Source organism: Salvia hispanica, chromosome 4 (assembly GCF_023119035.1).
Source record: "Salvia hispanica cultivar TCC Black 2014 chromosome 4, UniMelb_Shisp_WGS_1.0, whole genome shotgun sequence".
Lineage (NCBI taxonomy): Eukaryota > Viridiplantae > Streptophyta > Magnoliopsida > Lamiales > Lamiaceae > Salvia > Salvia hispanica.
The window spans coordinates 53,669,530-53,741,096 of record NC_062968.1 but is presented as its reverse complement, the minus strand read 5'-3'; the positions used below and the strand labels follow the sequence as shown (position 1 = coordinate 53,741,096).

At 33.7% G+C, this 71,567-nt stretch overlaps 9 protein-coding genes and 1 long non-coding RNA gene across 15 annotated transcripts in view; 2 read left to right on the top strand and 8 right to left on the bottom strand.

Moving 5' to 3' along the window:
- The window catches only part of LOC125221630 (protein VASCULAR ASSOCIATED DEATH 1, chloroplastic), an 8,909-nt gene extending 5,951 nt beyond the window's left edge, over positions 1-2,958 (bottom strand). Inside the window, exons 1-6 of the mRNA XM_048123804.1 lie at positions 2,638-2,958; positions 2,041-2,100; positions 1,517-1,567; positions 1,241-1,306; positions 616-711; positions 419-520 (exon numbers count right to left, since the gene is read on the bottom strand). Of these exons, the coding sequence (XP_047979761.1) occupies positions 419-520; positions 616-711; positions 1,241-1,306; positions 1,517-1,567; positions 2,041-2,100; positions 2,638-2,817 (555 nt within the window). The 5' untranslated portion in view covers positions 2,818-2,958. The remainder of the gene's footprint in view (positions 1-418; positions 521-615; positions 712-1,240; positions 1,307-1,516; positions 1,568-2,040; positions 2,101-2,637) is intronic.
- Positions 2,959-6,025: 3,067 nt separating this feature from the next.
- On the top strand, positions 6,026-8,774 carry LOC125221632 (serine/threonine-protein kinase D6PK-like). Of its 3 annotated transcripts, none has more exons than XM_048123806.1 (3): positions 6,026-6,125; positions 6,425-7,425; positions 7,817-8,774. In XM_048123806.1, the coding sequence occupies exons 2-3, from the start codon at positions 6,485-6,487 to the stop codon at positions 8,649-8,651; spliced, it is 1,776 nt and encodes a 591-aa protein (XP_047979763.1). In that variant the 5' UTR covers positions 6,026-6,125; positions 6,425-6,484; the 3' UTR covers positions 8,652-8,774. The 3 variants fall into 3 exon arrangements, with proteins under 3 accessions (XP_047979763.1, XP_047979764.1, XP_047979762.1); XM_048123807.1 differs by having other exon boundaries at positions 6,057-6,125; positions 6,422-7,425; XM_048123805.1 differs by lacking the exon at positions 6,026-6,125 and having other exon boundaries at positions 6,136-7,425.
- Positions 8,775-11,118: 2,344 nt separating this feature from the next.
- LOC125219963 (nitrate regulatory gene2 protein-like) lies at positions 11,119-15,163 on the bottom strand. Its single transcript, XM_048122064.1, has 4 exons — positions 13,686-15,163; positions 13,335-13,519; positions 12,474-12,697; positions 11,119-12,097 (listed from the first exon to the last, which is right to left on the bottom strand). Exons 1-4 carry the CDS (start codon positions 15,001-15,003, stop codon positions 11,323-11,325), a joined length of 2,502 nt encoding a protein of 833 aa, XP_047978021.1. The 5' UTR covers positions 15,004-15,163; the 3' UTR covers positions 11,119-11,322.
- Positions 15,164-17,211: 2,048 nt separating this feature from the next.
- On the bottom strand, positions 17,212-21,367 carry LOC125217801. Of its 2 annotated transcripts, XR_007175813.1 has the most exons (4): positions 21,266-21,367; positions 20,878-21,006; positions 18,520-18,647; positions 17,212-18,412 (listed from the first exon to the last, which is right to left on the bottom strand). It is a non-coding gene; the product is annotated as an uncharacterized LOC125217801 (long non-coding RNA). The 2 variants fall into 2 exon arrangements; XR_007175814.1 differs by having other exon boundaries at positions 17,212-18,647.
- A 256-nt stretch (positions 21,368-21,623) lies between these two features.
- Positions 21,624-27,595, top strand: LOC125217593 (COP9 signalosome complex subunit 7). Of its 3 annotated transcripts, none has more exons than XM_048119113.1 (9): positions 21,624-21,978; positions 22,877-22,952; positions 23,273-23,361; positions 23,993-24,082; positions 25,929-25,973; positions 26,072-26,142; positions 26,284-26,422; positions 26,804-26,909; positions 27,225-27,595. In XM_048119113.1, the coding sequence occupies exons 1-8, from the start codon at positions 21,820-21,822 to the stop codon at positions 26,873-26,875; spliced, it is 741 nt and encodes a 246-aa protein (XP_047975070.1). In that variant the 5' UTR covers positions 21,624-21,819; the 3' UTR covers positions 26,876-26,909; positions 27,225-27,595. The 3 variants fall into 3 exon arrangements, with proteins under 3 accessions (XP_047975070.1, XP_047975069.1, XP_047975068.1); XM_048119112.1 differs by having other exon boundaries at positions 26,801-26,909; XM_048119111.1 differs by having other exon boundaries at positions 21,625-21,978; positions 26,821-26,909.
- A 1,552-nt stretch (positions 27,596-29,147) lies between these two features.
- LOC125221397 (ethylene-responsive transcription factor 1-like) lies at positions 29,148-29,753 on the bottom strand. Its single transcript, XM_048123516.1, has one exon. The coding sequence runs from the start codon at positions 29,751-29,753 to the stop codon at positions 29,319-29,321; it is 435 nt and encodes a 144-aa protein (XP_047979473.1). The 3' UTR covers positions 29,148-29,318.
- Positions 29,754-40,951: 11,198 nt separating this feature from the next.
- Positions 40,952-41,627, bottom strand: LOC125217665 (ethylene-responsive transcription factor 1-like). The gene has a single exon (XM_048119180.1). The coding sequence runs from the start codon at positions 41,579-41,581 to the stop codon at positions 41,078-41,080; it is 504 nt and encodes a 167-aa protein (XP_047975137.1). The 5' UTR covers positions 41,582-41,627; the 3' UTR covers positions 40,952-41,077.
- An 8,660-nt stretch (positions 41,628-50,287) lies between these two features.
- Positions 50,288-51,027, bottom strand: LOC125218088 (ethylene-responsive transcription factor 2-like). Its single transcript, XM_048119687.1, has one exon. The coding sequence runs from the start codon at positions 50,994-50,996 to the stop codon at positions 50,481-50,483; it is 516 nt and encodes a 171-aa protein (XP_047975644.1). The 5' UTR covers positions 50,997-51,027; the 3' UTR covers positions 50,288-50,480.
- A 9,209-nt stretch (positions 51,028-60,236) lies between these two features.
- Positions 60,237-61,116, bottom strand: LOC125223856 (ethylene-responsive transcription factor 1-like). The gene has a single exon (XM_048127160.1). The coding sequence runs from the start codon at positions 61,026-61,028 to the stop codon at positions 60,372-60,374; it is 657 nt and encodes a 218-aa protein (XP_047983117.1). The 5' UTR covers positions 61,029-61,116; the 3' UTR covers positions 60,237-60,371.
- A 3,062-nt stretch (positions 61,117-64,178) lies between these two features.
- LOC125219850 (ethylene-responsive transcription factor 14-like) lies at positions 64,179-64,866 on the bottom strand. Its single transcript, XM_048121934.1, has one exon. It carries the CDS (start codon positions 64,813-64,815, stop codon positions 64,288-64,290), a length of 528 nt encoding a protein of 175 aa, XP_047977891.1. The 5' UTR covers positions 64,816-64,866; the 3' UTR covers positions 64,179-64,287.
- Between the last annotated feature and the right edge of the window lie 6,701 nt (positions 64,867-71,567).

The window sequence follows — 71,567 nt, the reverse complement described above, 5'->3', positions numbered from 1 at the left end:
TTTCATCATACCTATCAACACACACACACGTATGTGTATATACGTACGTACAGAGAACAAGAAACAGCTCCAACTTCATAATATGATGATAACAATAGAACAGTGACAAGAAGACATCAAAAGCTTATATCCCCTCATTCACAAGACTAGATCTCATGGTTCCAGAAATAACAGATATTACTAAGACTGTGAAATACGTAGCATCAAGTCAAGCTAATGCTAAGCTCTATGCCAAACCACTAATTCAGTTCCAGAAAATGACATCAAGTTGATAAAAACAAATCGAAGAAAAAGTAAAAGGGCAAATGCATGAGAAACTTGGAAGACAAATACTGAAAAGATATGATGCAACTTAAACAAACTAGTAGTCCATGTTTGGAAACAGAGCACAAGTTTAATCATGAACACGTTTAGTAACCTGTTGATCTGTAATTTCCTTAGATCCACCACCATGGTGCACCCAACCTTCATTGATAAGCTTATATGCTTCGTCACGGAATAACAAAGAGGTAAAGAAGTACTGCATGAAAAGAAAAACATATATAACATACCCTAAATTATATGTGAAAATAATGTTCTGTTGAACAACAAAGCTGTACGCAAATAGACTGATACCTTCTTGCCACCAGCTATTATTTCTATAGCAGTTGGAAAAACAGCTACCGCATTTGCTCTTCGTATTGATGTGATTTCAGTAAATGGAATAATTTTCTGAAATTTCAAGTCAATTAAAGTTTAAACATTCAAAATAAAAATAAGTATAAGTACCATTTGTGCATAGCATAGTGAATTTAGCAGCCTCGAGCAGTTGAGTATCACATTTTTCTTTGAGGCATCACCAATGACCATAAACATATCAATATACATAACTATGTATTCCTTAATAGACAGGAACAAGTCAAAAATCTGTGTTCCTTTATTGAGTATATTTGTTCCAGAAAGAAGAGGAATCAGGAATGCATCAAGAACTACAACATGGAATATATGATACTACTATTTCTAAATTATTGAAATAACACTGTATGAATCAGTATAGCCACAATATATACACTACTCAAACTTGGATAAAAGTTTCAGGAAGAAAGTAAATTATAAATTCATCATGGTCATTGAACATATGATACTATTCCAGATTATCGAAAAAAAACAGCATGAATCAGTATAGCCACAATATAGATAGTACCCAAACTTATATTTAAGAAGTTAAAGAAGAAAGAAAATCACAAACTCTAGAACAGACCTTTGTCTCAAATCCAAACAGATTGGAATAGAAGCAGATATAGTGACCGAAAAGGTACATATGACCCTGCAAGGAGAAAAATTAAATCTATTAGTGAAGTGGAATATCAGTTGGCTTTAAACCTTGTGAAATAACAAATAAATAAAGGTTGGTTCAAATCCATGGTAGAACAGACACTGAATATTATCTATTTAGAATATAGAATTCATGCAGCATGAAATCAAGATTGAAATTTAAAATGATAAACAAGAAATAGAACAGAGCAGTATAAGTTACCTGAAGAAGAAAATTCTCTTGCAAGGCACAGTTAAAATCTTGGATGAGAACCTGAAAGGTTTCAGGAAAATGAAGTAAATGATGTACAAAGTCTAATACATACGAATTCAACCATCTACCATGACCAAAAACATTTATTTGAAAATTGAAAAGCAAACTGGCAGTGCCTGATCCGTGTCTACCTTTAACAAAATAAACTCAATCGCTCATCATAACAGGAAATACTCATCAAATTAATGAAAAAATGATTTAGATAATTAGGAAGCATGCCACAAAAAAGTTATAAGGAACAGAACAGTTACAGGTAACACTGATTAGTTAGATAAGAAATGCTGAAATATTGCACTGCTAGAAATAATAATCATAAGCAATGCAAACATAGAGGTGTACTATTTCGTGAAGTTATACAGCTCATATGTTGTTTCCCATCGTCTCTCATCTCACGCATCCAAGTAAGACCAAACATATACAATTCCTCCAAATTTGTCAAACAGACTCAATAATAAAACAATATAGTTAGTTACTTCATCAGGTGGAAGACGAAACAGCTGCCGATACTCTTCTAGTCTCGTAGGCGGTTGACCCTGTAAGAAAACATAATAGTTACCCATCAGCTAATCAACTCAATTCATAATAACTGGGGACAGTACACGAGTCACATTTGTCTCCATCAATGAGAAAATGATAGCGGAGGCAGGATGAGCTAATAGTCTGAAAACTCAATATGACCCCCTCCTGTTTTTACTAGTAGAACTCTTTTATCCCCATTCATCGTCAATTAATCACATCCCAACCAGTTAAAACCATCCAATGCAAGTATAGTCGGCAAATACAATCGTCTCTAAAGTAGCTGTACACAACGAATTTATCCACGAAAAATGGAAATGTGTTTTAAAGCGATTACGCTCCAATAAAATCAAATTGGAGATACTCGAATTTTCTCCCAAACAATCAATGTCTTAATATCAATTCCAAAGCAATAAGCACACTTGCCCTATCTTCCACCGCAAGCAATTTCACATAGCATAAGTTCAATTACGATTGAATTTTTCACTTCAAAAAAAAAAAAAAAAAAAAAAAAAAAAAAAAAAAAAAAAAACAATTGAAATTCGACAATTTACCTGAAGATCGAGCTGCCTGGAAGGACTGGGAGTGGAGGAGGACGAGCGATCAGGTGCTTCCGGCGAGGGCGGAACGGATGGAGACTCGCCGGAAAACTGTTGGGAAGGATTGCGAGTGATTGAGGGGGCGGGGGTTGGGGTGGGGTCCACCATCTTCTCCGACATCATAGCCGCCATCATAGCCGTCTCCGGTGGTAGCGTGCGCGGCGGTCGACGACGGAGAATCTAAGGGCGTTTGGTGGTGTCTGCGTCGAAAACGGTTAGTGAGAGTGTCGGTTGCTTAAGCTTTTTGATCGCTTTTTTTTTGGTGAGTTTTGGAATTTGCTCATTAGCCAAGTCGTTTTTTTGACAGCGAAGTCTTACTTGCGTTGTTGACTCTTTTTCACACTATAATTCCTTTTCTGTTTTTCTTATTTAACGGATTGGTTATACCGAGCAACTTTGCTGAACCAGAAATTAGTTTCGATTCAAAACCGTCGATTTTTTTTGTCCCAGCCGGGAATCGGACTATTTTATGCAGAAAAGCAGGTATGCCGTTTTCGAAACTGTAATTGTTCTGCCTTTTTTACGGTTCTAGTTTGACCTATTGGTTGCGGTTCGAATTCAAAATCACTGACTTTTGGTTGTTTTTGGGTTGAACTGATGATTTTTTTTTTTAGTAAAGAATAACGGATGATTTTGATTTAACCATGTATCATAAAAAATTTTAGATTTGTAACATGTGTTAGTTCTTGTTACTTATAATTATACTGACATTATCTCAAAAAATAATTGTGTTTGTAGACACAAAGTAGGAGTTCACAACTATAGTAGACTCGATAGGTAGAAGCAAATAAGTGTATCAAATTCAAAACTCTATAAATGAAACATAACTATTAATCAGCCATATTGTGATCGGTTATGATTTTATATTTTCATGATTCACGATTAAACATGTAATTGTAATTGGGTAGAATTTAGAAATACCAAATGATAATATATTTGGTCTACTATTTTGTTTCTAAAATAATACTACTCCCTTTGTTCCCTCATAGTTGAGGCAGAACTTTTCGGCACGGAGTTTAAGAAATGAATGTTGGGTGTGTTAAATAAATAGATAAAAAAATAAGAAAGAGAAAAAAGGTAGAGAGAATAAAGTAAAAAGTGAATAAAGTGGAGAGAATAAAGTATGAGAGCGTAAAATAAGAAAAAGGAAAAAAATTACTATATATGGAAATGACTCAACTATGAGGGAACTTCCCAAAATGGAAAAATAACTTAACTACGAAAGAATGGAGGGAGTTCTATCTATAAAGACTAATTATTCTGGAGAGACTAATATAGTTAGATGCATCAATAACACCAAATGAAAACCTTGTACAGTATAAAAATGATTAATGACCCAACCAATGCCCAATATCCCTAAAATAAATCTACAACCTCATAATTAAAATCAACCCCTCATTTATTAGTGGATGTATAAGTTATACAGTAATAAATTAATAATAGCCTCACAACTAAGGCACTAAATTAGTGGGCCATGACCCCATGGTGCTGATTCCAAACACCAACCCCTAAAACATTGCAAAAGCTTCAAGTTGTCATATTATTATACAATATGATTTCATTTCTTGTTGGTCGATTAGTTATATATTGGTATTGCCAAATCATTATAATCACTAAATATGATCCTTGAAGATTTATGTGATTGGATTCCCAATCGACAATTGATCCATATGGGCCATTGATAGTTAAAAAGTTTGTGAATTATTTGGTAGATATGATACCTGCACCGTATAACAAATATCTTAAGTGCATGAAATTAATAAATTTTTATTTGTGGATGTATAAGTTACTAGTATAACTCTAAGTGCATGAAATTAACAAAAAAAAAATTTAATTTAGGAAAAAGAAAAATAACTGCAAGATTCAGGGTTTGATGAAATTTTCATGAGTAAAGGCCAAAGGTGGTCCCTAAGTCGTTTTATTAATTTGGTCCTTAACATTATCTTTTTGATTATTTGGTCCCTCACAAATAAATTCGGATCCGAATCGGTCCTCACTTAACAGAACCGTAAAAAAATAGACGATGACCGCAATTTGACTATATTAAATTACTAATGGTAATTAATTATACCTAATTATAATTCTTTTCCTATTAGCAAAATTGGAAAAAAAGATAGTATCAGTTGCAAAATGAAATGAATAATTTGTAATTTAATAGGAATTAAGAATTATAATTAGGTATAATTAATTATCATTAGTAATTTAATATAGTCAAATTGCAATCACCAGCTATTTTTTGACGGTTCTGTTAAGTGAGGACCGATTCGGGTCCGAGTTTATTTTTAAGAGACCAAATAATCAAAATAATAATGTTAAGGACCAAATTAATAAAACCGTCATATGTTAAGGACCACATTTGGCATTTACTCAATTTTCATTGTATAACTCAAATTAATTAAGATTATGTAAACACTCAACAGTCGCAATAAGATCAATTAAAATTGTTTCTCCTACAATTTACTAATTATCATAGTCGCTGTAAAGTGACAAATGTTCACTAGGCAAACATAATAATATCCACTTACTATTTATATTAAAATATTTGATTACTCAAGATTAAATTGTCCCGATAGTACATGGCGTTCAATCGGTTCAGAATTATCTAGATTAATATTGTCAGTTAAGGAAGTTTGAAACTCCTATGTCAAGACTAATCATACATGACATTGTCTCGATATTAGGTATCCACTCACATGAATAACAATTGTAAGATAGTAGTACAATCTTATTTAATCCTTCAAACCAAAAGAATTAAAATTTGATTGTTGTTTATATTGTCACCAAACAATCACAATTTAAGTACGTATTATACAAAAGTGAAAAATGATTTCTCCAATTTTGACTAATTCAACACACCACCTACTATTATGTTCGGACAATTGAATTTTCACTCAAACAGAAGATCCCATAAAATATTTTATTTTAACAATCTATGTACTCGTAGTATAAATTTCTTTATTGACAACCTAAAATGATGTACAGTACTCCATTACATTAAGTCATTAACTACCGTCACCCAAGTAAATTATCTAACTTTTCGGTTTATAAAGAACTCCATTACAATGCTGCCTAAATTTCTCCAGTTAATTTAGAAGGAACTTGAAAGTTATTAACACTAGTTACATGTATTAACATTTGATTTCTTCTTAATTTTCATGTCCTTTAAAGACAGATTCTCACTATATAATTTTATAACTAGCGAGTTATAATTCTTCATATTAAATTTAATGAACTACTAATCCTTTTTCTCTTTTGCTCTAATCATGCACAAAAAGAGTAATTTCGTAGTGATTTATTTCTCTCTCCTCTGCATAACAGCAAATATAAACATCATTACATCAGTGACAAGCACAACAAATCTCCTCATTTCCCTACTTTTCTTCTTCTTTTCTCCTCATTATCAGATTCCCACCATTTCCAACACTTGTACTTTTAGCTCGGAGGTATACACTTCTCTATCTTCATCTTTCTTCTTAGTGTCTAGTTCAATGTGGTGTTTGCATTGCCACTTTATTCTTAACTTTTTATGTGATCATTTTTCACCTACTTCATACAAGTTAATAAGTTCTTGTTCTACATTTGCTTTATCAAACCTACTCTACATTTAATTCATGTTGCCTTTTCTGCTGTGATATCATGGAGTGGGGATTAGTTCTTGATTGGTTTTGTTGGTTCATTCTAATCCATAAAAAGTTTCTCTTGAATTAGATTTTAAGAGTATTCCTCTTTTCTTCATTAGCAGAGTAGCCCAATCAAGACAGATAACTATGTGAATTGTGATGACAAAAGGTGATAATTGGATATGGAGAGAATCCCTGAAACACACTCACTTTCTAGGCAACTATTACTTGCTCATAACTTCTTGCAGGAGCCTGAAGAGCTCATGTCGTTTACAGCCAGCGATGATTCCTCCGATGAGGAAGCCGGCTCCACTTCATTTCATGGCGCTAGCCACCCAACTGAGCCACTTGACAATGACATGATGAGGCCAGTCTATGTACCAATTGGGCAAAATAATGTGGATGGGAGATATTTGGCTGAAGAGCTCGATGATTTAGCTGCTGTATCTGAAGAAAAAGAGTGTATGTGGGATGGTTTGTTACCTACAAGTGGCAATGTCAGCCCTCATAGTAGTATTGACAGTATTGGTTTCGCCATGGCCATGAGCATTTCCAATAGCTCAGCTAGCACATATCATAGTGATGGGGTGATGAGTGATGATAGAAACTACGATATCATGAAGGGAAGCACTCGAGGGGACTCTCTCGAGAGTACTATCCTGAGCCGAGCAAGTGATAGCAGTGGCCTAAGTGATGATAGTAACTGGAGCTACACTAGTGGCAGCGCAAATAAGCCTCACAAGGGAAATGATCCCAGATGGAAGGCTATACTCTCTGTTCGAGCGAGGCATGGTGTTTTAGGCATGAGCCAGTTCAGGTTGCTGAAAAGGCTTGGCTGCGGGGATATTGGAAGTGTATATCTCTCTAAGCTCATCACAACCCGGTGCCTCTTTGCAATGAAAGTGATGGATAAGGCATCCCTTGCTAGCAGGAAGAAGTTGACCCGGGCACATACAGAACGGGAAATCTTGCAGCTGCTCGACCATCCTTTCTTGCCAACACTGTACACTCATTTTGAGACTGACAGATTTTCATGCTTAGTCATGGAATATTGTCCCGGGGGAGATCTGCATACCCTCAGGCAACGACAGCCAGGAAACTTTTTCTCCGAGTATGCTGCTAGGTGCGTGGTTCATCTCCACAGCTAATGCAATATACCTACTTTTGATTCTGCATTTATCCTATATTAGAACTTAAATTTCCAGTAGTTAAAGATATGGTCAATTTATATGCTACTTTAAAATCTTGAATTCTATTTTGAAGGGCTTCATTGAATCCTCTCTCTTCCTAACATTCATGCCAACACTGAGTCTCCTTCTTGGATGTATGATTTTTCTGAGATGTGTGACAAGATATTGTAGTTTATCTACTTAATGGATCAGAACCTCACAAAACTCATTCTAACCTTATTCAACATTGCCATATATTTCCTCCTAACTTAAGGTATATATGAAAGTATAATTGGTATACTATCTGAAAAACTACTTACTGATGTATTTTTTCGGCACGTGCAGGTTTTATGCAGCTGAAGTTCTTTTAGCGCTTGAATACCTCCACATGCTAGGCATCGTATACAGAGACCTGAAACCGGAAAATGTTCTGGTCCGCGAAGATGGCCACATCATGCTATCAGACTTTGACCTTGCCCTTAGATGTGTAGTTTCACCCACTCTAATAACAACCTCTGCTTTACACTCTCATCCTTCCAAACAAAGAGCCAGATTCTGCGCACAACCATCATCAGCATGCATCCAACCCTCATGTTTTCTTCCTCGAATCTTCCATCAAAGGAGCAAGAAAAGATCTGGTAAGACGCCATCCGGTACTTTGCCTGAGCTAGTTGCAGAGCCTACTGCAGCTCGGTCCATGTCCTTTGTAGGGACACACGAATACTTGGCCCCGGAAATGATCAAGGGTGAAGGGCATGGCAGTGCAGTGGACTGGTGGACATTTGGTGTATTCTTGCATGAGCTGCTCTATGGCAAAACACCATTCAAAGGTTCAGGGAATCGTGCAACGCTCTTTAACGTTGTTGGGCAACAGCTCAAGTTCCCAGATGTGCCACCTACCAGTTGCGCTAGCAAGGACCTCATCCGTGGGCTGCTCGTGAAGGAGCCACAGGACCGGCTTGGGGTGAAAAGAGGAGCAACTGAGATCAAGCAGCACCCTTTCTTTGAAGGTGTGAATTGGGCTCTGATACGGTGCAGTATGCCTCCAGAGGTGCCTAGGCCGGTCGAGGTTGAACCCCCCTCGAACCACACATTCGTCGGTGCAGGCCCCGGTGGTGACAAAAGAGTGGGGACAGGCATGAAATCTGAGGGTAAATACCTGGATTTTGAGTTCTTTTAGATGGCATGTCACATGAGTATTTAATTTGCATTGATTCCAAATTTCCAATACAATTAAAAATTTGGAATTCTGTTTACTAAACTGGGAATTAATTATTCTCCTGTAAATTATCATCCTTTTTTTATCTTTTGTAGCTTCTAAATTAATTTTTTTTTGAGGTAATATCTGCTGATGCATCAAAGAAGAAACATTAGATGCTGCAAAATTGGTTCAAAATTGACTGGTTTTAGTTCTTCTATTCTATGTATAGCTCTTGTAGTTGGGCCTTGATTTATTATATAATGGGCTATGCTAAAGTACAAATGTGAAGCCCATTTTCAATTTCAAATTTAGAAATATTCAATTGTTTAATATTGCAAAGTTTGGAGGGATAAAATGTGAAATTTGATATGGTTGGAATAAATGCCAACCAAAATATACAACTTTTTCTTCAGCACAATTCAACTATAATAAGGGCATGTGTCACATCAGTTAAAACCGTATAATATGTACTACATAAACTAGTTCATATATATTTATTTGGACAATCCAATAAAGCAAATTTCCATTTATGGGAAAGGAAACTAACTACTTAAGAAATAGATGAAATATAGGATTTGAAGGAATGCAATTTGAGTTCATACCAAATTTATCCCACTTCGGTAGATTCTTTTTACTGTTATTAACAGTTCCTTTCACGTTTCAAAAACTGGATCCACCTACTGTCATTTTTACATATATATAATATAATCACATTTAGTAAAATTTACTATATATATAAGGACCTCTAGGCTCTATCCATGAACATAGTTTATTCACTTAATATTTTGATGAGGACTAAGGTGAAAGTTGCTTTATTAGTAGGCCTTTTTTTGTGGGCATTTATTTTCAACATGGTCCCCATCTTCACCCAATATCTCTTCTTTTGCTTTTATATGTGAAAATAATTTATCATGCATGCATCTACCTATGTTACATTGTTATCATGGGCCTTTTTATGCAATTCTTATTGTAGCAAGCATGATACCTTTTTTACAATCTATCATTTTCTCTTGTCATAAAATGATTCAAACATACGTACATAGTTTAAAGGTAACCATTATTATAGGTTTTATGATTTTATTGATAATCTGAATCAATTAAAAGCAGCAGCGGTTTTTAAGGCGTTTTTTTTGGTGATAGGAACATATCATACTTTATGTTTGAATCATTTAGAAAATTTTGAGTAAGGATCCATATTGAAAATGAATTGTGCTTTTGAAGTAGTGTCCCAATTTAAGATTCTAGGAGTATTTATTTTCTCAATTTTTCATATAATGATTGGAGTTAATAAAGGTAAAATTGTTACTTCCTGGATGTACTGATTTTTAACGGTCGAAAACACAAGTCTCAAACATAAAAGATAGTCTGATATATTTTTAATTGGATTGATAGTCGAAAAATATACCAATTATAGGTCAATTCATATTTTCACTAATAAATTAGAATGTGATGAAAAATATAGTATGGATTTTTAGCGCAAATTTCACAAAATTGAATTTCATCCAACTTAATTGAATGATGTCTTCTTAGTCTGAAGTATAGTTGTCATAAAAATCTAACTAGAGCCAAAACAATTTATAAAATATCGAATTCCATATAAAAAATCCACCAAATTAATCGTAAAAATATCATTTTGATTCGCTGACTTTCCATTTCAAGACTAATTCCGTCATGTCATCTCCACGTCATTTAAAATTGTTACTGAACCTGTCACATGAGTATGATTTTATTTTTTTCACCCCGTTTAAAATTGGTGGTAAGGATTTGAGATGGCTATACTTAGTGTGTTTTTAAGCTATTAGTCCTTTTATAATTTAATGAATAAATTTATGTTAATTACTAGATAGAAAAATAGCACTAAAATCTCATCGTTTTTGGTGTTGCAAGAGACCGACAGGAAGGGCCAAGATCCAAGATCAGTTAAAAAAGAATCCAAGATTAGTTAGAAAACAATTGATATTAGTGAGGCATTGATTTGAATATTAAGCGTAAGTATAGGGAAATCAGTAGCAATCCTATTTTGTAGGGCAAGAAGACAAAGGCAACCAACATGCAGTCTGACAGTGACTGCAGTCACATATTTCAATGCAACTTTGCTATTCTATCTTCATCTTCTTCCTTCTTTTGCTTGTCTTTACCCTCCTTTTGTGGGATTGTCTTTACCACTTGTGTACATGGGCATCACCAAATCTTTCTTGTATCCATACAGATACTTCAACACATATGTATATGTATATTATTACATGTGTTATTTCCTGTACCAGCAGTGACAGAATCTTTGTTTATTTTGTGTTAAATGAGCTGGGATTCATCACATGCAAGCACCAGAAAGTCTCAGTTTACTGTGTTGATGAGTTAGTGTGTCAGAAATTTACAAATTTTGAATCTGCTCAGGTTGTTTTCTTGAATCCATGGAAGATTTCACCTACAAGAGAGAGCAATGAAATTTATTGATACACAAGCCTTCCTTATGATAATGAGCTAAAATTTCCAACATATTCACATATTACAGCAATCCAACAGCAATGATCAAAAGTGAAACAAAAATAATAACTTTGCCAGCCTTTGTATTTCTAAAAACTTGCCTCAAAACTCAAAACAGATGAGCAAGAAAAACAATTGATTAATAAAGTAGGGTTCTTTTTCATATCTAAATGGAGTAAGATCTTGTGCACACTGCTTCAAGGGCTTCAGTCATCAGAGCAGAGAAACTGGTCATGGCTTGGAAGACTCCGGGCAGCCCGGTTTGGATGTTGTTCAGCGTCATCGCCCTCGTCACCTCCACGGCCTTGGAGTGCTTCATCATCTCGTCCTCCACGCGCCGCTGGCAGGCTGCCAGCTCAGACTTCTTCTCCGACAGCGGGTCCCGCGCGTCGAGGGCGTGCCCGCTGTCGTCGGGGAGCCCTATCCCGACCATGGAGTAGGAGTGGTAGTACTTCTTCTCGATGGTCCGGAGGGAGGAGGCCTTCTTCTCGAGCTCCTTGGATGCAGATTCGGTCCGTTTCTTGATCTTGAGTTCCTCCGTCTGCTTGGAGGTTATGGAGTGGACGACGTTGATGAAGCTCTTGATGGATTCGGAGGCGACGGTGTCCGGGACGCGGTCCAGTGCGAGTTTCCACTCGTCACAGAAGGCGAAGACCTGGGATTGGTCTCTGGCTCCGTTGCTGGTCTCGGAATGCACAGGGATGAGGGTGAGTTTGAACCAACCGTGGAGGGAGCAGACAAAATCCCTCTGAAACTTCACCAGACGACAAAAACTGGAGTGCCACGCGGATATAGCTGACTCAAGATCGCGGGTTGCCTGCCTGTGCAGATCAGATGTTGATTCCCCTTTATTTGTTTGGTTCACGAGACCGCGGACTTGCTGCACTATGTCGTTCTGGACCTCGTGGAACTGATTCATCGATTTCCACATGTACATAAACCTGCATTTCATTTTCAGTCACAATCAAATCATGGCAAACCACACATTTGTATTTTCATTTTTCCAAGATGAGTGATCTCTACTGAGAGAGATTAATAGTATAATCCTAGCAATTTCAACAACCTCTAAACAGCGTGAAGGATTGATAATGCTCATTCGAAGGCAGCAAATGCACGTATATATCAACACGAAAAAGACTATATAGGATTAAAATGGAATCATCTACCTATAGTAGTTTTTTTACCATTCTAAAAACAAGATTGGAAAAACAAAATTGGTTAGAGTTGTTGGGGAGGGGGAGAAGGTTATAACTATCAACTTCAAACATATTGAGAACTGACATTTCATGGAAGCAGAGCAGATGAGATCAGACTTACCCATGGCAGAGTTCCACGAGCTGTGGGACAAGGTCGGAGTCTCTCAGACCAATAATAGCAGACGAAGTTGTTGACACCGCCTGAGATGTCACCACAATTAGAGACTGAAGCCTATTGATTGATGTCTTTGTCTTGTCCAAATTGGATTGGTCTTCACTCCGGTATTCCTGGGTCTGAAGTGTAGACAATTTCTTTTCGTGTTCAATTTTTACCCCTTCTCTTGCCTGAGTATCATATCAACACCATAAAAAAAGAATCAGTAGAATAAAATGGCACCACGTTCAGCAAGAAAACCTCTACTGTCCCAAATTTCACATACTCGAAGTAAAACCAAATATCCGAGGCCCTCGAGAATAGGTTCGCATGCATATAGACGGAAAAAGGTACAAAAACCATACAACTGGAGGTATGAGTAAAAAAAGTAACTTCCTACAAATATAATCTATTGAAACATAGTTAAAGAAATATTGTTACAGCATATATTGATCATTTTCTTTCTAGATGACAGCAAAACATCAGCTAGAACAAAAGACAAGTTCTTTTTTGAAGACAAGACCTATCAGCATGGGACATGCTGACACCCCAAGTTAAATTCCAGGCTGTAACTGTCCCACACCATAAACAGTTAACTCTACACATTCCATAATAATACAAGGAATCCAAGAAAATAATAAGCTTACAAAACAAAGAAGAAAGGTGCAACCAACACCCAACTCACAAGCATATGCAATGTCCCCTCATCTTCAAAAACAGTTTCGATCGCGAAATGACTCCAAGAAAAAACACATCTTTACTCACAATTATCAACTATGGCCATGTAAGAGAACTAAAATAATAAAGTTGAAAATTCTAGATCCATACCTTCACTTCTTGATACAGTTTCTTCTCCCACGCCAAGAGCCGTTCCAATGTGGAGCAAAGACTCTTGGAATCACCCGACTGCTCGATTGAACTGGGATCCAACCGGTATTTAACAGCCAAAGGAGGTTTAGATGTCCAGCTAGAGCTCAAGTTACTTAGCATTCCACTAGAATGATACACTGTCTCTACAATAACACCCAAAGAAACAAACACTCAACTTTCTACACATCATATCTTATACACATCACAAATGTTGCATTAACTAATCACCATTTATCTAAGATATTCAATATGAAAAGACACCATCCACATAGCAGCAGCAAACTATAATCCAAAAAGTTGAATACTTACTCTTCAATTGCTTGAAGCTCCGATCTAGCTGAGCCCTGCCGGTTTCCAGCATCTCGGAGACCTGGTCCCCTGAAGCAGCGGCCTTCTCGAAATACTCCCTGATCGCTGCCACGATCTCCACTAAGTCTTTGTGCCTCACCACGATCCTCCTGTCCAAATTCCCCTCCTTGTGATTCCCATCCCCCCAACTCGTGGACGACTTCCCGTCTTCCTCCTCGTACAACTTCTCCGATTTGCTCGAGAACTTGGAATTTATATTGTGATGATTGTGGGCCGCGGCTGCTGCGGCGGCAGAGGATTCGTTTTTCACAGAGCCAAGATTGGACCTAGTCCCAAAATCGGATCTTGACTTCAAATCCTCCCTCTCATCATCATCATCGTCGTCTTCTTCTTCTTCTTCACCAGATGAACTGCTGGTGCTACTGTAATGATCGTGATCGTGATCTCCCCATTCACTGCACTGCACCTCCTCTCTCTCGGTTTCCTCCTCCTCCTCCTCACTCTCCCACCGTTTCAAGCTCTGCCCTTTCTTCTGCATCGGCGGGGGGCCTCTGTTGTTGGAGTAGCGCGAAATCGAGGAATAGTTGGAGGCCCTGTCGTCGAAATGGTGGCCCTGATCGGGGTAGCGATCGTCGTGATCCCTCACGTTTGAGTAGGATGTGAAGCTGGAGGCTCTGTCGTCGATTTCGTTGTCGGTGTAGCGATCGTCGTCGGAATTGGGGGCGTGGTGCTTGGCGTTGCGGAGCTGCTCGAAGTGCTCGGAGCTCGGGGGAGAGGGAGGGGGGTAGAAATTGTCCCAATTCCAAACGGAGGAGGTCTGGGAGGGTGTGGTGGAGTAGGTTGAGTGAGCTCTCGCGTTGTAATTGAAGTCGTGTGGTGGGGAAGAAGTGAAGCTGGAGTCGGAGAGGATGTGGGGCACTTTGGGAGCCTTCTTCCGCCGCATCGGCGGCGGCGCCGGCGGTTGTTTTTCTTGGCGGTGGGAGGAGGCGGTGGACATAGGGGGCGGCGGCGGAGGGGGGTGGAGAGAGGGGCTGCGATGAGGAGGGGGCGGCGGCGGCGGCCTAGGTTTGGGGGCGGCGGCGGTGGAGGAGGAGGGGGTGCGGAGGAAGACGGCGGGGGCGTGCTGGGACACGGCGAGGGGCTCGCCGGAGGCGAACGTGACGAGGGCGGAGCCGGTGATGCGGAGGGAACGGCAGTAGTCGGCGTGGGCGGCGGCGAGGTGGTGGCGGGCGTGGACGGCCTCTTTCATCAGGCGGCGCCGCTCCTTGCACCGCCGCACCGTGTCCTCGTTGTCCAGCTTCGACGCCGTGCAGCCCATTTCTTTTTTGGTTCCGAAGGGAGGGGAAGGCGGAGAGGGGCGGCGATTATGGAGAGAGCAGCGGTGGCGGAGGGAAGATTGAGACGATGGACAGTTGATTTCCCATCCGTGTGTGCTTTTTTTCTTCTTTCCACACAGTTCACACACTACTTTACTCTTTAGTACACCACTACTTAAAGGAGAGGAGAATCATTTTTCTGTTTTCTAATTTTCTTCATTTACAGTCTCTGGAAATAAAAATTTATTATCAAAATCTGGGGAAATATGTATGCGTAGTGATGATGTATGCTCAAGATTGTTTTTGTATTATGATGAATTTTGTGGATTTGTAAGTAATTAATTATTATGATGTGATACTACTATCATAATAAATACTAATGGAAAAAGAGTAAAGTAATTATAAAAGCTTGAATTTAAGTGCAAAGGCATCTGTAAAAAGTGAAAGTTGGCGACAAAGTTCCACAGTAAAGATAAATTTTTGGTGGGTGGGTGGGGGTGGGTGGCCTTAAATGGTAAATTCCTTTCCCCTTTTTCGTATTTTTTTAGTTTTTTATTTTCAATATGTTGACAGCTAGAGGTCAAAAAGAGGTTCAAGTGGTAAAATTCCAAGGAATCAAAAGAGGAAAACAAGAATATATATTTATAATATACAGTATACTTATTTTATTTTTTACCACAGAATATGTCGATAAGTGTATTAGCAGGTGAAATATGATTTCTATAATAGCTTATTTGTGAGTAATGTCGGTCCAGATATATGCTTTGTATGAAAAATGTGCTTTTCGCATTAAATGATTTTCTATTCTCTAACATGTTCTTTTATGAATTTGTGAAAGTAGTACTTCGAAATGCAAAATACAAATATATATTCTTTTCTCAAGAGATGATTAATGCATTTTTACATAAACCTATTCCTTTTCTTAAGATTCTAAGAGGCTTTTGCTATATTCCCCCTTTCATCACATTTTTCTTTCAATTTTTTTCTCTTGGGTGTTATTAAAATTCTCAAAAAGTCCTCCAGTTTTGAAACATAAAGCCCAAAAAAGTGGATATGCCCACTTTTGAATGTTGATATTGGGTGAATTCCTTTATTAAAAAATTATTATTTTGTAGGAAAAAGGAATTGATAGGAACATAGGTTGAAATTTGTGAGTTAAAGTTTTTCCACCTATACCCTATGGTCCATGTACATCATTTCATTTCTTCCATTAGCGTTTTATTTTATTCTTTATTTAAATCCCAATCAGTATATGTAACTTCTCAATTATCATCAATCAAAAACGCTGTGTGTCCTTTTTGGTTATTAGTAATTGCCTAACTGGCCACATCTTATCTTATACTCGCGACAAAAAAATATTGAATTTCAGATTATCCAAGTTCAATAAATCAAATCAAATCAAATAATTATTGCAACTCAAAAAACTAATTGGATTAGTTTCACCGCAATTCTGAACTGTAACACATTTTAATTAGTTAATTATAGCAAGGAAAATTCTGTAAAACACAGTATAAATGTAGTGTACCCTTAGACTTTTACATTAATTAGTTATTCATAGCAAGGAAAATTCTGTAAATCACAATATAAACGTAGTATATCCTCAAAGACTTTTACATTAATTAGTTAATCATAGCAAGAAAAATTCTGTAAAACATGATTAAATTAATAAACCCTCAAATCTTATACCACCAATCCATATAGGGGTTTGTTCGATTTGTAAGAATGTATATTGAGATTAAATATGTATTGTGTTTGATTCATGAGATTGAATCTCACGACTCAATCCCAGACCGATAATCATGTGATAATTAGTTATAGCCAATTCACCAACTAAAATTATCTCACAATTTAATCTTAGATTATATCTTGGTACTATTTTATCCAGTAAACCGAACACCACCATAAATTATTCCTTCTATCAGCCATTGATTGGCTCAATTTATTTACCTCTATCCGCGAATAATTGCTCATTACTTTTCACTATTATTTATATTAATTAATCTTAAACTCCACTAATATTATTTCATTCATATTTTTAACTACTACTATAATTTAGAATCCACATTTAACAAACTTTTTTCTATTCGCGTTATATTATAGTATTTCTTAAAACCTGAGTCGAATCGAATCAAATCAAGCCAATTAATGGATAAAAAGAGAATATATTGTATCTTAGGATTTTTATTATCTAAATTATACATCCTCGGTACTCATCCAAACAATTAACTATTTTTTTGTACTAAGCCCAAAATCACAATACACTGCATCCAGTATGGAGTATTTTACAGTGAAGCAAAATAAAAAAAAAATATAAGTACCCTAAGCTTTTACTTAAACATGGAAAGCCATTCCAAAGTATACAATTTGTTTATGGAGATCTAGATTCAGCTTTTGATCCCTCTGATCAGCTAAGTACAGCCCAGTGTACCCATTAATTAAGACAAAAAGATTTCACATAACCACCAAACCTATACTACTCTACACATAATAAAACCTGCAAAACTACACTGAAGAGAAACTGTATTCAAAACAGAAAGGCCAGAAAACCTCCAAATAATTTCTGACCCGAACCTAAAAAGCTGCAATAATCTTCGTATGTTTCATTTATTTTATAATTTATAATTCTATCTCGCCCAACTTAGTGGAATTGCTTAGCATTTTAGTCTACAAGAGTAGAAACAAAAACAGTAGGGGTGTAGAAGATGACACAGGCTCCAATCCAAAGAAAAAATGATGGAACTAACTCTTATTTATCCAACCTAAAAAGATGAAAGTGCTACAGCCCCCACCTCTAAAATAAATTCTTTTGTCAGCATTAATTTTGTTGCCAATTGGCACAGCTGCCACTTATTGCAAGAAAGGGCCCAGCCCCACAAATTTAATTTGCCAATCACACCTCAAAAGATTATGTAGTATGCAACTATAGCCCCCCTTCCATCATTTTTAGTTCATATCTCAACCTTTGGATATCTCAAGATTTTTAACGTGTATCAATTCCATCATACTATAAAACAATAGAAAGTCTTTTGAAATTCAAAAGTGATCAAGGGCTTTTGAATATTTGGACATCAAGTGTAGGATGCAAGCCAGAAACTTCAAAAGCCCTCAATTAATTTGAAGATTCAAAATTCATTCTTTTGTTTCCATGACGGAATTAATACATACTGTATTAAAAAGGTCACGACAAAATCCGCAAGTTTTTAAAAGTGACAAAAGATTGAGATATAAATTGATATTAATCCATCTCTCTTGAACTCAAAGCAATCTGTACAGTGATCGACAATAAATAGCCTCATCTACCAATCAAAGGGTTGTTGGAGAAATACCTCTTAAACTGGAAATGGAGGATTCCACACAAACTTTCGTGTGCTCCAAATTAAGGGTCCCTACCACGTTGTATTTGCAAACCAGCTAGCAAAAAAGGGAAATGATCTTATTATTAGAGTCAAACTACGGTACGTATCGATGGATCCCACACATAAAGACTAACGAAAACGGTTCACAGACAGCAGCCCCACCATATTTGCTTCACGTGCTTCGGCCTTCATTGCATTATAGTACCTATATATCTCTTTCTATTCTCAAGTATCAACATGGATCTCTCTTCTTACATATTTCTCGTGTGTAACGAGAAACGGATCCAAGGCTGAAATAGAAAATGTGTAGATGAGATTAGCAGCAGACCCCACAAATCAGAATATCTCACTCAATTTTCTAGCAAAAAACAAAGTTGTGCAGGGCTTGGTTCTGACTACCATCCCTGGCTGATTCAACTATTTTCCTTGGCGTTATTGTAAGCTCTTCGAGTCTTGATTTTTTGGTTAGCAATCTTCTACTGAAGACACTGACATCCTATGCCAAACAGTAGCAAAGTATACTATTCAAAAGATAGTTTTGCCTCAGATAGGTCAAAAATGGTCAAAAAGAAATTGCTTCTGTTTAGGGGAAAAGCAAAACTTATATATTTGTTGCATCATGTAGCATTCTTTGAACTTAGTTAGCATTAATGCTTATTCGCATCCAAATAAGAGATGAATAACAAAAGGCAGATATAAGAATGCAAAACAACCACTAGGACTTCAGCAAAGATACTTCCTTGTAACATGGGATCAAAACAAGATGCTGTCCTTATGCCACTAGATACTTGGAATTGGAATCTCCACATATAAGTGAAACTTTCCAAAAGTGGGTATTGCATAGTTCCAAGCCTACAAGAAGTTTTTACAACATCAACTTACAACTCTTTTAGATGGGAGTATTTGTCACCTCCATTCCGTACTCATACGGGGATAGACCTAAGAAGTTAATTATGAAGTCTTAGAATCCCAAAAGTTTCTTTCATTTGACATCGTTGATAAATGAAACTTACTGTTGCAGTTATTCACTGGGCCAGGCAAAAATTCTGGCATGTCTAAAGCAGGATTATCTATCATATTAGCCGTTCTACTTTTCGTTACACTACCATTTGTCAAAGTCCTAAAGATCACAAAATAACACAAATTCATTCCTTGTAAGAGCAGTTTTTGAGATGCCTGTAAATACTCCTTCCGTCCTATAGAAATAGGCTAATTGGAGATGTCACGGGTTTTAATACGTAATTGGTAAAGTATGAAAAAAGAAGAAAAAATAGTTTAAATAGTATAAATGATAAAGTAAAAAGGAGAAAAAGTTTCCATAAATGGATATTGACTATTTCTATGGGACGGACGAAAAAGGAAATTCAGTATATATTTCTATGGGACGGAGAGTATCAAATAGGATGAAATTGTTGGAGCCGTAGGTCCTTTATGGAAAGAAGTAATGGGAAATGAGAGGTGGAACATAAATTAAATAATCTGCCACCAAAAATAAAAACATGGAGTGTTCTTGATCATCGAATCTTGGAGCCAAAAATCATGTGAGGCCTATTTTAGGATTATGTTAAGACATCCTAGCCATGAACCTGTGTACAGACTACAGAGCAAAACAACTATACCTGGGATCTAGGAGTGCAGACTCTTTTTGCCCCATTGCAACAAAATTTGTGAAATTGAAGAATTACCTTTTTGCACTTATATGTTCATTTCAATAACCTTTTTGATTCCCAATTTCGCCATTTATCTTTGATTTCTACTGCAAGCGAGCCTCTTCGTTATTTACCCAGTATTTACTTTCTTCTTTCCTTCTTGTTCTCTACTTTTAATTTAGCTTACTGATAACTGATAAGTACTTTTGAAGAACAAAAACAATTCATGAATGACTTATTTTGACAGCTAATGAAATTGGGAAATAAAAATAAAAGGCTAATAATCAAACTGAAAACTAATAAAAGCATTGGTAGTTTCTGGCCCTGCGAAATCGAACATGCATTAGATAAGAGGATAGCACTACAAGAAAAAAGATATAGAATCTTAACATTCTGCTCAATGTTGTGATATTAACACACGAGAATAAATCATGTCATACTCAACCAGAAGCAAAGTAGTCTAATTTATCTATCACTTTGAGAGAATCATGAAACACTATATAACCTAAAACTAGCTCGCACATAGATATTACTAGTTTATACGGCCACAAACATACACAGAAACATACAGGTAGAAGAACCTAGTTCTGAATCGACATACATTTTGCAATAACATTTTTTGCCATTTCAGATACAACTATTTCCTACAATAGTTTCTCAGGCAGAGGACTTCTCTATATGCGCAATAAAAAACACTAGGCCGCTCTAATAACTGGTAGTTGAATTATTTTGATGAGTTGTTGTGCAACATGCAATGCACATGAATGATCAATAGACTCTCAACAATCACACACAAAGTTCAAGCCAAAAGCACACATACTAATCATATCTAAAACGAACAATAAGCCCTGGAACATGAAAAGTATCAAACCTGGAGCTGTCTCCTGAGTCCTGCCACAATATTTGCCTTTCTCACTCAATGTTGAGCTGTGCTTATGAAACTGATACAATAACCTTCTGAGACGCCACATACCTCCGAAACAATGAAAATACTGTTCACCTATGGCAGGCAAAGCAAAACAACAACAAAATATGAGTAATACTATATGTTACACAATGCAATCCAATTAGCTGAATAAAACCTCTAAAATCCTAGATCACGCCACAAATTAACTACTGGTTATCTCTTCAGAGTCATTGTAACAAACAGTCTAATGCAATTATATTTTTCAGTGAAGATCCCAAATACTCTAATGTGCATTGATCTTAAAATTACATACAAGTATACAACTGACAGTAAATCGAGAAGAAAATCATACATTGATCCAGCTGACGGAGCAGTGGTCTTCGACGGGAGCGCCGGTACGGTTTTCGCCGTCGTATTTGAACAAAGGATTTTGAGAGGGAATGCGAAAAAAGGTGAGTACGTTTTTTGGCGGTTTCATTAAAATTGAATGACATTTACAGTGAAAATAAACACTATTTATACGGGCCTGCTCTATTACTTGGGCCTTAATAAAAAGCCCAAATAATGGGTCTATTTCACTTAACAATTGTTGAAGGACGAAAGTGATAATTTCTCATAGTTAAGGGGCCGAATTGGCATTTCCTAAAGAGAGAATTCGAAGAGAAACTCCTCCGTCTCAAATAAGGAATGGAAGCCACTTCATGATTCTTTTTTTTATGAAGAAAGGGGGAAATTTTTCTCTAAATTCCTAAACCCTAATCGCGATCAATTGAACACTGAATTTCCATTCAGCTATCATACCGGTGGCAACTTTATTTATACTGTACAAGTAAAGGAGATTGCTACAAGCAGTTTTATGTGATTTCACAATTTTCTGCGCATCAGTAGAAATTTGGCGCTGTGAATATGGACATTGAGCAGCAGCAAGCGGAGCACATTGACTACTTCTTGAAGAAGGCATCGATTCTGCAGGGCTCGGCGATATCGAGCCTCATCGTAGAGGCAACTTCCCATCCTTCCCTCTTTGCCTTTTCCGAGATTCTCGCCGCCCCTAACGTCATAGAGGTACAAATCATACTTCTTACTGTTATATTAAGGTTCTGGGTATTTTGACAGTAAATAGTAGGTGTTGTAATCTTAGGGTTTCCACTTAGATATGGCCTCAGACTATCACTGTGAGGGGATGTTTTTGCATTCTTTTGCACTATCCCTTAATTATATTAAATGCTGTTAAATAGCGGCTATGGCGGTGATATGGCACTATATCATATGGGTTAGTAATGAAAACGCCATCGCCACACCGATTTATGGCATTTTTCTGTATCGGCCACCATGCCCGCCACGGTCATGGCGCCATGGCGGTGTTTTACTGTAATTTTGACACATGGCTTACGGTTTATGCTTTATTAATTGTTTAGAGTTTTTGAATTTGATGTTATATTTTATTAATTTTCTAATTTTTTGAATTATATACAAATATATAAATATTATTTTATTTATTTAATTAATGACCGCCATATCCCGCCATACCGATACGCCATATGTATGTGTTACATTTCACTATATGTATTTGTTATCATTATGAGCCTCGGAGTTGTATTATCACTATATGTATGTGTTACATTTAAATTTTCAGTGTTTTCTTTTAATCAACTGTTTCTTGTTTGTATTTCTCTACCGGGGATATGGTGTCATAAAATTTGATTTTGTTATAAGAGATATTGAAATGAAGTTTTCATAATATTTGATTTTGTCATAATTATTTTTAAACAACTTTCGTTTATCACTCTCTTTCAGCTTATTAATTGATATCCCAAATTTGAAAATATTCACATGAATTCGTTGATTTTTTTCAACATGGTAGTATTGCTAACTTTTCTAGGATATTTATGTATTTATGCATGTATGTTTGTGTTTTCGTATTTTTTTCGCCCCACTCTCTAATGTGAGGAGTTATCTGCAGCTAGAAGGGACTGAGAATAGCGCCTTCCTTGACGTGCTTCGCATGTTTGCATATGGTACATGGAGCGAATATAAGAGTAAGCTTACAGTCCTTCTGTATAATTTTATAAGCTATCATCATTCTTCTCCTAGCTGACTATTTTGATTCAAAGTTGACGTGGTGGGTGGACTACTGACTCAAGCCAGCATTATAGATTTTCACTTAGCAATCTATTTAAACCTTGTTAAAATCTCTCCGAATGATTCAAGTATTTTGTTGTCTTGCACCTGAAGGATAGTGTGGGTTTCCCTCCCTTCTATTACTATATGATATATAGTCTCAGTCTCAACTCTCACATGGGGCTATGGAGTTGTTATCTTACCCTGAATGAACATTATGCTCTCTATTGTGGGACAGTTACTGCAAGTCGTCTTCCACAATTGAAACCTGATCAAGTCCTCAAATTGAAGCAGCTGACTGTACTTACTCTGGCGGAGACTAACAAGGTATACTTCCATTATTCTGCAAGTGTTTGTTAATGTAAAATGTTAGAGATATGTTTGCCAATGTGAGCATCTCCTCTTAAATTGGAAAGGGATATTTTTTAATGGTAGAATTTGGACAGAGCAAGATGGTTTGGCATAAAAAGGGCTGCACAAATTTAGTGATTGAAATTAGAATGATTTCTCAATTATGAGATTTTGCACGATTACATAATATGCTGATTAATTTCGTAACCTTCATAGCTTCATTTACATACTGGGGCTAGTGCTTATTGATAAGTCTCAGGGGCCATATATATCTGCCTGGCTGTTTCCTGCTATTATGCTTTGGCTCCTCACGTTGCTAGTATCAAAACTTGCATTCTAGTTCACATTATGTTGTGTAAGGGTGCGATTTCCTCAACTTTCCTATTGTATTATTCTTTAGCTCTATAGATTAGAATGATGGAGTAGTTTGTATGATAGAAATAGATATAATATGTATTCTGTTAATAAGCCAGTTTGATGATTTAAAAAAAAAACTTATCTTATGTAAATCATGTCAGTGATATCCTTGGCTACGAATTTTTTATTTCTTCCTTTTCCTAATGATATGGTTCTTGAGCATTTTTCTTGACCTTTGGGCTTTGTCTAGGTATTGCCATATGATTCGTTGATGCAGGAGTTGGACGTTGCCAATGTTCGCCAGTTGGAAGACTTTCTCATTAACGACTGTATGTATGTGGTAAGTTTTTTTTTTTCTTGTTTATACTTTATACCCAGTTACTTAATAAGGAAAAATTTGAATTTGGGGTTAAAAAAGATCCCCTTAAAGGGAATATTTTCTTTTGCTTTAGCCTTTATGTAATAGGACAGCGTTTTTAAACACGCCACATCGGCGTGATTAAGCACGCCAATAGCATTGGCAGTTTTCAAGATAAATTTCCTGTGCTGAATTTGAACAATTCAAGTTCGTCACAGCCCGACCCGTTTATGCATTATGGCAACCCAAGTTCGATCCCCACTGCCAACATTTCTGTTTATCTACCTTTTTCAATTATATTCACTTTTTAAATAGAATATTAATATTATTAGTTTACACCTATTATTTTATATTACTCCCTAGTCCCTCCGTCCCATAGTAGATGGCACAGGATGTTAGGAGATGTTATTTTGTGTGTTAAGTGGTGGGAGAAAATATAATTTTATAATTAATGTGAGAGGGAACTTTTTCCAAAAGAAGAAATGTGACATCTTTTGTGGGACAAACTAAAAAAGAAAGTGTGACATCTATTATGGGACGGAGGGAGTATAAAATTTGATAATTTTCAACTATTCACACATAATTATTTGTTTAGTTGTAGTAAATATATTATTCCTTATTATTAACAATGTATTTCTGAATAACATTTAATAAAAAAAAATAAAACAATTTAAAAACTTAAATAATATTAAAAAAATACTAGTACTTGTTTTCTTATAGTGATAATAAAGTAATAAGAAAAACTGGTAAATATCATTTTTAAAAAGTAAAAATAAATTAAAAATAAAATCAAAACAAAACAAAGGTACCCCTAACCAAAGGTAAATATTGGCTCTGAGGATCGAACCCGGGGTGTTTTTAAACAAATCAAAGGTACACCGAAACAATGACATTGGCGTTTTCCCTATTATAAATGCAAAAATGAACGTTCCCTTCTAAAGAAACTTGTTTCCAAAATTCGCCACAAATTCAATTTTTTTCTACTTATATTACTGGAGTCACTGAATATAAATGCTAGCTTGACAGCAGAGGCGGACCTACGTGTATTGATGAGCGTTTACTATATTATACATATGCATAGAGTACAAAATGAGTTCTAGCTTAGTTGGTTTGTGCAGCTGCCTTGTAACCAGCACAGATTAGGATCGATCCCCACCAGAACCATTTTAGCTTTTGGGCACATTTTTATACATTTTCTTATACAAATTCATTTCTCTTTTACACAATTTATTTTTATTATTCTCATAGTTAATTCATTAGCTACTAATTAATTTATTTGTGCATTTTTTATTTTCTCACTCTAGTAATTTTATGTAAATATTGTTATTATAAGATTATAAAGAGTGTATCTTTAGTTTATATTGCTCATTCTTAAATTATATATCTCCCATCATCCATCTCTATCTCGTAGTTCTCTAATGTGCTTGTCGGACTGATTATGACGTCGTTGACACTAAAAGTAAAGTATACAACATTATTAATCTCCTCCATTGGTGAAAAATATTCTCATTAATGGATGACATGAGTTTTAATTCGTAACAGATAAAGTATATAAATTAGGAATGACTTTCCATTTTTAGTATGAGACTAATTTTGGTAGACGGGCGAAACTATTTCTTTTTTGGAACGAAAGAAGTACTAGTAATTTGGACCCCCCGTGTCACTTGACAACATATCACTTTCTGTTTTGTCCAGACTTATTACGGCCCCTCTCCCCCACCCTTTCACGGGTTTTAAATACGTATATTTCTTATGAGTTAATAACTGGCCTGGTCAGATATAAGAATTTATGAGGATAATCTTTAACCTGTTGCTGGTATATGGACAGGGCATAGTCAGAGGAAAGCTGGATCAGTTGAGAAGATGCTTTGAGGTATTCCTTCCATACTCGTGCAGTTAATCTCTAATGTCGCTCAGGTTCTTACCTGACTTATAATTCATTTTTTAATCTGATTGTTGGTGGATTTATAGGTGCAATTTGCCGCAGGCAGGGATCTTAGACCTGGACAATTGGGTGGGATGATCCAAACATTATCTAACTGGTGAATGGTTTATCTTTAAAGCATCAAATTTTCTTGTTTGATTTATATTTTTGACTCAGCAGAAGGTGTATGAATATGGATTTTCTTATTGACTATTTAGCTTCTTAGAATTCTATTATATCTTGTTTTTGCCATTCATAGGCTCTCTACATCAGAAAATCTTCTAGTTTCAATTCAAGAGAAGATAAAATGGGGAGATGCTATGAGTGAGATAGACAAGAAGCACGCAAAAGAAGTAGAAGAGCGTGTTGAGGAAGTGAAGAAAACACTATCTTTAAAGGTCAGTCTGTAGTGAACTTTGTCATTTTACTTGTACGGTTTATTATTGTTTTTTGTTGCATGCTGTGTGCGTTCTGATGCTTGGTTATCATGATGCACACATAAAAGCTCCCTATATATATATGAGACAATCAACTGTTCCAACTGGAGACTTTGATTAACCAGATATGTGAATACATACATTGGGCTTATGCCGCTTATCAGATTAGTTTATTTTCTTAAGCTGGAAATTAACAGTGACATGTATGTGTTAGGTTAGTCCGGTATCCATCTCACTTATATGTTTGATGCTATTTCTAAATCGTACTTTTATCTGTATAAGAACTAGTTTATATACAGTCTCTGTATTTGTTGGTCGACGTGTCTTACGATGTGGCAGAAGTTACCAATTGTAAGCAGGCCGACGTTGACTTCCGAGGGCATGAAGAGATCTTTTCTGAACATGGTGGAGTGATGGACTTCGAGGAAGATCGTAGCCGCCCAAAGAGGTACCTGTTGGAATCCATACTTCGTCTTTAGGGTTCACCTATGAAATTCACAAACGTGTATTCTGGCATAATGTGCAAATAATCTCTTAGCTCAATTAAACTCCACATCTCCCTTCCCTGTTAATGCACATAATACCAAACATGTTGCATCATTAGAATCCCTGTTATGTTTATCAAGTAGCAATGAGCAAGCAGGGGATTAGTTGGGATTATGGCGAGTAATACGGTTTCTGATCATCATCTTCCTCAGAGAATCTCTTGCATTGCTTGATGTGATTTCTGGTTATATGCCTTATATGGGTTTATTGTTTGCAGGAGACGACATCCGATAGGTTGAGGAGGTATGGTGAATGGCTATCCTAGGCTGAATTGGTCACATGCCCTGCCAGTTTTTGGATACATGGCATTTTGATAAACGACATTCCTGCTCTATTTATAATGGGCCAAATATAGACTCCAAAATTTACAGTGTTAGCTCCTATTGCCTCACCTAATTTTCTGTTTATATAATGAGATGCAGTTCTAGTTTTGTCATGCGGCTGAAAACTTATATCGGTTTTTGTACTCAACAAACCTATGAAAATAGTTTTGACTTTCGAAATAGATGCTGCTCTGGTGAATCGATTTAGTGTGTTCATCTCTGTATTTGATACTCCCCTCCACAATTAATAATCTTTTGTTTTTTATTTTGATTTGTCCACAAAAATTAGTCCTTTTGTCCATTTTTAGTGTACTGAGTCTTTCTAGTGTGATACTTTTGTTAAAACGCTAGACTGATACTCCTTTTGTCCCATAATTAAGAGTCGATCTCTTTGTGCGTACGAGTTTTAAGAAATTTAAGTGGGTTGGAAAAGTTAGTGGCCACTTTTTTATGTAGGTTTATAATAAAATATGAGTAAAATGAGTTAGTGGAATGTGAGACTTATATGTCATTTAGGATAAAAATGAAATGTAGCTCTTATTGTTGGATAGACTAAAAATAGCAAAGTGTGATTTTTATTATGAGATGGAGGGAGTATTAATTTTTTTAGTCTAAGTGGTAACGACAAGAAGATGAGTCTGGACAATAAGCCATGCATTGAAGAAATCATCCTTCAATCTCTGTAAATAAAATGAACCTTTTTTTTCGAGAATGTATATAATGAAGAAATTAACGCACAAGATGTAATAGAGGAGTTTCTGATCCAGCTTCTTGTAATCAATATTTCCTTAAGGGTGTCTCCGATGGCGCCCTTCCCACTAGGACCTCCACTAGCCCTTCCCATAAAAACTGTCTGCCACGTCAGCACTAGCCCTTCCTATTCCACTGCCACATCACTAGCCCTTCCCACTGCACTAGGACTTTCCACTAGGACTTCCCGCAATAAATTAATAAATTCACAATTAAAATTAAAATTTACGGAATTAAAATTTCGACACGAGCCGTATTTACAGAGTTTTTTTTAAAATAAAAAAATAAAAAAAAATCGGTGGGACGTCCTACCCACGCCACAGTGGCGCCCGTCAGGTAGGACGTCGGGTTGAGGGGCGAGCCCATGGCAGGGGCACTCGGGACGGGCGTGGGCGCCCTTCCCGCTCCCTACGGCGGACGTCGCCGGCGGGCGACCGGGAGGGGCGCCGGTGGAGATACCCTTAGTTTCTTAAAAATAGGAACTTTAGAAATTGGCAGTGTTAGTGGATTTTGTGATCAGTTTGTTAAAATAAAAAAAAAGAATTTTTACTTTTAGAAAATAAAAAAGTATTTTATTGTAGATCAAGCACGTTCTAATTATATACTGTTACGTTCAATTATTTGTGAAAATGATAATAATATTGGAATGTGTTATGCTTAGAATTCGCCTGTGCATGGACGGTGGGGGCTTGTCTACACGGATAATGTAAATAATTACTCCTATATACACGTACATACAAACGTGGTTAGGATATTTAAAAATAATTGAGTATTAGACAAAAAGAATCTTCAATCCAACTTCCAAGAAATACTAGTCTAGAAAATTACTATTCCCAAATCCCATACAATACATATGTGTATATATAGATTGTAAATTAATTAAGGTAGATAAAAGATTGTAAGTCCACTGGCTGGCCTAGAGCTATATTGATTTTTGCACGTAAAATCCAACAAAATTTCACAGCTTCCTCGAATAGTAACATATTTGTATATCAATAGCATTGGATTAAGAAAATTAAGATTATGATTAAACCTTGTTCGGTTTGCAAAATTGTATCCCGGAATAAATTTGTAGTTCATGAGATTCAATTCTAGATGGATAATCATGGATAATTAGTTATGATATCATGGTATCATTTTATCTAGGAATCCGAATACCACCAAATGGTACATGATACATGATTGAATCATAAGTCATAACCAAGCATAATAGTTACTACTACATTCACGTAGTCTTTCTAACAGCCTGACCCGATAAGGTGCAGGAAGTTGACCCGGGCCCGCGAGCCGCGCATCTTGAAGGCGGCTCGATCGTAAGCCACGGCGGCCTCCTCCGGCGTCTCATACGTCCCCAGCCACAGCCTCGACCCCTTCTTCTCCGGATTCCTTATCTCCGCCGCGAACTTCCCCCACGGCCGCCGCCTCACGCCTTTGTACCGCTTCCACTCCACCGCCGGCGGCCTCGGAGGAGGAGGCGCGGCGATAACGTAGCTGTCGTGGCACAGCAGCTCGTCGACCATTTGCAAAACGTCGTCGTCGCTGAGCGGGGATGCACTGGCTTCGAAACCGAGGGGAAAATCGGAGTCGCTAAGGAGATAGGTTTGGACGGCGTGGAGCCAATCATAGTCGAAGCCATATACTCCCACATTTTTTGATTCATTTATTTGTTCCATGATTAATGTATATAGCAGATGATTATGCAGTTTGGATAATGGATATTGTGTTAGTGTTGAGTATATGCATATATATACTGATGAGGAGAAAGCTGACGTTCGATTATTGTTTTTGATAATGCTAAGTATTCATCACATTTAAATTTATTTTCTCGTTTTTTTTTTTTTTTGGAGAAACAAAGTAATTTTATAAATTTAAGATGTTTCTTCAGATACAACAGACAAAATATTTTTTGGAATAAAGATCAAGATCCACATCACCATGTAGTCCCCTAATCGTATTCTCGTTTCGTTGTAAAAACTATTCTCATTATATACATACCACCATAATATGTGTATTTATAAATTACAGTATATGGCATCCTTTTTTTTTATATAAATTACAGTTTACAACTGATGTCGAGAGGGCTCAAACTCGGCACCTATACATTGATGTCTAAGTTCCTTGCCGCTAGGACAAAGACTCTGGACACATTATATGGTATCCTATTTCTAAATTAAATTCATAAAAGTAAATTGTCGGGATAACCATGATTTTGGTCAAGTTCTAATCACTCATATAATTTATATAAGTTTAAAAATTGGTCATAACATGCAATTATGAATTTTATTATTGTTTTTACATTTTCCACGGAGAAGTAATCTGGTTTCCTATTTGTAATATGTTATTCATGTGTGACGCTCTCAAGTGTTTCAAATTGACATGTTTAAGCTGTGAACTAAGTCGGTTGAAAAAAATGATAGGAATAGGAGTATTAAAATTCATAAATGATCTTGTACATGTAGAATTTTTCAGAAGTCAAATGAAGTACACATTTTTTTTTCCAAATTAGATCTCGTGAAAAAATTGGACAAAATATTACTCCCTTCGTACTTAATAATTCATCACCGATCCGGTACGAATTTTAAAAAAGTAATAGAAAGTTAGTTGAAACAGTTGGTGGCATGTGAGTCCTACTTTTATATACTGTATTAGTTTTATAATAGAATGTGAGTATGTGAGTCCTACTTTTATATACTGTATTAGTTTTATAATAGAATGTGAGTGTGAATGAGTTAGTTATATATATGGACCACTACCAAAAATGATATAAATGAAAGGTCACAAATTTTTTGGGACGGACGGAAAATGAAATAAGTGAAAAAATTTCAGGAATAGAGGGAGTAAAATTTATGATGTAGTTCCTACAATAAACGTTGGTGACACCGAAAACGTGCCAAAAATATTTTGTGTTAAAATACTTGAAATTTGCATGGTAGTTGCGAATCAAGCTTAGAAATCAAAATCACCACGACATTAACATAGGAAGGATGGAGGGAGTAAAATTTATGATGTAGTTCCTACAATAAACGTTGGTGACATCGAAAACGTGCCAAAAATATTTTGTGTTAAAATACTTGAAATTCGCATGGTAGTTGCGAATCAAGCTTAGAAATCAAAGTCACTATGACATTAACATACGATTGATTTTGGTTAATCTGACATCTTTAAGGGACGAAAAAGACAATCTACTATTTTTTTTACGTTTATTTTTAATTTCTTAGTTATCATTGTATTTCCTTTTAAGTTTCTATGGTTTTCTAAACACTTATAATTTCTAAATAGTAGATGTGTTTGTTTTGACGGTGACTTTGACTATTTATAATATTATTATTTTTTTTCAAGGAATTAGGGTTTCTTTGATAACATTAGTTATACGTTTTTTTTGTCACATAATTCATGATTTTAAAATAATTTGCTATTTTACGAGTATAATATAGAGTTAGAATTTCAATATTAGTAAGGGCGTGTTCAGGTTTTTGAATATAATCAGTTTTGGTGCTATTTCGGGTAGATTTCATCCGTTCATTTTTATGGAATTAATTTTGATCGGCCCGAATATATTGCCAAAGCCCGCACTGTTCCTATTTGATTTACCAAAATTCAATTCTCCGTGTGGAGCTGGTATTTGAAAACTGGAGTGAGCTGTAAAGTCATAAATCAGTGCAAGATTACTTTTATACCCCCGAACTTAATTTCCCACCTTCCAGCTTCACTTTCCCAAAATGCTAGTTTCATCTGAACCCTCTCATTTCCTCTGTGCGGCTGGAATTTTTGGGCGGCACACTCAAAATACCAATTCGTCGTGACTTTTGACGCGGAGCTTTTTTGGGCAGGCGACGGAATCGGTTACACAAATAGTCTCCCGATTAGTTCACAGGTGTGTTTCAAATCGGTTACACCATTTCAGAGACCAGACAAACAAATTACCTCAAGTCGAATTAAAATAACATCGAAATGCAATCTAAACGCACTCGACACAACGTTAAACTTAACATTCAAACTCAAAATAATATTCAATATTGCAAAATAATTCATCAGAATCAGTTGTCCGTTCTTCTTCTTAACCGAAGAAATGATTCTTTACTACCTCCACAACCCAGGAAGGGGAATTTCACCCCTTTCACCAATTGCTTACACTATTCACTTCGTATCCAATGAGTTCTGAAATCAGACTTCACTTCCCTCCCCAATTTGTAGGAAGTCGAAAATTCGAATTTTGCAACAAAACGCGCCTAATTTTTCTGGTGCCTGCTGTAAATTTTCGTTTGGAGGTTGAAGGGGGGTTTTTTGGGAAGACACTAAAAAATTTGGGTATTTTTGGGAACACACATAAAAAGGGAATAAATAAATATATCATAAATGCAAATATGAGTTTATTTCTGGCTCCTCGAACACGCGAGTTGATTTAAGAATATGTGGGCCCAACCTTATACAAATAGTGAAGGAATTTAATCAATAGGTTTGGAACGAAGAAACCTGAACACGCCCTTAGTGAACCATGTATGATATGTGCATTTAGTAGTACTAAATTAAATACTAAAAGTTACACTTGAAATTTCATCATTCTATGTCAATCCAATAAATTCACGGATGATTATTCAGATCTAAACAGTTACTTAGGTAATTAGGTGTGAAGTTTAGTGTGACTTTTTAATTCTATTTAGTAGCATTATACTTCCTCCGTTCTTTATTATCACACTTTGACCGAGTACGAATTTTAAGAATGTAATGAAAAAGAGTTGAATAAGTTAGTAGAGAGTGTGCCGTAATTTTATATAATTAATTTTATAATAAAATGTGAGTTGGAATGAGTTAATGGAATATAAGGTTCACTACTAAAAAAAATACTCCCTCCATCCCACAAAGATAGTCTCACTTTGACCTAACACGGGTTTTAAGAAATGTACTGAAAAGTGAGTGGAACGTGAGTCCTACTTTTATATATTGGTTTTATAATAAAGTGTGAGTAGGAATGAATTAGTGGAATATGGGGTGCACTATCAAAAATGGTAAAAAGTGAAATGAGACAAACTTTGTTGGACAGACAGAAATGGAAAATGGGACAATCTTTGTGGGATGGAGGGAGTATTAAAAAGTGAAATGTGACAAATTTTATGAGACGAAAAGAAATGGAAAAATGTAATAAAATTTAAGGGGTATTAATTATTGATAATATGTAGAGAATCCCTACCAAGATATGCAAAACTATTTATCAAGTCGTGACCAGTCATATGGCATACATAGAATTAGTGGAAGGTATTAGGTAGCGTTTAGTTGCTATGACTAATTATCATGAGACTATTTATTTAGGATTAAGTTGTAGGATTATTTTAGTTGGAGAAGGGAAGTTATGACTAATTATCAGGAGATTATCTATCTACGATTAAGTTGAGGGGGTCAATCTTGTAAGCCAAACATAATCCATATTTAATCGTGAGATTTAGTCTTGCCAACCGAACACCCCCTGTTGATTAGTGTCATCCAGTGCATACCGTATACATGGAGTACTACTTACTAGAGTCTAGAGGAATAGGTTTATAAATGCATATTTAGCTGACAATTTAACCACTAGAAAATGGGGATGGATCCCTGCTTTGCTGTGCTATTTAAACGGCGACGTACTGAGTCAATTTCTGCATTCCTTTTCCTTTTTAATTAATTCTACTATACAAATATTACTTGTTGCAGTAGAATTAATACATATGTGATCAATTATCACTATTGATATCAAGGTGCATCACCATATTCGTAATTTTTGAATATTACTAATTTTTAGTTATTAAACTTATACCATTTTAAATTACTACTATAAATTAATAGATTATAATTTAAATCATAATAGAGCTTATTGATTTGGGAGTTATTAATTTCAATTCTAATTTTGTTTTTGACTAAAAATCAAATTTGAAAACTCATTTTATATTCAAATATAAATAATTGTTATTTAATTATAAAATTTCGTTGAATTTTAGCTAATTCCATAATTTTGACAATCAGATTATAACATTTCAATTTTCTCAATTGTCCTACGTGGGTTAAGGTAAAAACTACTGTTCCCTTCGTCCGCCATCACTTGTCACTAGTTTCTTTTTCGGTCAGTCCGTCAATACTTGTCAGACTTATTTTTTTACTACTTTTGATAATTGACCTCATATTCCACTAATGCATTTTCTTCACACTACACAAAACTTATCATTTAGGGACACAAAAATTGAGACGCAAATTACTAGTGTTTGGAAAATTTTAAAATAATTTAGGAAGAAAAAAAAAAGTGTCCCTAAGTTGAGGAAAAATTATCTTAATCTTTTATTTTTTAGTACGCTTCTATTTGTGTCCCCAAATTTTAGTTGGGACACCAACAATGCAATAGTAAAGACACTTTATGAAGCGTTGATGGTATAATTAGACACATAAATTAGCTATGATTTTAAATAATAATTTATTGATATTAAATTAATTTGCCAAAATATTACTAATACTTAAAAGAAAATTGAAATGAGCATGTAACTAAATAATTTTTTTTAAAATTTTAATTAGTAAAATAAAAAAAGCCATAAATTATCAGTAGTAGTACTAATTAATCGTTATGTTAAAATTTGTACTGCAACAAAAATCACTAAAATAATGAATACGTACTGTGGAATGATTAGTGCATCGTGAGTAAAATCTATTTGGATAAAGTAAAGTTTGTAAAAGTTCACTCAATAAGTCGTTCAAATAGCAGAAAGTAATAATATTGAAAATGAAAAGGGATGCAGTAATTGATTCAAATACGTTGACGTTTAAATAGCACAATAGCTCCCTCCGGCTGTATTTCCATCACCGCAGAGGATCCACACCCCTAGAAAATACTTCTTTTGTCTTCAAAGAAAATGCATTTTGGGTTTGACACGAGTTTTAATGTAAAATTGTCAAATTAAAAGATAGATGGAGATAAAAAGTAATTAAAGTATTGTTAGTAAAGAATTAGTCTCACCTTATTAGAGAAAAGACTTTTCAAAATTAGAAAGTGCATATTCTTGTGGGACAGACTAAAAATGAAAGATTGCATATTCTTGTGGGACGGAATTTAGCTCATTATAAATCAACGGTAATCCCTCCGTCCTATGTAGCTACTCGTTTTAGAAAAATAATATACTAACAAGTAGTTAGAATGAAGATAGTAAAATAGGAGAGAATAATATTGACATAGAAACGAAAAACTTATTCTTTATATTATTTTTTCTCCACCTTAACTATTTATTATTTTCTCAGAACAAATACTCAAAAGAAATGTCTATTTTCTACCCTACCAAACAAACTAGTACTATTTACTAGAGGAATAGGTTTATACTTAATTTTAAATGTACCTCATGTAACATATATTGATATATAAATACACATTGAGCTGGCAATTTAACCACTAGAAAACGTACATTGGCTCATTATTTAATAATGGTGGAAATGTATAATACTTCATTTCACATTTAATGTCGGTGGAAATTTAGTTCTTTTGAGAATGACTGAACTGAAATGTTATAACAATAATATTATGTGATAGAATGCAATCCGTATATTTGAAAGTTCTTTTCAACATGATAGAATCAATCATCTTAATATAGACATGAATTTTACGAAGAAACTATGGAAGTTGGCATAGTGGAATTAGTTTTTTTTTAACTCAAGATAAATTGTCCGATATCACGACAAAGGCTATAGAATTATTGAATTCCATAATTTTTTGCAATAACTTAAGATAAATTAAGCATTTGTGTTCGTTTTTCAACTCTGGAGATAAATTAAGGAATCACGGCAAGTTTAAGCTAGAACGAATCAGTGATTTACTTTCTTTATACAATTTCAAGTACAATTGTATTTTAGGAGATTTGTGTTTGTGCCGGATTAACTTCATGCGAATTCGTGTTGGGATCAAAGTTAATTGTCAACCCAAACCCAAAGGGAACTTGGGTTATTTTTTCTATCCAAGAAATTAATACACTTAAAATCGCATGCAAGTGGCATCTACCGAGAATCGAGATGCTCATTTGTCAACCTTTTACGTACTCCTTATTTGGGGGAATAACTTCATTTATATTATGTAAATAATAAATAACTGTCGTTTGCATTTGAAACATGATAGTAGGAGAAAAATGACAAAAAGTTTGGTTCTCTTTTGTCAAATCCTATTTAATTGGATAAATGGAGCTAGATGACATCTTAAAACCAAGTTTAACCTTGACTCAGTGTATAACTCGGGTAAGTTTTTCTATCCAAGAAATTAATAAACTTTAAATCAGATTCAAGTGGGGTCCACTGAGAATTGACATATTATTTGGAGAAATTAACTTCATTTAAATTATGTAAATAATAAGTATTGCCGTTTCCATTTGAAACAGGATAATATATCGGAAAGATGGAGAACTAAATTCCATAGAAATTAAATTGTTTAGGAAGTTCCATATGTATATATGACATTTTTGAGAAAGTTCGATTTCAAGATGACAGCTAAATTAATAAGGTTGTATTTTTATAATTAGCGGCAAAAAAAAATTGTTCTCTTTTATCAGTTCCTGTTTAATTGAACAAAATGAATTCCCTTGACCAAAGTGTAGCTTGGGTCAGTTTTTCTATTTAGGAAATTAATATTTCTAAAACAGATCCAATATGTGTATACTGTATTGTATATGTGCATAATTTTCCAAATTCAATTTTAGTATTTCATTCTATCAAACAACTTCAATTCCAGTATCTCATTCTACCAAACAATTGGTTTTTAATTTAATTCTAATTCAATTATTTTCAATTCAATTACGTAGAATTTCAATTCATTTTCAATTTCGTGTATCAAACAGACCCTAAATGTTTTTGGATTGGTGTGTTCGTCTCATCCCTTTCTTATAATATTAACGAACACAACAACTGACTTAATGGAGGTTATAATTGTCAAATAGATTAGGCCGGCCCAAAACAGACCGACCAACGAAGTGGGTTGGGCTAGGTTTCTTTCTATAAATTCAGAATCAGCTCTGACCAAGACTACCGACAAATTGGGTCGCACTAGGACGGGTTGTGTAGAAAATTATTTTTTCGTACATATTTATTAATATTTTTACTTAATTTTAAAATTTTGTAGTATTAATATTATAAATAAATATAATTACATTTAGAGGACTAAACTATATAAAAAAATTTATATATTTATGTAGAATTCATACATTTAGGGGATTAAACTATATAAATTTTTTAATATATTTATGTATAATGTATATATATTAATTGGATGGTTTTAGAATTATATGAAATATTACCTTAATATTTATAAATCATATATTTACATTTAAATCATATTGCAATTATGGAAGAAAATTTTAAAATATACTTCATCCGTCCATAAGAATATGCACTTTTGGTTGAGTACGAGTTTTAATGCATAATTTGTAAAGTAAGAGAGAAGTAGAAATAAAAAGTAATTAATGTATTATAAGTGGAGAATGCCTCATTAGAGAAAAAAGTGTTTTCAAATTTAGAAAGTGCATATTCTTGTAGGACAGACAAAAAAGAAAAGAGAGCATGCATATTCTTGTGGGAAGGGGAGTATAAACTAAAACTCCCTTCGTCCCAAGCTAGTTGAGTTGTACTCCCTCGTCCACAAAAAATATATAGTCCTATTTATGAATGTCACAAGCTTTAATGAGAAGTTGGTGAAGTGAGAGAGAAAGAGAAAAAGCAGGTAAACTAAGAGAGACAAGGAGAAAAAGTGGGTAAAGTATGAAAGATATACTTTCCATTTTAAGAAATGAGACTATTTTTTACGGACATTCCAAAATGGCAACATGAGACTATTTTTCGTGGACGGATGAAGTAGTTATTTTTAGATGGTCTCATGGTAGTTGAATCGTTTCCTTTATTGACCAAAAAACTTTATATTTTCTCCTACTTTACCCTCATTTAAGGGTGGGGAGCACAGCAGAGGATCCCACCCCCCTCATTTAATCATTTTATCTCTCGTACATATTTGCTCTCCTATTTTATTCTCTTCTCATTTAAACTTTTAAGCATCACTTTTTTATATCTCATGTTCAAAACAAACACATCAACTACCTTGAGACAGAGAGAGTATAAATATTTAGAATAAATATGTTTAAAATTATGTTAAGATTAGAGGAGGAATAATTATAAAGGATTTGTATTTTGGGTGTTATTTGGGTCTATACCTTGACTAGGTTGGGTTGTGTTTAAGCTTGGGCTGGGTTTCTAGTAGTCCAGGGCCCAGGCTACTTCTGAGTTTGAAAAATGATCCAATTTAAGCCCATTTCAACCTAGGAGCCTAGCTTAGGTTCCCTTAGTTTTACTAAAGAGCCCGGGCCTAGCCTTGTTGCGCTGGGTCAGTCCGGCCCAGTTGCCATTTCTGATGGAAGCATTGTGTGAATGCATTTTTGCAAAACTCAGTTGGTAAAATATTTCTTCTCCAACAAATAAATTAGGGTTCGAATTATCACAATGTTAAATAAAAAACTATTATATATTGATTCTCATTTACTAAAAAAAAAACTCAACTCTTTTTTCCGGTATAAGCAAAATCCTTGTTAGCGGAAACTTTCCTTGGAGTATCCCATTGTCTCCTGCTAAATCCAGGGTAAATTTTATGTTGGAACATTGGATATATATTTTACATGAAATCATTTTTAGAATAAAACTTTTTGTTAAAACGCTATTGGTGGAATATACTCCCTCCGTCCCATATAATTTTCTTGGCACGAGTTTTAAGAAATGTAATAGAAAGTGAGTTGAAAAAGTTGGTGGGATGTGGATCCAACTTTTAAAGTATTGGTTTTATAATAAAATGTGAGTAGGAATGAGTTAGTGGAATATGGGGTCCACTACCAAAAATGGTAAAAGTGAAATGGGTAAAATTATATGGGATGGACTAAAATGGAATACTGGGTAAAATTATGTGGAACGGAGGGAGTAATCGATTATTTATCCCATTTTCAAAATTTATTTCACATCACGAATATTTTTCTTTTTTAGACCAAGTGACGACGAGAAGGTGATTCTAGAGAATGAGGCATGCATTGAAGAAGTCATCCTTCATAATAAAAAATAAATCGAGAATATATATAATGAAGAAATTTAATTATGCATATGTAATAGAGGAATGTTCTGATTGAGCTTCTTGTAATCAATATTTTATTGTATATTCAGCACGTTCTATTTATGTACTGTTACGTTCAATTATTTGTGAAAATAATAACAATATTGGAATGTATTATGCTTATAATTCAGGCTTGTGTATGGGCGGTGGGCTTGTCTGCATTGATAATGTAAAATAAATAAATAATTATATGCTCTTATATACACGTATATACAAAACGTGGTTTGGATATTAAAAAAATTGAGTCTTAGACAGGGAGAATCTTCAATCCAACTTCCAAGACTAATCTATAAAATTACTTTTCTCATAAAATATATATATACAGTAAATTTAAACATGTGTTATTTTATTTTATTAATAAAATTTTCTTAGTATCTCGTTATTCTGACTAAAACGTGTGGGATTTACAAAACCAAAAAGCCGTACGAGATTAAGAACTAATCTAATAATATAGTACATGATGTATTTATTACTCCTATTTCACTATCGCGTTAATTTTGTATTTTGTTTGTTTAATTTTTATCATTATAATAAACTAGTATTGCTTAATAATCAATGTTTATTTGTTTTAGTTAATTAATGACTTCATAATATGAACTTTGACTATCAAGAAATTGAATTATTTTTGTCTACTTAAAATGAAAACTAAGCATATGTTGTCCCCTTCCTTCGACAAGGAGTGATTGACAATTTTAAGTTTCAAACAAAACTCATATTTTATGACCTTTTCAATTATTACCAACTTATTCATCATGTCACACCTCTTATAAATAACGCATGTATATTCAACAATTCTAACAAGTCAATTTCTTCATTATTAGGGATGTGAAGAATGGCTCTTAATTTTTGAAATGGGACGCTTGTTAGGAAACAAGAAAATAAAAGCTAAACATGACACTTAAAAATACAGCAAGCTATATGTTTTCATTATTGTAAGTTTATGATCATCGCATCTTTAGCTTACCCTAAATTCCCAATCATTCGTCAATTAAATTATTTAATCGAATGCCATCATAATATGCATTAACAATTCCTTTTTCCGACAGCAGTTAACTACTGCCAATCATCTGATCTAGCTGCTCCAGCTAATACAAATTCAAATTAGATCATCTCTTCATCTATTAAACATGATTATTGAATTTAATGCTATACTATTACGTTTGTGTCCCAAAACAAAATTGAGTAGAAGATGTTCCAATTAATGGGTCAATTATTGGTCAACTTCAAATTGACTAAATTATCTTTTTATTTTTTTTATGGATAAATGAATTTAAATTTATAGGCCACTCCACGGAGGACTTGAACCTGAGATTTTTGGTCTAAAGCACTAACCGTTCTACGGCTTGGTCAACTGACTCCCACCGGATTAACTTTAGGTTATATGGATTGGGTGGCAGAGTAAAATTAACTAGAGGATCTCCAATAATAAAACTTTTAATCTCCCCAATTTGATTTTGGTCATGCTTTTGTATATGATTTAATATATTTTGGCTTTGATTTATAACTATACGATATTAGGATATTTATCAAATAATGCCAAATAATGCGCAGTTATGTTAATCTTGTATATACGATACTCATAATACTCAGCCATAAAATTTGTGTATTAGGATATCACCCTTAATTTAATTAATGAATAAATTTTGTAGATTGACTAATTTTTGTCACACAAAATATGCGAAAGTTCACTAAAGATTTCACAGCTTTCGTTTCTCGAATTGATCAACTAGTACCGATAATTGTTCTTGTATTGAACAAATGACTGTTTATTGTGTGAATTTTTTGGTATACAACATTTTTTCAAGCGATTCAAGACCGACTTAAGCTAATCCCTAGTTTAGGATTAACACTAAATTAAACAAAACCCTAATCCGATTCTACACAATTGATCTTCTTCCGCGACGCATTATTAAAATCAGCGTTCTTCCTCTTAGTGACTCGGGTCGGCTCCGGAATGCCCGACCCGATAAGGTGCGGGAAGTTGACCCGGGCCCGCGAGCCGCGCATCCTGAACGCGGCTCGATCGTAAGCCACGGCGGCCTCCTCCGGCGTCTCGTACGTCCCCAGCCACAGCCTCGATCCCTTCTTCTCCGGATTCCTTATCTCCGCCGCGAACTTCCCCCACGGCCGCCGCCTCACGCCTTTGTAGCGCTTCCACTCCACCTCCGGCCGCGGAGGAGGAGGAGGAGGCGCGGTGTCGTCGCACAGAAGCTCGTCGACCATTTGCGAAACGTCGTCGTCGCTGAGAGGAGATGCATTGGCTTCGAAATCAAGGGGGAAATCGGAGTCGCTGAGGAGATAGTTTTGGATGGCGTGGAGCCAATCGCAGTCGAATTCTGATGCATTTTGTGATCCAATTATTTGTTCCATGACTAATATTGATATTAATCAGATGATTATGCAGTTTAGATATTGTGTTGAGTGTGTGTGTGAGAGTGAGAATGTGTTGAATATATGTATATATATAGTGATCGGAGAGAAAGCTGACGTATTTCAAATATATAGAAAGTAGTTGCGGTGAAGGTTCTTGTAATTTGAATACAGTAATTAATTTTATGCAGATTTATAATCACATGTTAATTTGTTTTGTCGTTACGTTGCTTAAACTATTCTCTATTATATGGAGTATGTACCTCCATACCATGTGTATTTAATATGTATCCCATTTTAAATTGTTTTTACAAGAATAAATTGTGAAAATTAGAAATTTTAACATTGTTTTCACGTTTTCCACTGCAACAATCTGGTTTCATTGTGTTTACAATTGATGAAATGAGCTAATTGATAAAAAAAAATTCGGATGCCAAATAAAATTCTTTTTTTTTTTCCAAATTAGACTTCGTAAAAAATTGAGAAAAACGTTAAAATTTTTCAGGCCAATATCATGGACCAAATAAGAACTTTACCTAAATTCATGATTTTATGATAATTTGCTATTTTTACGATTATATATCATGATGGATTTTCAATTTTAGTGAGTGAACCAAGTATGACGTGTATATATAATTCTAAATTAAATACTCAAAATTTCTGCCTGGAAAATTTGAAATTTTAGTCAGTTCAATAAACTCGCGTTTGATTATTTAGTGTTTAATAATATTAATGGGTTTTGAGATCAAAACATTTACTGTCAATTTGAATTGTTCTAATCAATGTTAATTAGTGGTAATGTACAGAAGCCCTGCCAACTAATGTATCAATAAATTAGTGAATAAGTATGAAATAACTTATAAAGAATCTTTAAATTGAACATTATTTTCCAAACAAATTGAAACAAGAATATTTCGCCACGCCTTCATCTGCACGTGGGTGTCATCCACTGCATGCTACAAAACATGGTGTTTAAATGGAACGTCTGAGGTAAATTCGAAATTTAGTTTCTTTCCACGAAACATATTGAATCAATATTTACTTGAGGATAGTGGCCTATGCAGGATCTCGACTCTGGGTCTAATTAATTATTAACAATAGTTGAGTATTTTTTGATATTTTCCCACCTCAAGTAGTTGTAGTTGTGGCATGGTTGGGAAAGTTACAAAATATATAAATGAATGATGAGTAACGAGTGTAAAAATAATAGTGATAATAACTCCTTTGTTGTAAAGCATTTGTTTTTTACGCGGGATTTTATTTAGTGTTATACTATAAGTTAATCAAAGAAATAATAAAGTAAGAGATAGAAAAATATAGAGACGACGTTGTTTTCATTTTAATGAGATGATAAATAAGGAGAATTATTTAGTATTATACTATAAGTTAATCAAAGAAATAATAAAGTAAGAGATAGAAAAATATAGAGATGATGTTGTTTTCATTTTAATGGGATGATAAATAAGGAGAATTATTTAGTGTTATACTATAAGTTAATCAAAGAAATAATAAAGTAAGAGATAGAAAAATATAGAGATGATGTTGTTTTCATTTTAATGGGATGATAAATAAGGAGAATTATTTTATTACAAAGTGTGTGCGAGACAAAAAAATGAAATATGTGCATTTATTTTTTGGCACGAGATTTTATTTAGTGTTATTTTATAAGTTAAGTAAAGAAATATACTCCCTCCATCCCGGCTAAGATGACACATTACTTAGCCGGCACGGGATTTTAGGAGTTATTGGTTAAAGTGTTTAATTGGAGAGAGAGAAGGTGGGTGTAAGTATTAAAGTATAGAGATAAAGAAAGATGGATATTTTAATAGGAGTGTGTAAAAGTGGTTGAGTGTATTAATTGGAGAAAGAAAGTTACCAAAAAAGAAAATGTGTCATTTTAGTTGGGACAAACTAAAAAGAAAAACGTGTTATCTTAAGCGGGACGGAGAGAGTAGTAACTAAGAGAGAAAAATATAAAGATGATATTGTTATCATTTTATTGGGAAGTAAATAAGGAGAATGTTTTTATGGTCTAGCGTATGCGAAACAAAAAAACATGATACTAGGAGAAATGGAGATTAAATTCCATAAAAGTCCTATTATCTACAAATCCACTCTTAAAGACCAAACTAGAGACTAAATTAGGGTCATCCATTTTCTTAAGCTTATGGTTAGGATTAATTTATAATTAATTTAATATTTTATTCAATAAAACTTTTTTATTTTTATTTTTATTTTTATTTTTAAAAAATTTTTATTTTTATTATTTTTATTTCATTTTTTATTTTTTTATTATATTTATTTATTTATATTTTTTTAAAAAAATTTAATTTTTTTTTCTTCAATACAAATTTGTCGGAGTAAATAAAGAACTATATTCAGTAAATAATGAACTAAATGAAGTATGTAATGAAGTAATTTTGACATGTTATTGAAATACATTAATGATACAACAAATTTTAGTGTTAAACGTAAGCGTTAGTAATGAACTATATTCAATAAATAATGAACCAAATAAATGTTAGTAATGAAGTAAATATGACATTTTGTTGAAATACAATGTTAACTGTGTTAAACGTCAAGTAGTAGTAATGAACTTATTACTTCATTCAGTCATGTTATTACTTCATTCCATTAGTTTATTACTTCATCTTGTTAATTTATTACTTCATTCAGTGATGCTATTACTTCATTCCATTAGTTTATTACTTCATAATGTGTTATGACATAATTATCTTTCAGTTGAATTAAATTCAGTGTGTAATGAATGCTAAAATTTACTTCATAACATACGTTCATTTAGTTCATTATGTAGTGAATATAGTTCATTATTTACTCCAACAAGTTTTTATTGAATAAAAAAATTTAAATTTTTTTAAAAAATTAAAAAAAATTAAGAAATTTTTTTAAAAAAAAAAAATTAATTTTAAATTTTTTAAAAAAATTATTAAAAAAATGAAAATAAAAAAGTATTTATTAAATAAAATATTAAATTAATCCTAACCATAAGATTAAAAAAATGGATGGCCCAAATTTAATCACTAGTTCGGTCTTTAAAAAGGGTTCGACATTGATCACAACTCATAAATGAGATCAATATATGTCATTTTTGGGGAAATTCGTTTTCAAGATGATAGCTAAATTATTAAGGTTGTATTTCAAAAATGGCATAAAGTTTTGTTCTCTTTTGTCAAATCCTATTTAATTGTATAAATGGAGCTAGATTACATCTTAGAGCATCCACAATGGTGTAGAGATTGGGCGCCCGATCGGGTGAAATCGGGCTCGGGTGTCCTCGTCCATCCATTGCAAGCGCCCGATGCAGGACGTGCCCGTGCCCGATCTTGATGATTTTGTAATTATTTTTTATTTTTTTATTCTTGATTAAACCAATATAAATACCCTAAACACTCATTCACTTTTCACACACTTACACACAATACTCTCTACTCTACTTTCTTTCTCTTCTCTTTTCTCACCTTCACACTTTCAAGAATGTATCCGAGTCAATTCTCAAACTCACATAGTGTCGACGACGATATGCCGATGTATGGGGCGGCGGCACCCGTTGGCCCGGCCACGAAGACTACCGGGTCAAGACTCCTGGATCTATAGGGTCCACTTTGGTAGATGACTTTGAGTTCGATCCGTTTTTCAACACCGACACCTACGGGGTTGAGGACATGGATCCGAATTGTGGGCAACCTCCTGCTCCTGAGCCGCCGAGGAGGAAGAAGAAGATGGCGCAGAAGGAAAGGCGCCAGCCGTCCCAGTCCCGTTCCCATCCAACGATCCCAACGAAGAGTACTCGCAGGGGCGTACTGACTACGAGATGGAGGAGTACGTGAAGGTGGCTCGGTGTTGGGTAGATATATCGGAGGATTCGATAAACTCCAACAACCAGACTTTGGGCAGGATGTGGGATTGCATCGAGGCTAGATACAACTCGGTGAAGCCGAGTTGGGCGTACAAGCGGAACAAGGATCAGCTCCGCAAGTGTTGTGCTCGGATCAAGGTCCATGTCAACAACTTCAAGGATATTTACACGAAGTTCAGGGACGAAAGGGCCAGCAGTGAGAGCATAGAGGATGTCTTCCAGAAGTCGATGTCCACTTACCAGTCGAAGTACGGGCAGTTCAAGTTCTACTACATTTGGCTGATCTTGAAGGACAAGCCAAAGTTCGACGGAGGGATACCGGCTGCATCCTCGGTTGTGAAGCGGACGAAGAACACTGCCATTGGCGGTTACACAAGCAGCAGCCCATCGCCTGTGGATCTCAACGCTGAGCCGGAAGGGAGTTCCGGCACGCCTACGTCTACTTTTAGACGTCCCATTGGCAACCCAAAGCACAGACCAAAGTTAAGGCGGTCGCGTCTGGATCGGCTCCCCCACAGGCTATGCCTATTCCGTCTACTCAGCTCGTGGCCTCAGCACTCCAGGAGTTCGGTGGTTTTCGCGAGGTGTGCGTGTATAGGTTTATACTTTACGCACAAAACAACCTTCTTCAGGAAAACCGATCCAGATAAACGACGGAGGACTGAGAAGATGATAAAGAATTTGAGCCAGAAATTGAATTTAGATGACTAGTTAAGTTTTTATTAATTTAGTTTAGTAATGTAGTTTTTTTTTAAGTAATTTTTAGTTTAGCAATATAGTTTTTTTTAGTTAAGTATTATATAGTTTTTTATTTTACTTAAGTAATGTAGTTGTTTTTTCAAATTTATAGTGTTTAATATAATATATTTTGGTATTTTAGTAATTAAATATAAAAATAATAAACAATAATGTTAAAAATCAAATGTAAATTGAGTTCAATAGATAGAGCGAACACTAGGGTGAAACCATTACAGATAGAAAGGGCGGACTAAAAATTAATGTGGCAACCACTAGGACGCCCACTAAGGCATTCAAGTGGGGTCTACTTGAGAATTGACATATTATTCGGAGAAATAACTTCATTTAAATTATGTAGTAAATGATAAGCATTGTCGTTTCCATTTGAAACAGGATAATGTATCGGAAAGATAGAGAAAAAAATGTCATAGTAATAAATTTGTTTTGGAAGTTCCATATATATGTATGACATTTTTGAGAAAGTTCGATTTCAAGATGACAGCTAAATTAATAAGGTTGTATTTTAATAATTAGCGGCAAAAAAATTTGTTCTCTTTTAGCAATTCCTGTTTAATTGAATAAATGGAATTCCCTTGACCCAAAAGTGTAACTTGGATCAGTTTTTCTATTTAAGAAATTAATATTTCTAAAACAGATCCAATGTGTGTATACTGTATTGCATATGTACATAATTTTTCAAATTCAATTCTAGTATTTCATTCCATCAAACAATTTCCATTCCTGTATTTCATTCTTCCAAACAACTGATTTTGAATTTAATTCTAATTCAATTATTTCCAATTCAATTACATAGAATTTCAATCATTTTCAATTTCATGCATCAAACAAACCCTTAGTGTTTTTGAAATAGTGTGTTCGTCTCATCCCTTTCTTATAACATTAATTAACACAACAATCGACTTAATGGATGTTATAGTTGTCAAATGGGTTAGGCCGGCCTAATCCAAACCAACCAGTGAAGTGGGTTGGGCTGGATTTGTTTCGACAAATTCAGAATCGGCCCTGACTAGGACCACCGACAAAGTGGGTCGCACTGAGACGGGTTGTGTAGGAAATTATTTTTTCTTACATATTTATTAATATTTTTTTACGTGATTTTAAATTTTGTAGTATTAGATATTATAAATAAAATAATTACATTTAGAGGATTAAACTATATGAAAAAAGTTATATATTTATGTATAATTCATACATTTAGAGGATTAAACTATATGGAGTACAATTTTTAATATGTATAATTCATATATATTAATTGGATGATTTTAGAATTATACGAAATATTACCTTAATATTTATAAATTATATATTTACATTTAATTTACCATATTGCAATTATGTAAGACAATTTTATAATATACTTCATGCGTCCACAAGAATATGCATTTTTGGTTGAGTATGTGTTTTAATGCATAATTGATAAAGTATGAGAAAAGTAGAAAGAAAAAGTAATTAATGTATTGTTAGTGGAGAATGAGTTCCACCTCATTAGAGAGGAAAGTGATTTCAAATTTAGAAAGTGCATATTCTTGTAGGACGGACAAAAAAGAAAAGAAAGCATGCATATTCTTGTGGGAAGGGAGAGTATAAACTAAAACTCCCTCCGTCCCAAGATAATTGAGTTGTACTTCCTCGTCTACAAAAAATAGTTTTATTTATGAACGTCACAAACTTTATTGCAAAATTAGTAAAGTATGAGAGAAAGAGAAAAGGCGGATATAGTACGAAAGAGATACTTTTCATTTTAAACATTGAATTCATATTATGAACTTTGACTATCAAAAATTGAATTGTTTTTGTCTGCTTAAAAAAGAAAAAACTAAGCATGTTGTCCCCTTCATTCGAAAGAGGAATGAATGAATGATTGCCAATTTAAGTTTCAAACAGAAATCATATTTATAAACTTTTCAATTAGTATTATAAACCATCTTGACTCGATTTATTTTAAACACGAGAAATACCCGCAAGTGTACGGGACTAGTGTAGCAATAAACAAGTATGAGTATCGTATCCACGAAGACAAATTGTGCAGCTCAAGTACCACGAACCAATTTTGATTACTATCTAGAAAATCCGGAAGAGTTGGTTTTGATTTTTGAAAAACAAATGAACATAAACAAGACACAAGTATGCAACAAAAGACGAGTTTCAAATAATAGAACGAGATAGAGTCTAGGATCCAACTACAACGAACACGATGTGAACAACTCAACAACTTCGATTACCCAATTGAAGTCTCTAGGATTACTAGGAAAGCCACTAGTCTAGGCTAAGCCCTCTCTCGAGTGCACTTAACCAGTTGATTAATTATTAATATTGAAGTCTCCTTCTAATACGTCACAAATAACTCCTTAAAACAAAAGGCTCAAGCCCTCACTCTAGAATTCCTTCTCTCGAATGCAAATTATCTAGGTGGTGTTCATTCTTTTAACAATCCTAATTAGGTATCTCTCGATTACTCAAACTAGGACAACAAACCCAATTGGTAGCTAAGCAATTGAATTAAAAAGGCACAAGGATGAAACAAAGAAATCACAAGAGCAAAGGTAATCAAAAGTCCTTGAATTAATCCAAAGCATTCATTGTAGTCTTCACCAAAACTCTACAAATGATTTAGCTACTCATATCCAAAGCAAATTCACAAGAGAAATCCATAGAAAGAGAGTTGAACATAGTAAACTAATAAAGATACTCCCAAGGGTGAATTGAATGGGCAAATCGTCTTCGTCTTCAAACTTGTTGATGAATCGGACTCTTTGACGCTTCAATCAGCTCTCAAAAGGTGGAAACTGCTTCTGGGGCGTGTGGAATCTGTTCTGGAGTCGAACCCTAGGTCCTATTTATACCCGGGGCGAAAAAATAGAAATTCAGCTGCAGACGAGCAAATCGCCCGGCCGGGCGATTTCTAAGCAACAAAACGCCCGGTCGGGCGTTCTTCTTAAGCGCGAAGTTGCGCAAAACGCCCGGCCCGGGCATTTTCAGAGGGAAAAACGCCCGGGGACAGTGGATTCACCCGGTCTGAGAGGCAAAACGCCCGGCCCGGGCGATTTCAGAGGGGAAAACGCCCGGGGACAGAGAATTCGCCCGGCCTGGGTGGCAAAACGCCCGGCTAGTTGTGTGAAGACGCCCGGCTTGATCTTTTGGCTGTCATTTCGTCCGTTTCCACCTGTTTTGACTACAAAAACTCGACAAACTTATCAGAGCACTCTAACTAAGGGATCATGGATGAAAACTCAAGTAATGTGCTACAATATACTCAATTAAGCAATGTAAACCATCCAAAACACTTGCTAAACTACGAGTTTATCACCGTCATGTCACAACTCTTAATAACGCGTGTACATTCAAAAATTCTAACAAGAAAATGGCTCTTAACTTTTGAAATGGGATACTTTAGGAAACAAGAAAATAAAAGCTAAACACGACAATTAAAAATACAGCGAGCTAGAATATATTTTCATTATTGTAAGTTTATGATCTTCGCATCTTTAGCTTACCCTATATTCCCAATCATTCGTCAATTAAATTATTGATATTAAACATGATTATTGATGTTTAATGCTATATTACGTTTGTGCCCCAAAACAAAATTGAGTTGAGATATTCTAATTAATTGGTCAATTATTGGTCAACTTCAAATTGAGGGGTAAATCAATTTAAATTAAAAGACTGCGACATGAAGGATTTGAACCAAGACCTTTAGCCTCAAGTATTAATCTCTCTACCGCTTGGTTAACTCACACACACCAGATGAACTTTAGGTTATATGTATTGGGTGACCGAGTAAAATTAACTAGAGGCCGCGAAGCCATCTCCAATTAAAATCGTTTAATCTCCAATTTGATTTTGGACGTCGTGCTTTTGCATATGATTAAAGGTATTGTGGCTTTGATTTATAACTATACGATAATTAGTTGAAGAATTGAAAAGGTGGGCTATGAATGAAACGAACTTTGACTACTTGTCAAATAATGCCAAATAATGCAGTTATGTTAGTTATATGTATTCTTGTACCACTATATACGATACTCATAATAACGTCGAGTTTAACAATACTCGATCAGCCATAAAATTTGTGTATTTGGATATTACACTTTATTTAACAACACTCGAATTGATCGAACTAGCTACTTAGCTAGTACCGATTATTGTTCATGCATCAAATCTACATACTGACGCAAAAGGTGTGTGGTGTGTTTGTGAAGTGAAATTTCTTTTTGGTATGCAAATTCCTTATTTAGGATTCACACTAAATTAAGCAAAACTCTAATCCGATCCTACACAATCGATCTTCTTCCGCGACCGCGACGCATTATTCAAATCAGTGTTTTTTCTCTTAGTGACTCGGGTCGGCTCCGGAATGTCCGACCCGATAAGGTGCGGGAAGTTGACCAGGGCCCGCGACCCGCGCATCCTGTACGCGGCTCGATCGTAAGCCAAGCCGGCCTCCTCCGGCGTCTCGTACGTCCCCAGCCACAGCCTCGAACCCTTCTTATCCGGATTCCTTATCTCCGCCGCGAACTTCCCCCACGGCCGCCGCCTCACGCCTTTGTAGCGCTTCCACTCCACCGCCGCCCGCAGAGGAGGAGGAGGAGGAGGAGGCGCGGTGTCGTCGCACAGAAGCTCGTCGACCATTTGCGAAACGCCGTCGTTGCTGAGCGGGGATGCATTGGCTTCGAAATCAAGGGGGGAATTGGAGTCGCTGAGGAGATAGTTTTGGATGGCGTGGAGCCAATCGCAGTCGAATTCTGATGCATTTTTCGATTCAATTATTCGTTCCATGAGTAATGTATATAGCAGATGATTAGGCAGTTTAGAGTGTTAGGGTGAAAGTGAGAGTGTGTGGAGTTTATGTATATATATATATATATATGAAGGGAGAGAAAGCTGACGTATTTCAAACAAATACAAAGTTGGTACGGCGAAGGTTCTTAATTTGATCACATGTAAATGTATGTTGTCGTTTGGATGCTTAAACTGTTGACGATGTGACTATAGTATATACCTCCATACCTAGGGGCTAGGGCCTAGGGGTGGATCCCGCTGTGGTGGGAACCAGGAACACAACAGGGGTTGCTGTGGAGTGTGGAGTCATAACGCCGTCGTATTGATTCAATTCCGTCAGCCTTTCCTTTGCAAATAAGTCTACACTTGCTGCGGTAGTGTTCTTGATACTATTATAATATAAAATAATGTAATATCAGTGAATTATTTTATATCACAATTAACTAGAAGCTTATAGATGGAAATAGGGGAATTATTAATTTCATTTCTAAATTGTTTTGGACTAAAATTTTATCGAATTTGAAAACTCAAGATAAATTTAGTGATAATTTCTATTAAATCACATATTTTTGTTGAATTTTGGCCAATTTCATAACTTAAAAACATGAATAACATTTTAATTTTTTTTATTGTTTCATGATGGTCAAATTGAAATTAATATGATATGAATTTATTTTCATTTATTATCAATGAATTAGTGAAAAAGTACGAAAAACTACTACCAAAACAGTTTTTTCAAGTCCTATATATCAATGAATTAGTGAAAAAGTACGAAATAATTTAGAGTATGGATCCTTAATACTCCATCCTTCCCATAAGAATATACACTTTCTTTTTTAAATCGTCTCATAAAAATATGCATTTTCCAATTTTAAGTTTATTTACTCCATCTTTAATACTCGATCCCCACTAATAATACTTTAATTATTTTTTCTCTCTACATGTCTCTTACTTTATCAATTTTATACTAAAACTCGTAGAGAAAGTATGAAATAAACATTCAAAGAAACTGAAACAAGAATATTTCGTCAATGTCTTCAAGAGTGGTGGACCTAAGTGAGACATGGGTTCCTTGCCGCAACATTTTTCGACTTTAACAAATAATATCTTTTAGACGAAAACACAATGCCGAAGGTAACGGAGTTGGTTGTCCAGCGTGGCTAGCAAAAGCTGGAGGTAAGGGTTCGATTTTGATTTTCCGTTAGTAAAACAGTACTTTATTTAGTTGATAGTAGATTATTTATTCTTTTTTTAATTTATTATATTATGAAATTTAATTTGAAAGTTATATTTTTTCTTTGAAAATAAATTTATTTCTCAATTATTTCAGCTCCGCTAAAGTACTATATGCAACAATTGTTAACGGGAGATTGGACCCACCAGTGTAAAAATTCTGCGTCCACCAATGTGACTTCATCTGCATGTAGGTGGGTGTCATTCAGTGCATGCCATAACGTGGCATTTAAATGGAACGCTTGAGGTAAATACAAAATTTAGTTTCTTTCCACAAAACACGAATCAATATTTACTTGAGGAATTTGTTTATATCAAATGCACATTATATTTGGATATACAAATGCACATTGAGCTGACAATTTAACCACTAGAAAATTTACAATAGCTCGTTAGTAATAAGATTGTCTTATGATGATAACTAATTTAACATGATAGCTATAATATATAATTCTCCAATTCGGTGTATCATAGATATCAATACAAAATATATCAACTATATCATTGTATTAGACATTTAAATATAAATATGCAAATATCGATATAAAGACATATTGACATGATACTCATATAATTGTTTTGGCATTATTTATATACTAAGGTGATGTTTCGTAAGATAGATAACTCATCTAGGGATGTAATTCTATGATTAAAAATAATATTTTGTTCATAGAATTTCATTGCTAGATGAGCTATCAACCCTACCAAACATACTTTAAGAAGCTAAGTTATCAAAGTCTATACAATAATGGTTGAAACTTAGTAGAAGATGTACATTTGTTCATTTCATATTTAATGCTGGTGTATATTTAGTTATTTGAAAAAGCAAAAAATAAAATAAAGTTAATCACTTTCAAATGTTGAAGTGGAATTTCGAGAATGTCTGGATTGGAGTACTTTTTTTTTCTATTTAAAAGAATTAATAATAATTCTATATTTATCTTCACGATGATTTGAGCCCTTGACCTGTTGGTTATCGGAAATATGTCGCTTCATCGTCGAAGAAAATATGGAAGTTGAACATAGTGAAATTGTCTTTTTCCGATCTCAAATGCAATAAAATTATTGAATCCCATATTTTTTTTGCAAAAACTTTTGACAAATTAAGCATTTGTGATCCGTTTCTGAACTTGAAGATTATTAAGAAATTAAGGCAAATTAACGTTAGAATTAATAAATCAACGATAAACTTTTTTACTATATAATTTCAAAGTATAATTGTATCTAAGAAACGTATAATAGAAGAATAAATCAAACAATACAAAACTATGATTCAAGCCCAAAAATTCTGTTAAAATTTTCGAATTATTGATTAGAGCTGTTTATTAGAGAAGAAATAAAAATCTTAAACTACACTTTATGATCAACGCGTTCACTTTTATTTTTAGGCACATTGACCAAGTTAAAATAATGTGTGCTTGAATGGGTGATAGACTAATTTGACCATTGACTGAATTGACATGCTCTAATTAACTTCATTAAAATAATTAAATACTCCATCCATCCCACAAGAATATGTATTCTTTTCTTTTTAGTTTGTCCTAGAAAAATATACATTTTTCAATTTTATATTTTTCTCTCTATTGAGGTTGAGGTGAAACTCATTCTCCACTAAGAATACTTTAATTTTTTTTTTTACTTCTCTCTTACTTTACCAATTTTGCATTAAAATTCGTGTCGAACTCAAAGTGTATATCATTTGAGAACACAGAGAGTAGTAAATATTTCGTATATATCTGAAACAGAATAATATATTGGAATGATGGAGTTTTAAATTTCGTACAATAAATTTCTTTAGGGAGTTCCATATATATTGCAAGTTCGAGATGAAAGTAAAATTAGTAACTATCATTGCCAACAACGGCCGCTGCACTACCATTTTCTTCCGATGTGAACAATTTTCTCATTATGTCCAACCAAACAATTTCATTTCCAAATTTGCCATTGGTTAAAATGTGTGACATGACTTTATAATTGAATGTGGACTATAACATAATGCACATTGACTTAGTTTAAAATAATGTGTGCTTGAATGGGTCATAATTAACTTCATTTAAATCATGTAAATAGTACTCCATTCCTCCCAAGTTATATGAGTTGTATTCCATTTTGGATTGTTCCAAGTTATTTGAATTTTTTTTTTCTTGACTAAAAAAAATATCAAAGCTCACTTACTTTATTATTTCTTTTAATTTCCTTTACTCTTTCTTCTTTATCTCACTTTATTATCTTATTTACTTTATTTAACTCACTAAACTCAATTTTTTTAAAGTTCGTGCCGACAAAAAATACCTCAAGTAATATGGGACGGAGGGAGTATTCAATCAACATATGCAGAATATGATTTGAATTCTCGATATTTGCAGACTTAGTCACGTCATCTGGAACATTTTAAAGTTGTTGTGGCACCTCTCTTGTGGGCTGTGGCACTGATAGATGATTTGATAGGATGTATACTCAGGATTTTGGATAGAACACGTACTCCTTCCATCTACGAATATGATTCCTGGTTTATAATTACTATAAATAATAAAGAGACTCTACCTTTCGCGCACATATTATTTAAAATTAGTATATACTAGTTAGATCTTTATTCCACTAACTTTCTTCCTCCCACTTTTCTTAACATTTCTTAAAACCCGTGCCGAAAAGAAATGAGACTCCTATTCGTGGATAAAGAGAGTATTTTTTTAATATGCATTTTTTTCATTATTTTTTATTAATATTTTTGTTATAGCCGTGACTACATTATTCCCCACAATCTACTTTAGAGTTACCCGCTAAATACGGGATCGGGGTCGGGAATGGGTAGCAATATTTTCAAAATGTCGGGTATCGGATACCCGATACCCTATCGGGTATATCCGAATAAATACCCGATTCAGATTTAGGGAGAGAATGATTTTTCCCATATTTATACAACACATATCATCTACTATCATTTACCTCATTTTCAATGTCAGAGAACTTAGTCAGCCACCACCACTATTATTTCAAATTTTATTCAAATACCATATGAATTTGAATCAAGATGAAATGCAATAATCTGGGTTCTATCAAACGGTAAAGTTTTATTGTTAATTTTGAATATTGATTAATATCAAACAACTATCAACAAAAGAGTTTACAAAAATAGTTCGACTTCGAAAAAAAAGAACTGTAAAATAAATTCAACATTAGAATAGTAAATAAAATCAAAGATAGTACATTTCCAAAAAAATTACTATTAAATATTGTAAATTTTGAGAATCTACATGATTAATATTCTACATGTAATGGTAAAGTTTGAACTTTGAAGGTTTGCCATCTTATTTAGTGTTTAATTCTATTTTTCTTTGTTTAAGATATTCATCATTATTATAATTTATGAGGAGCGTATGCAGCCAATCTCATAAATATAAAAATAAATACATAAGGTGTCTAAAAATATTAGGTAATAAGCTTATTTACAAGTTTAAAAATATTAGTAGTAATTAGCCATATGCCAACTCAAAAAAACCATCTCGCATCGCCGAATACTACATGATAAAAGAGTCCTTAATCAAAGTACCGTGACTGCAGGTATGGGAATACTCACAAGGATTGCGGGTCGGGTGTCGGGTAGTACAAATTGTCATTTTTCAGGTTCGGGTACCCATGAAATCGGGTGTGGATACCCGCGGGTACCCGTTTGGCCGTTTCGACACCCCTATTGGAGAATGTTACTTAATTAAATGTTGATCACGTGGAGTTTGAAGTGGACAAGATTAGTATATTGAATCTGGGTATCTTTCGATAGATATTGCCAAAGAAGATCTAAAGAAAAATATTAAATATGCATTATAATGAGTCATGCTCGCACTTCTAGCCTGGTTTATATACTTATAAAATAAGTGACCTTATTTATTTATTAACCTAAATATACACACACACAGGTTGTAAACGTGAAGCTGAAAAGGAAAAATCCTAGAAACTTAATTTCAGAAATACCTGAAAGTTGATCTCTTCGGTCACAATATTCACTTTCCAGGAAATTTGTGCTAATTAAGTTGTTTTGGTTTAATTTAGTTAACCCTATAATATATTGGTTGAACTGTTTCATACCTACATTATTAAGTCATGATGATATTTAGTAATTACTTTATAAAAATGAAAAGGTCCGATGATATTATAAATAGTTGTATACGAATACAAAGATTACAAATTTAGAACACCTCATTTACATTTAATTTAAAATTATAATCCAATTTACTAGTATTATAAAAACGTGAGTTCTTATGAATTATCGATACACTATTTACATTCTTACCTATTCTATTTCCCAATGTTTGGTAATGCAATACATATTTTTTTTGTTTATAAACTTTCATATAGGAGTATAAAATAAGCACTAATTATATTACTATATATATTTCGAAAAATCTGTCAAATCATGATAAGAGTATTTGTATTACTCCATGTTATTTCTATTGCCATTGCTGTAGGAAAGAACAACATCTATATATTGATGGAACCTATGACATTCTCTATGAAGCATTATTTGTAGATTGATGATATATGTGATTAGGCCACCGAGTATAGTTCATTTTTCCGTGAAGCTCTCCGAAATAGGGAAGCACTGACTCTTGACTCTCGAGCGCAAAAGAAATCAAACTTCTGCCAATAATCAAACTTAGATCGAACGTTTCGCCAGTTTAATATTCCGTGTAGAGAGTACAAAAACATTTCTCTAGCATTCAAAAACTTCATAAACAACTTCTTCGAAGTCTCGAATGGGTAAAACATTGTTCTTTAATAAGAAATTATGTGTTTCAATTTTATTACTTTTTATTTTACTAAAATAATTATGTTAACTTATACGTATATTATTAAAATATAAATATAAAAAATAAAATAAATAAAAGTGAGAAATTTAGATAAAACTAAAAGTGATCAACGGAAGTACGTACGATAGTAGATGGACTTATTAATTTATTATCATCTCAAGCTCTTTGACTTTGTATTTACAAAGTTTTGAGAAAAATGTAAAGCACTCGATCGTGATTAATCTTGTTCTATTTATTGAGAGAACTCAATTATATTCGACCTTAAAAGCTGTGACTCAACGGTGCAATAACCATACTTCAATATTAGAGGGTTGAAATTTACTTGATTCGTTATTCGTCATCCAGTAAAGATCGCCATATTATATCTTACTATTGACGTTCACAATGCTTTTTAATACTCCCTCCGTCCCAATAAATATGCAACATTTGGTTTTCGACACAAGATTTTATATATTTTGTGAATTAATGAAGAGAGAGTAAAGTAAGAGAGAAGAAAAAGTAGAGAAATGAGTGTTGTTTCTATTTTAGGTACGTTTCATTTTTATTGGAACAACTCAAAAAGGAAAACGTTTCATTTCTTATGGGACAGAGAGAGTAGTATAAGAGTAATATATTATCACGTTTATTTTTTCAAGTTTTCTTTTACTCCCTCCGTCTCAGCTCAAGGGATTGATTTCTTTTTGGCCGTTGTTTCGCGAAGATAATAATAAATAGTTAAAGTGGAGAGAAAGTAAAGTAAGAGAGAATAACATAGAAAAGAGTCGTACAGTATCATTTTTCACAAACACGTGCGGAAAAGCAGTCAATCACTTGAGATGAGACGGAAGGAGTATAATACTTCATTCGTCTTATACTCCCTCCGTCCGAAAAAATATGCACTTTCTAAATTTGAAAACTATTTTCTCTCTTATAAGGTGGGAAAGAAAGAGAGAGAAAAAAAGATAATGGAAATAGTGTTAGTGGATTATAGAATCCACGTTATATTTAGACTGTCTAGTGAACAGTTCCAAATAGTAAAACTGTCTATTTTTTGAAGTAAGAGGGACTAGGGAGTAGTATATACAACTCCATATACTTATAACTGTATTTGTTAATCTGAAGCACTTACAATATATTCACATGGTTGGTGGGACGATACAATTATCTATGTAGTAGTACTATATACTACTATTTGGTATTCAATAATTGATCCATTTATTTATCATTTCTTTAAATAATGCTTTATGTTTTATACAGGGCAGTACAGGCGTATCTGGGGGTATGATTATCTTTTTCTCTTTAATGAAATTATGAATTAAAAACTGGTATAAATTATTATCATAATAGTTGGTTTTATTTTTACTTCTAATCCTAATTTCCTAACCAAGCTACCTAGCACGAGATCTAAAGACTTATTTATGAAATTTAATGATAAAATAAAATAAAATTCGAACTTAATTAAACATTACTGGAAAATATAATACTACTAGAATAAAAAATAATAATTTCAAAATTAATATTGTAAAACTATCTAAATTGTTGAATTCAAGATAATCTAGATTTCAAATTCTGAAACATGTATAGAAAAACTGGCGTCACATTATATTTGACATTCTAGCAATATTATTCACAGATTACTTATTTTAGAAATATAATCCAGGGTAGGTATCTTTCCTGAATATAGAACTTTGGTGTCACTATCAAATAAAAGATGAGAAATTACTAAATCCGCCAATCATTTAACGGTCTACTTTAGCAACAATAATTTTATAATTACCATGTGGCATGTAAAATTGCATTTTTTATATTAGGCATGATAATGAGGTGCATTCTAAATTTATTGTTGTAGTAGATAATACTACTATATTGTTGTAGTAGATAATGACGTGTTTGGAATTGATTATAAACAGGAAAATAAAATAAGCCATGCATAATTCGATCCAAACAAATCATGATATTATGCGGAGGAGGTCCCAATAGTAGAAAAATTAACTTATAAATTTCTGATAATTGAATGATTACAACATCAATTTTGATTTGGTTGCGTTTAATTATGGCCAAACAAATTCTTTATTTCTTTTTTTAATAAGAATTTTTCTTTTAATAAGTGTTTGATATTTATTACTACTATATTATATTTATCAAGTCCTTATTCGACAAAAGCTAAAGATTTTAATTACATATATACTACAGAGAAACATAAAAAATATTTGAGTACGTGTATGTTTATAAACATACATACATTAATTAGCTAGTAGCTTTATAGTAATAGAAAATGTCTTCTGATCTATCTGGTAAGAGTGGGTGCATAAATTTTAAAATTATATATTCAACTATTTTTGTTTTCTTGAAAGAATAATTATTTATTGTTAATCGCGTTAGGTTTCATTTATTGGTTTGTTTTTTGTCCTGTTTGTTTAATTATTTAAACTTGATTATAAAATTTGAGTTTGGATCCATCTTACGAAAGACAAAGTATCGATTATTTTGTGCAATGTGGGTCACGAACTTCTAGTGCATGTTAATACAGAATAAAAAAAGTTTAGTCTTATTAATTGGAATTATAATTTGTACTTGTTTATCAATTATAAAGTAGAGTATAGCATACACAAATAACTCTACAGGCTGTAAACGTGACATTGAAAAGGTGAAAAATCTATGAGGATCTTCGCAAAATATATGGTTCCTAATCTTTTATTTCAAGGGAGTTGTGCCTAGCTAGTTTATTTTGGTTTAAGTTAAATACATTAGTAATATGATTTATTTTATTGGAAAATATTTCTTTTTTCTTTTTTGATGAAATGCCTCAATGCAATGTTTACCTTAATAAACTTTCATTATGCAATTAACTAGGAAAAATCTTACTCATATATAAGTTGGATTTTAAGGGAAAATAGTATAATTTTATGTTTGTATATTAATTACAGCGGATAACTACATCGTAATGCATAACCAAATAATCAAAATATAAATGTCGTTTTTATACAAGACTGAGGTTATTTATATATAGATTGTTTATATGCGAGAGGGTTATCAAATGCTTAACATCACACTATAAACTAAAACGATCATAAAATGACCTCATTGTTTTACCTTTGAATTAAAACTGATGTAAAAATAACATTCGTGTTATCTGACCATCGGTTTATTTGGTTATTTGAACTTGTACAAAATTAGCCATTTTGGATAAGAAAAATGCTTTTTTTGGTGACGAAAAGTGTAAAACCAATCCAAAGGATATACTAGATTGGCTCAAAAAGGAACAGTAATTTCAATTTTCAAACATTTGTCTGATCTAATACTTACGACAAGCATTTCCTAAAGGCTAAAACTATTCATTTAAAAAAGGCCCAAATCAGGCTTCATTTTTAATTCTCTTTTTCAATGAGCCCGAATCGGTCGAAATACGACGCCGCTTCGTAATCCGGGTGGGCTCCGAAACGCCCGACCCGATAAGGTGGGGGAAATTGACCCGAGCCCTGGATCCGCGCAGCTTGAAGGCCGCTCTGTCATAAGCCATGGCCGCCTCCTCCGGCGTCTCGTACGTCCCCAGCCACATCCTCGACCCTTTCTTATCCGGATTCCTCATCTCCGCCGCGAACTTCCCCCACGGCCGCCGCCTCACGCCTCTGTACCGCTTCCACTCCGCCGCCGCTCCGAGTCTCCTCGGCGCCTCCGATACCGCGGAATCGCTCTCGTCGCTGACCACCAATTCCTCAATCATCTGCGACGATTGATCGCTGTCTTCGCTGATTAGCAACTCCTCAATCATTTGCGACGATTGATCGCTGTCGTCGCTGGCCAGCAACTCCTCAATCATCTGCGATGATTGATCGCTGTCGTCGTTGATCGGCGTAGTATTGATCGGAGAATCTGCAGGTGAGGAATTGGAACCGAAATCGAAATCGAAATTGAAATCGAAATTGAAATTGAAATCGGAATCGTTGAGGAGAAAGTTTTGAATGTCGTCGAGCCAAGCCAGATCGAATTCGGATACATTTTGTGCTTCCATTTTTCGAATTTGAAGGGTGAATGAGAAGTTGTTAATCGCAGAAAAACTGTTTTGCTTTGAGTTTGAAGGCTTTGAGTGAGTGAAGGTGCAGTGGTTGATGGGTGTGTATATATAGAGAGAAACGGATGATGAGAGACTTCCATGAAAGTGCATTAATTCAAATATTTGTGGAGTGGTTTTATTTTCAGCACGTTTACATTTATGATTTTGTCGTATGCATGAATTGATAAAATATCGTACTATAAGTTTATTACTAATTAAAGTGGGTGCTCGACCCCTTAAGTTTTAAAGTGGGTATTGGGACGATGTACAATTGTTTTTTGGGTAACACATACCTAATGATTTAATATAATAGTTTGATTATATTTATGTAGCAATAATAGACCTCTGTATTTATCATTGATTCATTCAAATAATAATGAGCCTAGAAAAAAATTAGTGATCTAGATATATTTTCACGTGGTGAATCAGAGATTTGAGTTTCAAATTCTTGTTTTTAGCTAAATAAATGACACAGTAATTCATGCTTCCTTAGTTACATAAGGTACACAATGAAACGCATTAAATTAGAGAATAATTAGTGTTACCGAAACAATTAAAGACAATTATTTTTAAAATATTAGCCCAAATTCAACAAAATCAATTATTGAAAATAAAGATTTATTGGGATGCAAAGACATTCTGAGAGGGCTTGAGTGAAGTAAACTATCAAGTGCCCGTGAGAGATAGAGCCGAGTATGAGGTGATCCATAGAGAGTTATTGAGGTATAAGAAAACGCTTTGAGAGAGCCATGAAAGGGGCAAACAGAGAGAATCGAGTATGAGAGAGATTAAGATTAAGAGATCGTGATTTTGGAAAAGTAAAATTGTCAACTCAATGAGTGTTTGATCGGAATATTTGTGCAAAATATCATATCACCAAATGGAATCATAGGAAAAGTGTCTATAGAAAATCTCAAAACTCTAAATTTCAAAGATACATCTCCTCCTATTAAAGATTTTTTTATATGTCATTATTTATATGTGTGTTAATATGAACCGATAAAAATTACTCCCTCCGTCCCAGATTTGGAGTGACATTTTGCCATAAAAGTCCGTCCCACATTTGGAGTAACATTTAGAATTTACCATATTTGCACATAAAATTTTACCCCATTATTCACTAAGATTACACCCAAATGCCATTATCTATATTAAAATAAATCAAAACAAAAATAAAAAACCAAAAAGTCAAAGAGGGACCCACCTTCAACCAACTCACTTAATTTATTACACACTCTATCATCTCACTTCATTTATTACACACTCCACAATCTCATTTTATTTCTTACACACTCTACCTCTCACTCCATTCATTACACACTCCACCAATTCCTTAAAACTCGTATCATAACTAATTGTCACTCCAAATGTGGGACGGAGGGAGTATTATACAACACTATAGGAATGTAATTACAAAAATAATTTGTAACTAAGTAGCATAAAAGCTTGGCCCAGATTAAATTGGCAATATATAATTTGGCACAGTATCATTCTCTCTCCCTCTCAAATCTCTACATTCTTAATTAATTGCAATACACCTTGTCTATATTGTATCTATTCGAACCGAATAATTGTATTGATCATTATCATGTCAGGCTAATCCATCTTATTTTAAATCCATAAATACAAATCTGTTGTAAATATAATATAAAAAGATATTGCGATCATGACATACAATGACCTAACTAGATGAGGTTTTTTCTTTTTCCGAACTAGGCAAACTATAATACTCCTATGTAATTCGAAATAAAGCAATATATTATTAAAGAAATAAGAAATGCAACGTGGATATACATGCTACATGAACAAATTAATCTTTTACCCTTGTTATACACTACTATCACTTTGAATTTATATACAGCATAATCCCATTGCATTGAAAATAATGCTCCTATCTTTGGTGTTTCCATAAAGGTACCTTAAATGAGTACCAAAATAAGATGTGTGTTACTAGTGTTACTTTGCTCATAGTGTCTGACTTTATAATACTATTATATTCAATGTGCGAATATATGAAAAGATATACTGATACAGGAGATACAACAGTTTAATCATTATGCAGTTGGACTTATATTAGTGTGTCACTGTATGTGTGTGGCATAAATTAGTAAGACCACATGCTGTAAACGTGGCGTTGAAAAGGAAAAATCGAGGTGATATCGTAATGTATACTTGAAACTAAGTCACTCAACATTCGAAATATTCTCTTTCCAGGAAAAGGCATGCTCAGGTGATTTTAATTTAGGGCGAAATTTAATTATTTTCTTTGAAAAATTATCTAGGTATCGCATATGTACCTTAAATACTATCCATCCACGTGCCGGTCAAATATGTGACAATGATAGTGGTAGAGGAGGTCTGGAGGGGGAGACGAGTCAGACGACGGCAGTGCAAGAGGGGGAGGAGGAGGTGGGTTGTGAAGGAAGGGATATAAGGCAGCGGCGATAAAGGAGGAGGAGGAGAAAGTGGCACGGGTGCATGCTTATTGGTGCTGCGCGCACCCAAGTCTTTCTCATAGTTTCTACTACGTTTTGTTTTCACAAAACAAAATGCGTAGTAGAAAAAAAAAAGAAAATTTGTAAAGAATGGGTGAGATAGACGAGAGAGAATATAATTGAGACCTACTAAATATATATTTGAAATATTGTGAAAATTATCTGAAATTTTCTCGATATTAATTCAGTTATTATAAGCGTAGTCTTTAAGAATATAATTTTATTTCATGCAACATCTATGAGATTAACCGAACTAAGAGAAAACATGATGAAAGTTCAAAGAGATTCCAATTTCTTGAATCTCAGTTTATTCTTAAAATCAAAGTCACTTAAACTGATATAATGTTTCGTAAGATGTGTGTGAATTTCAAAGCATAATTCACAATATATTGGACTTTTTAGTGGCAAAATTGTCGATGCAATTAACCAAAGAGATCAAGGTAATGAGCAAAGGTGTCAGGAATTAAATAATACTCCTTCAAAAAATAATAGTAATCCATTCTACTCCTTTTTATGATGTTTTTTTCGAAATTATAGTAGTACTACTATTTTCTACCAGCTGCATCCGTTTTAGTCCAAATATATCTAAGTTTAGAGAACAACAAATTTAATCTGAGGCTTAAGTCATAACATAAATAGGTACTTATTGGAGGATTAGTGGCAATAGTTGTTCAAATTTAGATCGATAAAAAAATGTAAAGAAAAAAAAAAGAAGGCCTAAATCAGGCGCTACACGAAATTTCATTTTCTGTTTTCGCATGTTTCAACGGCTCCGGCTGCTCCTTGGAAGTCCGACGCCGCTTCGTCACCCGGGTCGGCTCCGAAACACCCGACCCGAGAAGGTGAGGGAAATTGACTTTAGCTCTGGTTCCGCGCATTTTGAAGGCGGCTCTGTCATAAGCCACGGCGGCCTCCTCCGGCGTCTCGTACGTCCCCAGCCACAGCCTCGACCCCTTCTTCTCCGGATTCCTTATCTCCGCCGCGAACTTCCCCCACGGCCGCCTCCTCACGCCTCTGTACCGCTTCCACTCCGCCGCCGCAACGCCCGATCCCGCCGAATCACTCTCGTCGCTCACCAACTGCGACGACGATTCGCTCTCGTCTTTGATAGGAATCGGAGAATTTGCAGGTGGGGAATTGAAACCGAAACCGAAATCGAAATCGAAATCGAAATCGCTATCGCTGAGAAGAAAGGTTTGTATGGAGTCGAGCCAAGCCAAATCGAATTCAGATGCGTTTTCAGTTTCCATTGATTTTTGTTTCTTTTACTAAATATATGAGGGAATTATTATGTGATTGATGTTAATGGCAGTGTTTGATCTCTTCTTCTTTATAGACGGATTATGATTGATTGGTTACATTATTATAAACATTCATTTTAATCACATTTTCGTTATGAAATGATGAATAAAATAGTGTGTGCATGGTTGTTGAAAGAGACAAATATTTTATGTGGTGAGTGAGTGAGTCATCCAATTCCAATACACATAATCTTTAATTCAAATAATTATTTTTTGTGCGTACCTTTATGGTATAATTATTGACCTCCTTATTCGTAATTTCCATAAACAAATTAAAAATTAAGGTGAAGAAATTTAACAAAAATAGTCTTTAAGAACATTTTGTTATAATAAAGACTATATTATGGTATCAGAATTTTGAGAAATGTGGAGTAGTATTTTTTATTAATAGAGATTGCGATTGATATTATAATAAAGTCCACGGACTAAAATATTAATTGTCTACTTTTTTTATACTTGTGAAGTCGTGCTTTATCAAGTTGAGCATTTTAGTATGGTTTTAATTAGCCTATAATAATTATATATGTGTATAGTGTATATGGAATCGTTTTCATTTTCAAGAAATATGGACAATAGTATTAATTACTGAATGCACAGAATCCCTGGATAAAAATTAAATAAAATCCGAGGAGAATAATAAGCCGAGCAATAAGGTTGTGTGAAAGTTGAGACTCGAGGTTATTCAAATCAATATAACGTCAACTATATAGTAATATACGCAACTTGGAATCATTTTTAATTTTATTTTAAAACTTCAATTAAAATCATGGTTATATTAACTAAATTGTTGAATTCAATACACGTTATGTAAGGGTTAGAAACTTAGAAACCAAGAGGGATCCGTGAATATATGCGAAAATCACGGTGTCAGAAATATGAATAATCAAAACTTAATTTTCTGGACTATTTTGTGAAAATAATTTAAAATTCTAGGAGTATATATTTCTAAACAAATTAATATATACTCTTAAACGAAATTAGAAAGGCTAGTAACACCTTGATGTTTTTGGGGACTCACATAATACATAGGGACCTTAGAGTAACGAAATGAGCTTATAAATTTAGACTAGTTTATACGAACTTCTTAAAAAAAGAGGTAAATGGAAATATAAAAGAGAAATACTAATAATTACTATTTCTCTATTTTTATAAAAATCCAAGCTCTAATGGAAAGAGTATTTAAGAAGGTATAATATCTTTTTCAATTTTGAAAAAGTATCGTTACCTCTTTTTTATACGAAAGGTAAAAGTTGGTTATATTTTTGTCTGGCTTTTTAAATTTACTTTCTTCCCTTTGAATTCATTAATTTTTAAAAATATAGTTACTTTTTTGAGAAAGTAAGCGAGAAATGTACCATCTCAGTTTTCCTTTCCTCCTTGAAAATGCTCTAATAAAATTATAATTGCGACAGTATAATTTCTAGATGATCACCACCATTAATTAGTTCTAAAAACAATGAATAAAATTCAAAAAAGTCTCTGGACAAATAATTTGCATATTTTCGGTATTTGATAGAAAAATATCACTAGAGGTCTCAGAAAAAAGACTTAATTATATTTGAGCTATTTAACACTATTTTTAGACTTTTTAGCTTTTTTTTTCTTTTTAGTTTTCAGGGATATTTTAGTCTGTATGTTTAACACTCATCTCTTTTAACACTCCTCTCTTATCTCTTTTCTTTCTTTTCCCATTTACTTCTCTCTTTTTTTATATATATAATTTCTTATTCAATTCTCTCATTCTCCATTTCTAATTTAATTCATCTTAACAATAAATAATCAATACACATCTTAAAACTCTCTTGATCAATATATTTATAATTTTTCATTTTAATTTATTTTTAATATATATTTATATATGAGTAAATTTTTGTTATAATTTTAGTTTGATATGTGTACTGAATATATATTGTTAAATTAAATTGAGTAAATGGAGGATGACATAGATGAATTAAAAATTTTAAAAAATAATTTAAAAAAACAAGAAAATGTGAGAAGGGGAGATAAGAGATGAGAATGAACATAAAACTTAAAATATCTCTTAAAATAAAAAAAGGGAAATAAGGGGAATTTTTTTTAAATAGTGTAAAAGTACCTCTTTTGAGTAAATTAAGTCTGATCCAAAATTTTTAGTGATATATATTTTTTACCTGAAATATGCAAATTACATTATTGAGGGAGTTTTTTACAGTCCACCCAAAAATAATCGCGCCTAATATTGTTGAAATCATTATTTGGTAGTAGTCCGTTGTCAATTATTTTAAAATTAATATTAGGCCGTCATTACGTGCAACACAAAGAATATTAAACATTTAAACCTAGCACATTCGGATTTATAAGATCTTCCAGTGTGTATAACTCAATAGATATGATAGTACAAAAATATGTATGAGACCAATAAAAGATCTGCAAAAGTAGCTAGATTCTAGCTAGACATAATGTAGTGGGAAATTATTGATTATTAATTTAATCATGTGGTGAGCTGTGGGCCTAGTGCCAATACAAATACACTAGTAAAAAAAAAATCAAATATTTGTCTTAATTTCATCAAAAAAATATTTGTCTCAACTTCTTCTCACTATCAAATTAGTGTTAATTAGATTAGTTTTGTTTGCTATATGTTTCGTCTCCATGTTCTGGTGTATTATTTTTTTTTTTGGCTTTTACTCTTGTATTTATCACCTTTATTCACTTATTCCACTGCCAACCAATTGCATTATGTTGTATGATCTCATCTCTTTATTGTATGCATTAATTTAATTAAACTATTGGATATAACATAATGAAATGGAGAATTGTAACGTGATTGACAGATAAATTTTGGAATTGTTTCTTTATTAAAAAAAAATCATATCAGGATTAGGTTTTGCTTGTCAGCAAAATCATGTAGAGCATGTAGTTATTTATTCGAATATATAAATTGTTTTTATAATATTTCTGATCAGCTAGCTTGTTACACTTTATTTTTCGAGCATGGTTTTATGAGTTGTGTGTAGTTTTTATAGCCTAATACACATGGATATTGTGGATTTACTTGGGCCTGCTTAACCGGTTCTCGGGTACCCGGAATCGGAACCGGAACCGATCGGGTAATTGAAGAACCGGAACCGAAGAATCCGGTTCCGGTTCCGGTACCGGTTCTAATGTTTTCATATTTCGGTTCCGGTTCTACCTGGAACCGAACGGTTCCTACCCGGAACCGAATAATATATATTAAATTTAATTTTTTTTTTTACTAAAATTGAAGTATAGTAATTAACGGTAATTCATTTATTATTATCAAGGTTGGTTTTGATTCTTTAGTATTACTGAATGTATTCCTTTGCTACTTTGATATTGCTTAAAATAAATGCTACTCTTGGTTTGACAATATAATTTTTCAATTTATGTGTTTGGATCATTATTTACCATTATACTTTGAGTTCTTTAAACAAAAATAATTTTAACAGATCATATGAAAGCTCTTAGAGGAGTCAAGGTGGAGGTTACCAATTGAGGAAACATGCGAAAGAATATACCGTAATTCTGGTTTGATATCACATACAACTCGTGGGCTAACGTGAGAATCATATTTCTTGATACTAAGTGGAGATAATGTAATTGTTGTTATATATAAGTTAAATCTAGTTTGGTGTCAGATTAAAATTAGGTAAATAATAAACAACTTTTCATTAATTAGTATACTTAAATTAAAATTAAAACTACAAATCGGTTCCGGTTCGAAACCGGTACCGGCCGGTTCTTACCCGGTCGGTTCCAAACCGGAACCGGACGGTTCCGGATCCGGTTCCGGTTCCGAGATTCATGAGATTTTGCAACCGGGTACCCGATCAACCGGACCGGGTAGAACCGGAACCGGCCGAATAAGCAGGCCTAGATTTACTTCATCACCATGGATGTGAATTCACAAGGATACCCCAGTTTTTAATATCATCGGAGGATACGCCCATTTTTGGTTTCATATTTACGGTTTTCTAAATCGTAAAATGGTGACATGCAATATATAGCTAAAATAATGGATCAACAATAATACTAATAATAATCCAAAGTTAGAGGTAATGAAAAATTAAAATAGAGGCCATAATTCGACTAGAATGTCTTTAAAATGGTATATGGACCCTAAATTAAGTTCAATTCCCATATACATGTTAAGTTGCAACATATATTTGATTTATTTTGTACGATTATTCACTACTAAAAAAAAAAAACTCCGTTAAAGATGTTTTTTATTGCTTGCTAATTTGTGTTTCTAAATACACCACCAATACTTAAAAAACGTCTTTATTGTTGACGTCCAAACTAAAATTAGATAACGCAAACAAAAGCGTCCTAAAAAAACAAAAGATCAAGTTAATTTATCATTAATTGAATGATGCTTTCTTTTGCAACACTGATTGTTGTTATTTTTAGAAATTTTCCAACCCAAATAATTGCGTCTCAATTGTGTGACTCTAAAAATAAGTTTATCCATTAATCTTTTCTCAAAAGCTCAAGGTAACCTATTCTTAGTATTCTAGATAGTCGAGCTGAGACGAATGGCCTATATATATAAATATAGGACTTTTTTTCTCTAAACACTAAGAATAAATTATACTAATACTTAAAATTAAAACTCAACATATACTCATATTTTATATCTGATAAAAAAAAATCACCCCCTTTATTTTTAATTAACTAATGACTAGCTAAAAGAAAATCGTGGTTGCAATGATACAAATTCTTTGTGACTATTGGCTTTTTAGAACAGCCCTACCTGAAGAATAATTTATAACTCATGCGTGGCATGATTATTAATTAATTTGAATCTGTTAATTAATTTGTGATAAGAATACGATGTCACATCATATCGCGTGTGCTTAGTCCAGGTCACATCATATATTTTATTCTACACATGTTTCCAGTTATCGTTAATTTGTTCTATAATACTACTCCTAGTATAGAATCTATAGATATGAAAATCTATGGTAATTAACAAAATTAATTGTATTAATAAAGTCAATGAGAAAATCTAATTTAGCCTTCTGAAAATTAAAAAATATTCGACATCAGTCTCTATATTGCGACCATCCTCTATCTTTCGGAAAAGCGTGTTGTGAGAAATTAAATTCAATTTCTTTGACCTGTATAGAATATTTATTTTTCACACGATAGGGATATAATTAAATCGTTCTTAAAAATTAATAAAATAGCGAATTAGAGAGGATATTAAATTCATTTGAATCCTAAGTCGTTACCATATTTTGTTGATGAGGAAAACTTGCCGTAAACTTTGACTAATTATTGATTAATAGAAATTAATTGAAATTAAATGATTAATTAAATTGATCGTAAAATCAATTAATGTCTAGTAGCCAGCCGCGAGGTTATTTATTTACTTGTTTGTTATACAATTACCCACTCTTATTTAAACTTATATTTGGTGATTCGAATTTCAACTTATTAGTATCTTACAAATCGACTTGAGCTTCTTTGTCAACATAAATACTTATATTGGTAACTTGTTATATCATCAATGATTCAATATATATTGTCTCCTAAAAAAGCCAATATTCCTATTTATGACCTATTAAAACCACATAAACAACATTGTAATTAAGTGATATGTAACAGCTATATGACACCACCATTAGGCATTATTAGTGGCCATATTCATTTTTTTGGAAATATTATTAATTGATAAATTTGTTATTAAAATCATACTACAGTGAGTCACGTAGATTCTTAATCAGAGACCTAACTGGTGTAGTAATATCCATCTCTTTTTTTTTCCGTATAAGATGCTGTTTGTCGGCATAAATATATTTATTTAATAAAATGGGTCAGAAGTTATGAATAATTCAATGTTAGCCTTATTGGATTTACACATAATTACGTAAGATAAAACAAATAAAAATAAGATATGATAATATATCTCAAGATTCTTTTCACAGAAAATATAAAATTAATATTCCAGGTTATAAACGTGATGTTGAAAAAGTGCAACCATATGTGCTCCCCAAAAGCCATCTGAAGTATTTTTATTTTGTTATATATATTACGTAAAAACCATATGATCATCAACGTCGTTGAGTTATATTATTATTATTATTATTATTATTATTATTATTATTATTATTATTATTATTATTATTATTATTATTATTATTATTATTATTATTATCTTTTTAGTTTGATTTTAATATTATAAAATTGATTATAATTGTTTTTAATGAACTATATGAACACTAAAGTTCAATTATTTATTTTTCATCTATTTAAAATTATATAGAAAATGGATAAATCAGAATTTTTATTGATATCGAAATATAATAATATGTACTGCTATTTTCTTGAACAGAAAAAAAAAAGCCTAAAAAATACTGCTTATATTGGAATTATGATTTTTTTTCTTTTTTTGTCTTGTTGTTTGGTTGATATGATTATCCATCTTTGAAAGTTGACATTATAGATTTCGTATTTCTCTTGCAGAAAACATGCTACGTGATCTACTTTATTTAGGAAAAAATTATAATACCAACTCTGTCCAAAAAAAATGTCATGTATTTTTATAATTTTTCATTATCTATTAAAATTAATCTCTAGCTATTTATGCTAAGATTTTGTGATTATATTTTCTACTAACTGTACACCAACCACTTTTTTCTCTAAATTTTTCTTATTTTACCAATTTCATATTAATGCAAAAAAATTGTAGTTATTTG

Coding starts and splice junctions, on each gene's coding strand:
- LOC125221632 (XM_048123806.1), top strand. CDS start 6,485: ATGGAGAGAATCCCTGAAACACACTCACTTTCTAGGCAACTATTACTT. Junction 7,426..7,816: donor TTCTCCGAGTATGCTGCTAG/GTGCGTGGTTCA, acceptor CGGCACGTGCAG/GTTTTATGCAGCTGAAGTTC.
- LOC125219963 (XM_048122064.1), bottom strand. CDS start 15,003: ATGGGCTGCACGGCGTCGAAGCTGGACAACGAGGACACGGTGCGGCGG. Junction 12,698..13,334: donor AACTGTATCAAGAAGTGAAG/GTATGGATCTAG, acceptor TATGATACTCAG/GCAAGAGAAGGGGTAAAAAT. Junction 12,098..12,473: donor CTCGTGGAACTCTGCCATGG/GTAAGTCTGATC, acceptor AATGAAATGCAG/GTTTATGTACATGTGGAAAT.
- LOC125217593 (XM_048119111.1), top strand. CDS start 21,820: ATGGACATTGAGCAGCAGCAAGCGGAGCACATTGACTACTTCTTGAAG. Junction 25,974..26,071: donor AGTTGAGAAGATGCTTTGAG/GTATTCCTTCCA, acceptor GTGGATTTATAG/GTGCAATTTGCCGCAGGCAG. Junction 26,423..26,820: donor AGAAAACACTATCTTTAAAG/GTCAGTCTGTAG, acceptor AATTGTAAGCAG/GCCGACGTTGACTTCCGAGG.
- LOC125221397 (XM_048123516.1), bottom strand. CDS start 29,753: ATGGAACAAATAAATGAATCAAAAAATGTGGGAGTATATGGCTTCGAC.
- LOC125217665 (XM_048119180.1), bottom strand. CDS start 41,581: ATGGAACAAATAATTGGATCACAAAATGCATCAGAATTCGACTGCGAT.
- LOC125218088 (XM_048119687.1), bottom strand. CDS start 50,996: ATGGAACGAATAATTGAATCGAAAAATGCATCAGAATTCGACTGCGAT.
- LOC125223856 (XM_048127160.1), bottom strand. CDS start 61,028: ATGGAAGCACAAAATGTATCCGAATTCGATCTGGCTTGGCTCGACGAC.
- LOC125219850 (XM_048121934.1), bottom strand. CDS start 64,815: ATGGAAACTGAAAACGCATCTGAATTCGATTTGGCTTGGCTCGACTCC.